We start from the raw sequence: 72,089 nt of genomic DNA, 5'->3' as shown, positions 1-72,089 counted from the left end.
GAAGAAACTCATTCAAATTGCTACTGGGATTATTATCTAGAACCTTGCAAATTATCCCATTCTTTTCAAGGTAGCGCCTTGTAGCACTATTCATAAAGTTTCCGGATTCCCCTTATATGCATGATGGATGCATAAGGCCAATAAGCGTCTGTCCAGTAAGTCGCCAAATTCAACTCCTGTCTCTATTGCATGAATTATTTGTGAACCCAACTCAATAGAATCTGGAACTCCAAATGAGTAAATTTTATGACTTCCCACAAAAGATTCAACAGGTTGGGTCCCAAGGTTAAGTGTACTATGTAATTCTAAATTCTCTTGGGGCTGCAGAGAGGGGGCTGCCTTGTCTTTAGATTTAGATTTTGCCATTTGGAACCAATCAGGAGAGGTTCCTGAGTGTGATAATTGCTGCAGGCAAGATCGATTTCAATGAAGACACCAATTTTGAAGTGAGAGAAGTTACTCTTCCTCTCATAATGATTTTTTAAAAAAATATGTGTATGGGTGTTTTGTCTGTACCTATGTACATGCACCACAAGTGTGCCTGGTACCCATGGAGGCCAGTAGAGGGTGTTGGAGTTATAGATGGTTGTGAGCTGTCCTGTGAGTTCTGGACATCGAATTAAAAGAGCAGCTAGAGTTCTTGACCACTGAGCCAACCCCCCAGGCTCCCAGACAGATTTTTAAGACCACTGATAACACCTTCCCTACAGAAATTGGGATCGGTAGCCAGCAAGCCACAACTTTGGTCTGAACTAGGGTCAAGGTAGATATTGGAGATAGTCCCATTCCAGGATATTGGTGGCCTAACTTGAACCCAGTTCTCAGTAGTAGAACACCGGAAAGACTAACTTCTCTACTCATCCATAAGCATATCAAACTGTCCTCAGCTCTGTTGCTATAACAAAACACAGACCCAGAGCACTACAATCCATCTTGTTAGGGAGTTAGGGCAGGAACTTAAGCAGAACCCAGAGGCAGAAACAATGGAAGAAAACTATTTACTTGCTTCGTTTTCATAGCTTGCTCAGATGCTTTTCTAAACAAAATTGGACTGCCCAAAGTAGGCTGGACCGTCCCATCAGTTACTGAAATGTCTCATAGACAGGTCCATGGCCCCAGTCTGATGGAGACAATTCTTCAGCTGAGATCCTTTCTTCCCAAGTGACTCTGCTTTGTGCTAGTTTATAAAAACTAACCAGCACACCCTGGTTTGTGAACTATGCTTCTTTTATTTAAATTCTCACATCTGGACGAAATCTAATCTATTCTCAGGGAAACTGGTTATGTGTTTGTATGGTCGGCTTTTGTCTTGTCTTTCCAGCTGGCTCCCTAGCCTCCTTGGCTGACCAGGCTTGCTTGCTTGTGTGGGTCTATGACTGTGTCTCTTCCCAGGAATGATCTCTGAACACATCTGTGTTATGTATCTCAAAGGAGACCCTCACTTAGGAGAGCTCAGAGCACCTAGGTCCTTATTTTAATGATGTCACCAAAGCCACTTTGTAATTGCTGTTTAAATATGTGGCACTGAAAACCTAATGTCCTTGGGGCCTTGGGGAATTTTTGCACCATTATGGTGAAATAAGTACATGTACCAACTTCACTCCAAATCTCTGTGATTGTGAGATTGATTGATTGATTGATTGATTGATTGGTTGTGTGTGTGTGTGTGTGTGTGTGTGTGTGTGTGTGTGTGTGTGTGTGTGTGTGTTAAACCCTCCAGTGATCTTTAAAACAAAAGTAGTCCTCCTTGGGTCATAAATTCTAGAAGCATAAACATAGCTGGAAATATGGGGAATGTAGATAGGAAATAGGAATTGGTACATAAAGCTCGAGATTTGTATCAGGAAGGAAAGAAAGTAGGGCAGAGAAGATGACAACATTTAAAGAAATACTCACCAAAAATCTCCCAGAATAGAAAAGGACTGTGATTTGTTACAGCAATCTCACTAGACACATCCTCCACTTGGCGCTGAGAGTTGATTTAGACAGAGTAAGTGGTCCTTTGGAACCAGTGGAGGGGTGGATGGTCCAGCTCTTGCCTTCCTGATGAGACGTAAGCTAAATAGACCTGAAAAACCCATTTTTTAATGGTTCACATAGAGTTCTGGGAATCAGCCCAGGGATGCAGTTGGGTGACAGAGCTTGATCAGCATGTCTGAGACTTCATGTGTGATCTCTGGCACCACCAAAACATGTGGAAAAGATGACCCAGCAAACAACGTGTGGGTCAACCTAGGTGAAGGCAGGCACTGTAGGCAGATGTTAAAGATTCCATATTCTGTTCAGGTTATCCCAGTGTTTGCCGAGTATCTTCATTATACCAACAAGAGGATCACGAATCACAGAGCCCCAGGGAACTTTGAGACTGCCATATTCTACTCCCAAGTGAGGAGGCACAGTCACATGGTGACCTGTCCCAAAATTCACATCTCTATAGTGGCCCCCAAGGACACAACTCCAGCCTGCCATTTGTTGCCTCTGGCCAGTCCCAGGACTGTTCATCATCACCTGTGCCCTCCTTGAATACAGAGGACAAATATTAGCCTTAATTTTTTTTAGATGTATGTGTATGAGTATTTTGCCTGCATGTGTATCTGGTGCTTGAGGAAGTCAAAAGCTGGCTTGAGATCCCTGAAATGGCAGTTATGGACAATTGTGAGCTGCTGTATTGGTGCTGCAAATGAAACTCCAGCTCTCTGCAAGAGAGACAAATGCTTTTAACCACTGAGGCCCCCTTCTGTAACTCGTGTAATGTGCCAGGCACATTTCCTCCTTGCAGTACCCTTTTCAGGAGACACTGCTATGTCCAGTTTTTTCCCCCCCGATGGAGAAACGGAGGCAAAGCACAAGCTGGAGAATGCACTTGAACACAGGAAAGCCGGTGATAAGGAAGGAGACAGGAGCAGCCGTACGTTTCCCTCACCTTTCAATTCATTTTCCATTCTCTCAACTGCATATGCCTTTTCCCCAACTTGGTCACTTGGAAAAACAATGCCCTTGGCCATCTGCTAACAAGGCCATGCCCTACCTTTGCAGGATCCTGACTTTCTCTTCTGTGTCCACACTTGCTTAGTCCACGCCACTGGACACCTATGTAGCCTGACTTTGTTGTATTTGTAGAGGTGGTATTGTCTTCACTAAATTAATTAGTTAAGGATATAACTTTTTCTATGTGCCTAGAGTATAGAATAATGGCCAGGATGTAATAGATTACTTTTTTGTTTTTGGGGGGGGGGGGGCTTTTTTTGAGTGAAGACAATTGTCTGAACCAACGTGGGCATTCCGTGAGCTGGGCTCTGTCTTGGAGAAAAGAAAATGAGAAGGACCTTGATCTTTGGCATCCTCAGAGATAAGTGTAACCCTGGACAGTGGCAGACTGTGATGGGTCACAGGTGAGGTCTTGGGGTTTCAGAAACACCCTTTGCTCTATCCTTGAGTCATTTTACTGTCTCCATGGGTCAAATAATCTGGAACTTTATCATCAAGTCTTCCTCTGCAGATTTGGGATGCAGTTAAAAATGAGCAATCTCCAGGGAAATTTCACTTACAAATTGGAAGCAATACTCAACTGGTCAGTGGAGGTGGTTTGGATCTACAAGGAGCCTTTATCTAGGACACTGAACATTTGAAGCTGAAAAGAAGAAAGAAAGAAACCTTTGCTGAGAAGTTGTTCAGTAGAAGCTAGTTGGTGGGCCTCAAGGGAGTTCAGAAACCTAACCTTGGGTTTGAAGATTGCATGTTGATTCCTGACTGTGCTTCTCCAGAGAGCCTTCATTAGAGCATCAGAATGGGCCTGGGACTTGAATGAGAATGAAAGCAGTTGAAGATGGCGGTCAAGGCTTCATCACTCCAGCTTTCATCTCTTTCAACTTAATTAAGCTCTGATTACTTAGGTCTTCGGGTAGTGCTATTTGGTATAACGTATTTCAGAAAAGAAGTCATTGAGCTGAAGAGGGCCAAGGCACTCGGAAGGACTACAGAAGCCAGAGAATGAGGACAAGGTTAAGAATGTTGGGCATCAGGACCGTGAGGAGTCATGTGGTTCAGCCCCCTTGTTAATAGATAAGGAAATGGACGTCCAGGGAGGTGAAGTAACGCCAGCGCTTTGGGGGTCATCCAGTAGTTTCCTTGCCAGAGAGTGGCCGTGCTCTAGGATATCTCCGTGGTCTCACGGTTTCTTCATTAAACAACAGATAAACTCACAAGAAAAGACCATTATGCTGCTGCTATCTGACTGTTTGGGTGGTAGCTATAGGCCACTGTGCTGTTGGAACTTGGCATTTGTAATCACAGATAGGACAAGGAAAACATTCTTCTGAGGATATGTGAGTGTTTTAGAGTTGGGTTTTCTTTTGACACCTGACCTAAAAAGCTTAAGATGCTAACCATTTATTCATTCATCTCTTTAACATTTATTGAGCACCCATGGCAAGCTCTGAGATAAGATGTGAGAGCTCACCAGAAAAGGAGGGGCTAAGCCATGATCATGATGAAAACTACCATACTGCAGAGGTATTTGACTATTTGAATGGGGTGTGGTGCCCTTAAAGTAGCTTATCCTATTCAAGTCAAAGAGTAGAAGCAAGGCCACCTGGCCTTCAGGGTGATAAATCTTGGATATCAAGGCTCAGGTATGGGTGTGGATCTTGCCATAGAAACAGATTCAATGGTATCTGGACCACCCTAAGGACTGTGAGTTCTCTTGGGGACCTTTTGCTGTTGCTATCAAAATCATGTGATTACATAGCTTCAATTGTCATAGAGACTTTAAAGACCAAGAATGACAGCCAGCACCACAGGTGTGTGGCTTGCAAGGTTTCTTTCCCATCTCAGTACCCTACAGTCGAGAATTCACTTGCCTAACCAGAGCTTAAGCCACTTGGGCAGTGAATGAGTCCATGGAGCTGGTTAGCTGCAGAGTTGAACTTCTGCCTTCTGACCCCTGTGATGGTGTCCGTTCTGCCCTTTCCCTTTCGGGTTAAGAGCCAATATTTGGAAAATTCTTATGAGGCAAACAAGAGAAAAAAATGAAGTGATAGGAAACAAACAACTGTGTTTTTTAACTGTTCTTTTACCCCTCCCAGGGACAGGATCAATGAGAGAGAAAAAAAATATGATTTTGGTATCAGACAAGCTCAATTGAATTATAGGGTCCTTGTTCAGCCTCTGGTCTCCAAATAAGGACCAGCCTTATCATGTCTCGAAATGCCTTTAACTACCAAGGTATCAAAGACTTTTAGGTCAATCACTGCTGATGTCCAGGGGAGGTAACATTAGGTACCACACTGGGAAGATAGTGGACCGTACAGTGAGAAACAAGAGGCACTGTCAGGGTTACAGATGAAGCTGGAACAAAAGGATGTCCTTGCCTTGGGCCTGCTGGAGGCGGATGGGTAAGTTGTGAAGAAAGCAGGACTCTTGTGTTGGTGCTGGTCCTCAAAGATGAGTGAGAAGCCCCCAATGATAACTAATGGGCATTGGGCGCTTACTAAAATGTGGGGTAGGCAGCACGTGTACATCAAGTGTTCCTGGTTGAGGAACCTAGTGTGCCTCTTGCTCCCCCATCCCTGTTCTGAATGTCTAATTAGTCTGAAATTGCAGTGGAAACACTGGGTGGTTTGGACTCTTGTCCTGAAGTTGGTTCAAGACAACCACATATTGATCTGGATTTCCCCTGTGGATTCTCATTTTCTCTCTCCTGCGGTAGAACAAGTAACTCCCAATTGGAAGTTTGCTGAGAAGGATGGCCAGGCCCCCCATGTCAGGTGACGGAAAGCAGGTGGCAGGATGAGACCATGGCTAAACCATCTCCACTCTTAAATGACCATGAATATGATCTTACTTGGCTGAGTCTCTTATAGCTGCTTCATTTCTGAAGCGAAAGATTACAGCAGCATTTTCCCATCGATGGAAACTCTGTGATTCCTCCTTGTAGAAGATCTTTGGCAGCTAAGCCAGTGGCTCTAGAGCATCTTGGCTGTGCCAAGATGACCTGGCCCCTGCACTTTTGGCCTGTTTGTCTTACTGCTTTCATGTCTAGAAACAGAACCGGATGTAGCAGCTTGCTCCTTTTTTAGAATAGTATTTTCACATATATAGCCAATGTATATTTAATAATATACTCACCCCCCCCTTTCCAGGAAAGGGCCCTCTTAAGTCTCCTGCTTGCAAGTGAGTGTGGTGTGTATGTATGTATGTGTATGTGTTGAACAAGGGTAATTTAACATTGGCTATACATCACTGAGGAATATGATACTTCTTCCCCTAGCAACCATTAACTATGCCTTATCCCTTAATGTTTGTTAAATGAAATCCTTTGAGACTTTTCATATAGCACCTTCCCAGTCAAGCAAGAGTGCTCTGGGGCCCATTTCAGAGATAAAGGGAGAGATTTACAGCATAGTTCTGGAAAAGGAGGAAGCAGACTTCTCTAAGGAGGGAAGACCAGAAAGAGCAGGAAGACACAAGGGTGGAGGGGGAGGGAGAGGAGGAGGAAGAGGGGGAGGAAGGGCGCCCTCAGCAGGTGGGTTGTTTGTAAATCAATGAGGAATCAGACTGTCAGTGGAGAAGATGGCCCAGGAGGCCAGATGAGGCTGCCTTTGAAACCCTTACAGTCAAGTAGAAGCAAGAAGGATTTTTACCGGGGCATAAGGAAACCTGAACCAGAAACAATCTAACCTTAAGTGTGGAGGATGGAATGAAGCAGGAACCTGAGAGGGCGGGCGGCCCTCGGGTTACCATGGGGAGAGAAGCTGGGACAGACTCAGGCCACAGGTTTGCCGTGAGCAGTCTGGTGTGGTCCAGGAAGTGGAGTATGGGTGTGAAGGAGAGAGGCAAAAAACTATCTTTGGAGAACTCATGTTCGAGGAAAAGAGGAAACAATGGTATAAATTTTAATCAAGTAATACTCCATTTCACTTTGAGCAGTTTTATAGAAAAAACATACAAATCTGAAGGCCAAGTATAAATGACTTTATTTTCAACATCTTTGTAGACAAAATAGTTTCACAGAGCTGATCTTCTGTGGGTCAGTTACCATCTGGTAGGCAACCATGACTAAATTTTCAGAAAAGACACCAACTAGACCCCATAATGTGGTTCTTTGAAGACTGCATTTAGCTCAGCATTTAACTGAGATATCAAGTATAAGCAAAGGCTCAGGCAGGCCAGAGTGGGCACTGGACCCAGACAGATGCTTTGTTTGGCATTGTAGCTGTGTTTTAAGGGAAGGCTGTGCTACCATGCTGTGTGGCTATCAGTCCATCCCCCTCAACATGCAAGTCCCTTGTGCAGTCCCTGCAGCTTGGAACTTGGAGCTACCCAGAGGTTGATGGTCTCCCAGGAATCTTCAGATTTTTCACAGGAGCTTTTTTCTAGATTTTAAAAAAAAAAATTAGAAGCAATCTTATTTTACATATCAGTCCCAGTTCCCTCTCCCTCCCATGCCTGCCTCCAGCTCCACCCCCATCCCCTCTCCCTTCTGCTCCCCAGGGTGGGGTGAGGCCTTCCATGGGGAGAATCATCAAAGTCACAGGGCTTTTTAAAAAAGAATATTAGAGAATCTAGAAGGAAGATAGGTTGCGTCCAGGCGACTGCTGAGAATACCTTGTCACCATGAATTGAGCAGAAGACACTGTGAGGAACTATTATACAGTTAAATGTGTCCTCATGGATCCTTCATTTTCTGGGCCATGGGTCTTTGTCAGGAGAGCTGGGCTACTGTACCAGAAAATGGACAAGCATGAGGATAGGAAAACAAAACTAGCCTCCATCTTTCCCTTGGGAAGGCTTGGATGGGTCCCAGCAACCCAGGACCGTTGGGGCAGTAAAAGTTCAGTCTCAAAGTAAGTGGGGGTTGGAGTATTGTAGTGAGAAGCTGGGTGGGGCCAGGGCGACACTCTAGAGAGCGCTGCAAGAGAGGGGAGGACTCAGGTCTTGGCCACCCAGAAAAGGGGCTCCACATCCCCTTGGGTAGGAGGTCTGTCTCCAAGGACACAGCCCCATGAAGGGAGCTACAGGGAATGCATGGTTCATACTGAATTGGTCTCTCTCTCTAGATGCTGGCAGTGGTCCCCGCCCAGACTCTCACCCTTGCAGGGCCTGGAGGAGGGCAGCACCTGCCAGCCTAAGGATGCTCTGTGCATTGGGGGAATTCTATGAGTATTACCTACTTATGAATAAATCTAACAAATCAGTTTTGAAACTTTCTGAAGATGTCAGCCAGTGATAATTCTTCAACCATTAAACATCTCTGTACTGATAAAAAGTAAAAGTGCGGTCCAGAAGGTCAAGGAAATTAAAGGGAACACCTTGATTTAGGCCCAGGGAAGCTTGGGGAGATATCTCACTGTTACTGGACATGGTGGGGCTGTGGCAGGAAGGGTACACAGCTTAAAAAGAAAGGGGGAGGGTGAGAGACTCCAAGATTCTGAAATCAGTACCAAGGTTTGGGTCAGGAGGTTTGGAGGGGCTTGACAAGTTTGGGTTTAACATAACTGTGGAGTCATGCTGAGGCATCTAAATGACTGTGTGTACCAAGCAGCTGGGGCTTGTGAGATCGAGGGGAGGGGTTGAAGGAGGGGAGGGAGGAAATACCCACAGAGAGGTGAAAGCTGCAGATGGGAAAAAACACAGGAGACAAATAGGCTGGGGATGCTCTTGTTTGAAGACCTGAAGAACAGGCACAGAGGAGCTGGGCAGTAGAAGACCAGGAGAGAAAATCTCATTCTCAGGAACAGACAGGTGGGGGTAACAGGCTGTACTTATCTGCTGTGAAGTGGATCCAAGCTATATGACTTTTGATCCTCTGAAGTCTATGTAAATTTTGTTATACAAAAGGACATAAAGGTCATAGACACATTAGCATTATCAGTTGGTACCGAAATCTACATTGCAGAAAAAGATATCTGGTTATCTGTATTTTGTGTCCTAGCAGAAACTACAGATTTGGGCTAGTAGTGTACATTTGTCTTCTGTCCAGGGTGCCAGGTACGAATTGGACAGAGGTGTCTTCGGCCTGATGAAAAGCCCTTTAAGTTTATACTTAGATGGCAATTAAAATAAACCTAAAAACCTGATTGAACAGTAGATTTTATATTTTTTATATCTTTTGATCCTTATTGAAGAGATATTAAGGCTTGATTTTTACATAAATAAAATGAGCTACTAAGCTGACTATACTCTTGTGGATTCAAACTGCCTGATGTTGTCAAGCTGACAACCATTAATACTTTTAATCTGAGAAGGATAAATTTTATAGTCTCCGAATCTATTAAAAAGTGACAGGTGCCAGTCCATATGCAGCCATACCCAAGTCTCCTCTACTAGCACAGGAGGCACAAGTATCAGGAACAGCATCAATCTTCACCTGGCCTGTAAGGTGAGAGTTTTCTTTCTCTCTGTGGAAGAGGGACATGGAAAAGACTGACCTTGTTTTGTCTCAGCAAAAGGGGTGCCATCAATTTTCCAGCGTCCAGCAGCTTTGTCCACATTCTGGGCCAGGTCCTGGCAGCAACCGGTGTCACCTTTGAGCATCTTGCTCACTGGTCAGCATCGACACAATCCAGGTGCAGGGACTAGAGTGCCTCTTAGTCTTCTTGGAGACTTTGGGTTACTGTTAGGATCTGGCAGTCTGATATAAACTTTTAAATTAACATTTTAAGTGCCATGTTCTGCAAGTCTCTGAAGTATTAAAGGTTTGTCTGCCTTAAGGCTAGCTGTTGAAAGTATAAACTTTATTAACTTTTATAAAACTAGAACTTTATACTGTCAGGTTTAGCTTAAAAATGATTTTAAATTTAAGCTCTTTAAGTATAAACATTAACAATGAAAACATTTTAAAAGTATAAATATCTTATAACCTTATAAATTGAAAACATTTTAAAAATTGTTATTAAATCCCTTAATGTTTTTTTAATATGAAAATTAAAATACATTCTAGGCCTTTAAAACCATTATCTGGGTGACTGTTAAATTACAAAGCTTAGCATTCCTGTGTATAAAAGCAGTAACATTTTAAATCTGAATAAAAAACTTGTTTATAGGATGGTACCTCATAACTTCCATGTAGTCACCTTTAGTCAAGATGGTGGTTTAGGTATCTCTTTTAACTTCAGTAAAATGGCTACCAGCCAGCCATGTGGCCAGCTTGCCATGTGACTGACTGCAAAATGGTGGCCACCATTTTTGTTTTAGCTCTATGCTTGTAATAAAACTTAGATTATGTCATAAAACAACTTTTTAACAAAACAAGCATACATAATTTTTGAGAGACTTTTAAAACAATTAACAATATGATCAAAAATTTTAACTCATATTACCAATTTTTAAAATTTAGCATTTGTAGACATAAAACACCATAATAAACAGTTTACATTTTCCCTTTTCTCTTGTGGTTAAAACTTTAAGGCCATTCCGTTTCTGCGGAAAGACCGGATCTGGCCAAATGGCTTACCTGCCCCAGCCCTGTGTGCTTGGGCAGGGAGCTCTGGGGAAAGCTGGCGGATGGCTCCTTTGCCAGCACGCCATGTGTGTGGGGCAGAGAGAGAGAGAGAGACCCCCATCCTCACATCCTGCACACCTCATAGACAGGCAGGTGAGGACGGAGCAGGCTCAGCTGTGAGGGCTGCAGCAGCAGTTGGAGATCAGAGCAGCTGCCTCACTGCATGCTCAGGGACAGGAGCACACTCTAACCCATGGCACATGGCAGGAGGGACTCCTGCCCTGCACACCATGTGTTCCGGGCAGCAAGAGAAGACACCCTGACCTGCACCACTTGCGTAGGCAGGCAAGAACAGAGACAGAGGGATAAGATGGGCCAGTGACTAGGTAGGCTTGGCCAAAGTCAGCAGCCACAGGACCAACTTATCAGAAAAGCACCCAGCTGGAGTCCAGAGCAGCAGCTGTTCCATTGGAACTCCTGGTGTCAGAGTCAGGACAAAGACTTAACAACCACATAGCACATTACAAAGACTAGACAGATTAGGGCCCTCTTCAGAATCTACAGAATCTTGCAAGAACTTTCAGACAGATGGCCGGCCAAATGGGGCAATTTGATCCCCTGACCAAGTCCCCATTTTACAGACTGGGCAACTCAACCCCATGATTGAGTCCCCATTTTACAGACTGGGCAACTCAATCCCATAACTAAGTCCCCTTTTTACAGACTGGGCGACCCAACCCCATGATTGAGTCCCCTACAAACTGCGGAGCCTGGCTGCCACCCAGACCTTCACCCAGAACGAGGCATTGGGGCGTCCCCCTTAATCTTCTGTTTTCACAGATCTCACTAGCAAACCCAACAGAAACACAAAATCACACAAAAACTGACACAAAACATAGGTGCTCAGGACCTGCCAAGCCTGCAGGTTGAGGATCTCAGCAAATCAGATAACAAGCCTGCTCTCGATAAGAAGCCTGCCCGTGATAACAAGCCTGCTCAGCGGGTTGCTTGGGGAACCCAATTCTAATCCAATGGTTCCTCCAAACCACCAAACCACAGAGTGCAGGCTTCACAGAAACCAGAGGTTAAACAACCAAAAACAAAGACCAAAGTTTTAACAGCCAGAGACAGAAAGCAGAACTTGAAAGACTTGCCTAGGCAAAACCAGAAAATTACCTGATGTGGGGCCATGTGACTCAGCAAAAGGGGGTGTCGTGGTGGATTTCGGGGATCCAGGACAAGCCCCCAAATCTTGTGCCCAAATTCTGAACCCCAAAATCACCAAGAGGCCCATTTCGATGCAAAAGCAAAGAGTCTTTTATTGTAGATATTTAATGAGCTAACCCCATTAGCTCAGGCCCTTCATCCTGCCACCAGGGCGAATGGCTGGAGAAAGACCCCAAGCAACCTCAAGGCAGGGATCTTAAAGGGCAGCGTAAGGGGAGTGTCTAGGGGTATGAAACAGTCTCAGGATTGGTGCACTTCCAGGTTTGGGTGACCTGCCCTGTATTGGTCAACTGGTTGCTATGGCCCATAGGCCCTCCCAGGGCGGTTGCTATGCTTTGCACGTCACTGTTGTGCACTTGTCCATAAAGCACACCCAGAGCTGTAAAGCACAGCCCCACCAGCTAACCTCTGATTGGTTCCTTGCCACGAGGAGGGCATCTGACCTTAGTGACCAGGACAGGAGCAGCAAAGTCATGCAAGCACATGTTAGCCTGTAATGGCTGCTAAAATGGGGGGCTGGTCACTTCACATTCAACTCAGGCTCCCCGGAGATGTAGTGCTGCCTTCTGGCCTCCAAGGGCACCGACACTCACATTATACCCACTATTTTTTAAATGTTTTTAAACAGGATAAAGGCGCAGATTAGGCAGTAGGAAGGTCGTGTGCCATCACCTAGAGGCAGGCATCAGTGGTGTGGTGAGAGAAACTGGGAAATGTGTCCAAAGAGAGACAATGGGCATGGGTTATTTGTGGTGAAGAAAACTAGCAAGTCAACAAGAGGAGGGGCTTGAAGGTGAAGAGAGCAAGGAGAAGTTGGTGTGAAAATCATGAAAATGAGTTGCAGGTAGTAGAAAGAGGGAAGGAGTAGAGAGTGAACTCCCCAGTCGGGAAGGTTGATTTCAGCTTCTGCCTCCATTGGTGGCTCTCACAGCCTCTTCCCAGCGCTCAGGAGACCGTGGTCAAAGGGGCAGGAACTCAAGGTCAGCATGTACTATACAGGGAAGCCTTGTCTCAGACACAGAAAACAAGATGGAAGTGTAGCATTTAGTATATTCTGTAAGGTCAGTGTGACTACTGAACCAGAGTCTTCATAGCCAATTGATGGCACATCCCAAAAGAGAGACTGTGGTCATATTACTACTTTAGTAAAACTGGGAGAAAAAGATGCTATAATCCCTTTTAAAAATTATCTTTTTTGATGATTCATTCCCTTTGGATACACACCAACTCTTGTGTATCTGCCACATCTCGTTCAGCCAGGACACTGGCACTTAGTCTGCTTCCGCTGGTCCCCAGCTTCTCCATGCACTTCTGTAAAATCAGTTTTCTCCCCATGGTTTTCCCTTTTCTATTCTGCCATTAAATTTTGGTGCCCTTTAAGACCATCCTCAGTCTGATTGACTTCCTTGTGCCGTGTTCTCCACAGACCAAGGGTTAATTTCCGCCTGCACATCAGTTCTGTGTTTGCCTCAGAGCTGTTGCCCCCAGCTACTAGACATCAGCACTTGGATGTTTCAACATTTCCCAGAACTCAAATTTCCTGAACATCAGATGAGTTTCTCACACCTTGGAAACAGAGGAGGAGTAGATCTGGGGGAGAGGGGAGCGACTGGGAGGAATGGGGGAGGGGAAACCAGTCATCATGTAAGGAAGGAAAGAATAATAAAAACAAAACAACGGAAAAACAAACCTACTTCTGTCTCAGAGAATGATACCGCCATACCTTCATGTAGAAGTTTCCAGTCTGGTAGCTTGTCAGTTTCTACCTCCTGAGACCATAGCTCCCCCACCTCTCTCCTGCCTACAAAACGGTGGAAGACAACCGGCTTATCTCTTCAGCTTCCACAACCACTGTCTCCATAACACTCTTTCTACTGCAGTCAGAGTGTGTTAAAATTTCTGAAAATGTGATCTTACTAACTTTCTAGTATTGTCCTTTGAAGTAGACGACAATCCTTCAAGCCAAACCATCACTATCTTCATGAGTTCAGCTGTGCCCACTTGGAAAAGATCCTTACAGCTGAAGTTGTCGACTGGAGGTGTGGGAGGGCTATGGGTCCCTCACTTGAGTACTCAGACATTCTTCCTAACCAGTTGTATGCAGTTCTGCCCTAATTACACATGAAGTTGGGAAGGGCTAGAGTATATAAAATGGGAAGGACTAGGGAGAGGGCTTCATCTACATATCTACATGTCTCTGTGTCTACAGGGGAGTTAAGAGCCATGCATGGTGCAGACTTTGCAGTGAGGCTGCTTTAGGTCACCTGTGCTCCTGCCCACAGTCTCCCATGTCTTGTAAGCCACCTAATAAACTCACAGGCTCTCCAGAGTGAGCTGTGGTGCCAGTGCACCTCAGTTGTCTTCAGGACTTTGAAAGGAGGGGATAGATGTGCGTATCTTACCCGGGGAAGGAATTTTGATGACACCCTTCATTTCTTCCCATTTCACCCTTTGTTAACTTCTCAAACTCCAGCAGCTCTATCCCGTTCTGTATGAATGTATCAATGTTGTGCCCTACACAGCCTCCCTCTTTTGGTGCTCTGGGTCCCTAACTTTCTCTCTGTGCTTTGTTTTGTTTTGACTAATGGTTCTTCTTATTCACATGAAGCTTTCCTGCCCACCTCTCCCCTGCTGACTACTCCATAGTCCCTTTACTTCTTTTTTTAAATTTTTTTAAATTTAAATTAGAAATAAGCTTGCTTCACATGTCAATCCCACCTCCTTTACCCTCCCCTCCTCCCCTGCCCCCCACCAGCCCCCTCATCCCCCCCACCTAACCTCCACTCTACTCCCCAGGGAGAGTGAGGCCCTCCATGGGGGATCTCCAAAGTCAGTAATATCACCCTGGGCAGGGCCTGGGCCCTCCCCCATGCGCCCAGGCTGAGAGAACATCCCTCCATGTGGAATGGGCTCCCCAACTCCAGTTGCAAGCCAGGAATAAATACAGATCTACTACTCCGGGTCCCATAGATTGCCAAGGCCAACTCACTGACACCCAAATTTAGGGGGTCTGGGTCAGTCCCATGCTGTCCTCTCAGCCATCCATCAGTTTGGAGTCCATGAGCTCCCCCTTGTTCAGGTCAGCAGTTTCTGTGGGTTACACAAGCCTGGTCTTGATCCCTTTGCTCATCACTCCTCCCTCTCTGTAACCGGGTTCCAGGAGTTCAGTTCAGTGTTTAGCTGTGGGTGTCTGCCTCTGCTTCTATCAGCCACTGGATGAAGGTTCTAGTATAGCATACAGGGTACCAGATTTTCTCCATACACTCTTCAGTTGAGGGGCATCTAGGTTGCTTCCAGGTTCTGGATATTACAAATAAAATTAAAACAACTCTGAGATACCATCTTACTATCGTCAGAATGTCTCTACTTCTTAGAGTGAATGTCCTCCAGCAGAAAGACCACCCCCCAGTAGAAGTCGTCACTGGAAAAACCAACCAATAAGTGTTCATATGTTCCTCAGACCCTGTCAACCCCAGGGAGCCAAGGTTACATCTGTCTTGCTTCTAGTGGTACATTCCCCTGGGGAGAGTCCAAATAAAGGGGTGCAGTAGGGGGATCAACATGGCTAGGTGATGTTTCTTCAGGAATGAGGGATATAAAAGAGGGAGCAAGAGGATACTGGAGAGAATGAGAAAGAGGGAGACTTGCACTCATCTCTCAGATTCAGAATGACCAGATAGTCTCCCTGGTAGACAGACCACTGTCAGATGAAAGGTAGGCTGCAGTAAAGTCTGGCCAGATCTACATCCCCACCCTGCAGAGGCTTTAACCAGGGTATCTGGGGATCCCTTTTAGTCTATGGGACTTAGGGCTGGGTCCTACTCCCAAGATTGCCAGAACACCAAAGCTGTGCTATGTCCCTTCGGGTCTTTGCATAGAGGCTTGGCATTTCCTTACCCTAAGGTTGGCAGGGCATTAAAGGAAAGCATCAGTTAGGGCACCTGAAGCTATAAATAGCACAGAGGTAGGCCTGGAGAGATCAAGTATATGGAGCCCTGTGTTGGGTGGGCCCAAGCATGGGATGCCATAACAGGTAGAGACTACCTGAAGATAACAGTAGAATGACCTGAGGCTGTGACCCTCAGAGAACCAGTGGAGACTTATGTTGTAATATTGCTCTTGAAGGCACTGAGCCCTCGAAAGTCATACGTGTCTGTTATTGTGTGTGTGTGTGTGTGTGTGTGTGTGTGCGTGTGTCTGTCTGTCTGTCTGTCTGTCTGTATTGTATGACTTTTCCTGGGGAAATGTGAACAAATTTATATCTGTCCCTGATAGGCTATTGATAACAGATTAAATATATGATTTCTCCCAAATCTATCCTAGTGAGACAATGAGTTTATCGGTGTCATAGGTGACTCAGTGGCAGGTGCTTCACCAAAAGGTCCACCCCAGCATGGGTGGTGACTCATAGAGGTGACACACTAGGAACTCTCTGATCAACTTGCAGGCAGCTCCAGTGAAGAGTCTCTCCTCTCCCCAGCGGTTGTTTCCCACTTCTACAATGCTGGGGAGGAATCTTACAAATCGCGCCACATTCTGAACACGCTGAAGTTGCGCCTTCTGTCTGCCTCCAGGAAGAAACATTTCAGCTCACAGGAAACAGCTCTGCATGTGTGCCTTGGGGTAAGAGCATGGTGTTACTGCCAGGGGACTTGAAGCTACCTCTCTGAAGCTGCAGGGTTTTTTTCCATTCCTGTACTGCTGTTCCAAAGATTCTGTCCAACCAACCTACATAGCTCATCAGAGTGCTCTACCAAACACAAAACCCAAGATTAGTGAGACAGGAATCTCAGGGGAACTTTCTACCTGTGCCATCCAGACGTCAGAAAAACTTAATCCTTAAAGCGGCTCATTCTAAATAACCTATCCTGTAAAAGATGGCGAAGTATCCAAATGTAGAGACCCTAAGACTGCCATATCGAACAACAGCATGGCACAAATAAAAACATGTGCATGGAGAAGACCATGTGGGTGCCAATCCAGGCTCTGCCATACAGAGGCTGGGCACCCTGGGACAGGCCACTTGACCCTCCCACGGCTCTCTCTCTCCTTGTGTGAAATGGGCATAATCACACATTGTTCACAGGGTTGGTGTTGGGATAGTATCTGACATACAGTCAATGTTTTGGAAGTGTTACAAAAATCATTTTTCTGTTTTTGTTAATGTGATACTCCCATGGAAGTTTGACATTCCTTTGAGAAGTCAGACTTTTTAGTCCCGTTTGAATATAGACCTATGCAGCCTCCACTTTGAGTAGCAGCTGACTACTGTAAACATGGCTGTGCAATAGAAACTGTGCAAAACAATCTGGAAACACTAGAGAATATTTGTTATTGTTCTATGACCTTTAAATCTTCTGGTCAAAACATTGCTCTTATCACAACTTATGCTTCTTAGAAGAAAAATAATAAAATAAATATTTTCATACACAATAATTTAAAACAGTTCATATCTTAAAGTGATTTTTCTCTTTCTCTCTGTTTTTTTCCATACAAGGTTCTTTGTGTAGCTCCAGCTGTTCTGGTGCTCGCTCTGTAGACCAGGCTGGTCTTGAACTCAGAGATGCCTGCCTCTGCCTCTTGAATGCTGGGATTAAAGGTTTGTGTGAACATTGCTTGAATCAAGCAAGGTTCTTAATCTGGGCATGGGGTACATTCCCATAACCCCAGTCCTGGCAGGTGAATGCAAGGTTCAAGTCTACCTGAGCAATATAACATGAACCTTTCTTTTTTAAAACAAAGCTATCAAAAATACTTGAACATTGTTTTCTTCTTTCTCTCCCACTGTTTAATTTGTTCAATTTTAGTGTGTGTGTGTGTGTGTGTGTGTGTGTGTGTGTGTGTGTGCGTGCGTGTGCTCAAATGCCATTGTGGAGGCCAGAGGACAGTGTGAGAGTTGGTTCTCTCCTGCTAGTGTATGGGTTGTCAGACTTGGTTGTAAGTACCTTTACCCTCTGAGCCATCTCAGTGGCCTAGTCTTTTTTTTCTACTGAACATATTTTTCTCTGAAAAATAAAAAAAATCATTAACTCATTAAAAGTAGCTATGCATTAACAAAGGAAGCAACTAATAACAACTTCTGGCTGGTCTTTCTCCACTTAGATCAATCAGAAAACTCCAACAATTAAGCTGCTCGACACATACGCAGGCAATTTTCAGTGTTGTACATAATTACTATTTAAATGGTAGGGAAATAAAACGAGTTAACAAAGTGATGAACGAGCTGAATGAGTTCAATTTTGTGAAACCTCTATAGTTGCTAGAAATCAAAGGTCACACAAAGATCAGGGGAGAAATATTACCACATAGTAGGTTAGAACTCGGTGACAGTTGTGGCCTTTCTCCTCTGAGGAGTACATGTGAGGACTGGAGAGGCCACTTAGGGACTGGAAATGCTGGATGCTTACAGAATTCCTGAATTCAGTTCCCAGCACCTGTGTCAGGGAACTCACAAATGCTTGTACCTCTAGCTCCAGGGCTCCTGACGCCCAGCACCCTCTTCTGGCCTCCTTAAGCACCTGCACACACTTGTGCATACACACATGCGAACACACACATAAATTAAAAAAGTGTATGTGAAACAGTATGGTGGTGGCTCACGCCTTTAATCCCAGCACTCAGGAGGCAGAGGCAGGCAGATCTCTGAGTTTGAGGCCAGGCTGGTCTATATAGTGAGTTCCAGGACAGTCAGGACTACATAGAGAAACCATGTCTTGAAAAACCACCACCAACAAAAAAGTGTATGTGAACACACACAAAATTTTCTGTAGTGTATCGGGGATCCACAGAACTCCTAACATTCAATTTGAGGTCACTTTTGTAAATATAGAGTTCTAGTGCAATGTAAAAACCCAGTCAGTCTTGGCAAGTCTCCTTGACCTCTAGCACTTACTACATAAGGGCAAAGCTGGGAGGGTGTCTTCTGCCACCGGAAAATACATTTGATGATAACGATACAAGTTTCTTCAACTCAGCTGTTGGAACTACTGCCATGCCTAAGCTTCTCCCTACGAATAGAGCTGATAAAACATGACTGAAAGACCCATAGCATACTCTTGCTGAAAACCAGCTGAGGCCAAAAAGGAAGTATCCTGCACAGGACACAAGTTATCACTGGGACAAGATGACTGAGTGGCATCAGAGCCTGTCACTGGGGCATGCTGCCCTGTCCATCGTCTTTCTCCTTCCTGTTCCTTTTCTTTCCCCTCTCTTTATTCTCCCTCTCCTGTTCCCCACCCCTACCCCAGCCTCTCATGCTGACCCTCATGAACATTGTTTAACTAGTCTGGAGTCCTGTTCCAGGTCCCCATTAAAGTCACCAAAGAAAGACGGTCATGTTTAACACATCGTGAGTTTCACAGACACCCTAATGAAGACCTCCAGAACACTTTGATGGTATCCAGGAAATGCATTCTTTCTGTAGAAACGTACAATCTGGGAAAGTAATTTTGACCAAGGGAAGGAATTGGGACATTGCTTGTGTTGCTTTAATTTTACCTATTTTTTATATTTATATATTTACGTGCGTGCGTGCATGCGTGTATGTGTGTGTGCGTGTGTGTGTGTGTGTGTGTGTGTGTGTACATACATATGTGTGCAGTGAGTCCTGGGGGATGAACTCCTGTTGCTAGATTTAGTGATGGGAGCCTTTACCTGTCCTTGATTTGTTTTATTAACTGAGTTTGTTTTAAGTAGAAGCCGAGAAAGAGGATTACCATAGCAAAAGCTCCTGATTAAATAACACAGTGTTCCTTTGGAATGAACTTCAGAGAGTTGACTCTCAATTGAGCACACGCATCACTCTAGTCATTCAAGGGCAAGATGATAAAGTTCTGTCAGACCAACAGTTGAACAGAACCTGAGTCTACCAAGGTCATCCTTGTTTTGACTTGTAACCACAAATTTGTCTTGTTTAAGTACCCAATCACTATAAAACAAAGTGCCCAACTCTCCATTCCAGCACCTTCAGAAGTGGCAGGAGTCGTACCCAAGCCTGTTGGTTTATTTTCTAACTTCATTATTGCTTTATTCCTATAGAACTTTGAATTTTTCCTTCTAAGGCCAAACATCACAAGATGTTTCTGGAAATGCTGAATCCTATGCACTACAATGTCACCAACATGGTCCCAGGAGCAATGCCCGCCAGTGCCATGCCACTCCTGTTGATCATGGGCCTCCTTGTCTTGATTTGGAATTGTGAGAGCACATCTTCAATACCAGGTGAGCCGCTCTTTTTAGTTCTGTACCTAAGAAGAATGTTTCACTGGGTTCTCTGGTTCATAGCAGCAAAACATATTTTGGTAAAAAGACAAAGAGCAACGCTTGGAAGATTTCTGAAGACACAGCTGTACTAGCATGCGAGCACTAAGTTGAGAAATGTAAAGCTGGTAATCTGCATGAAGCAGATGAACAGATCACACATCACAAAAGCTGTGTAGACGCTTTCTCCATTCTGCATAGGCTTTTGGCACAGAAGGTACCTTAAAGGCAAGCTTGAGATGGAGTGGAGCAAGGTAAAATTCTAGAGATTTCGTTAATTAAAAAAGCAAAACAGATTCAAATTCATTCCAGTTCTGCTCTACAGGTGGAAGTGTCTCTGGGTGCCCTCCCTTCTGTCTTCCCTCTTCTACTTTGCCTCATCCATACAGTCTCCTTTCCTTGCATTTCTTCGTTCTCTTAATCTTATTCTTCACTTTCCTTTATTGGTATCGTGGTGACAGTGGCAGCAATGTCACCATAACGGTTGAATGGGAGCTGGGCAGTGGGAGAAGACTGGGGACTAGAGCCTTTTTCTAGGAGCGTTGCATTCTGACAGAATTGTTAACAAGGACTGTGTGTCAACCAAAAGCAGAGACTGATAGAATTATTTTGATAATCCCAGGGAAAACATTTGTCCCTGCTGCTGAAATGATCAGAATAAACAGAAATCCCAGATAATGTCTTTAAGTTGGGTGTGAATCCCTCACGGTCATCACTGGTTTCTAACTCCATAAGATATCCAACAAGGCTTGTTTTAACACCATAGTAGCCACCCATTCACAAATGTGCCAAGACTCTACACAGGGCAACTGAAAGTGGCAGCTGGGCTGGGGAGAGCAGAGACAAAATGTATGTCTGGTTTCTTTTTGAAGATAATTGCCCGTCTCTCTGTTTCACTCTACGTTACATTAGTTTCTAGTTTAGCTGAGCATTGAACCGAGTTTTCTCTCTTCTCCCCGGTGGGGTCACGTCTGGAGGAGAAGGTCTAAGAGCTGACAGCAACCCCCCCCCATGGCTTTGCCTTGGATGCCCCCTTCCATGGCTTTCGTTTCCCTTGGTGAGCTCCTTGGTTGGGGAAAAGGAGCAGTTGAGGTTGAAACTGAGGGTGGGGTACAGTAGGATGCTTTTTCCTTCTTTTCCTTGTCATAGGCTCAGGCACTGAAGTCCAAGCCACTCGTGTTGTAGGAGCAGCTTGCAAACAGAAGAGAGGTTGGCACTGGCCATCTATCAAGGAAGCCACGCACTCTCAAATTTTAGTGTAAGAACAACCTGGAAGGTGGAAGTTTGCTAGTTGATCCTCAAGCCCTTTCTCAGAGTGTTTAAATTACAATGCCCTTAAGCATGTTCTCGATATGTAGCTCTCTCTGGCTATCTGTCTAGCCTGGAACTCACTATGTAGTGCAGACCAGATATGTGTTGAACTCACAGAGATCCACCTGCCTCTGCTTCCCGAGTGCTCAGATTGAAGTCATGGGCTACCACACCCAGCTAAAACATGTTCTTAAAAACAAAACCAGTGAGAACTGACAGCCCTCAGGCCTGAATCAGGAAACTAGGTGGCACTTATTTGTGCCTACCACTTATGGGCCAGTGGCAGTCACCTAGACAGTAATCACCACTGGATCTCACAGCTGCAATCACCGCTGGGTCCTTAGCCCTGTCTGAGGTAGGGCCTCCAGGTCGATATTCTGAATCCTTCATTGGTGGTGTTTCATGAGCAGCCAAGGTTGAAAGCCACAGGATAAGTCCAACTCCTCCGTGAGACAGAAGGGTAAAGTCCCACCCCCCAGATGATCTGTGTTTCTGGGTAACATGTTATGAAAGGTAAGAGAAGCCAGAAAGTCCAAACAAAAGAAAGGCTTAAATCCCAGAGGAGGAAAATGGCTTGCTGATGCCCAACTAGAAGGAAGACAGGAACCCTGGCAGAGGACCAGGAGTCCCTAGTCTCGGGCTGTGAGTTCCGACCTACATTCACACTTTGCCTTGGAAATACGGGAAATCTGGTCAGTTCTCTCCAGGGGCAAAGTCCAGGAGTCTCTGGCTTCTGTTGGGCATAAGAAATAAGAAAGCTGGCTGTTCTCCCAGCTCTTTCTGTTACTGCTCTTGAATCATGGCTCTCTGGGCTCTTTGACTCACAAGTTTTAGGGTACTCTGGGTCCTCAAAACCAAGGGGAATTCAAAAGGTGTCGTGGTTAAAAACCCTTACTTAGTAAGTTCCAGTTAAGGCAGCTTCCTGCTCTGTCCCGTAATGTTAGTGACTGTTTTTGTACTTACAGCCCAGGGACTCAGGTCTAAGCAACTTCATTTATGCTTGCGGGGAAGTCCAGCTAGACCTGGTGCTTGGTGACAAGGGATGTGCAAAGAACCTGGAAAGTGGCAAGGACAGGCTGAGAGGGAGGGGGAGGAGGCTGCAAGAGTTGGGGAGTAAGGACTGATTCCTACGGGAAGTGGTGTCGCTTCAATTCCTGTAAATATCCCAAGTCCTCTGATCTCTGGTCAGGACTTGCTGTTGTTAGCTACCTGGCAACTCTCCCTGCCTCAAGAACACACAGGCACTCCAATCTTGACATCAGTCTTTTCCCTCCAGATCACACATTCTCCCTGGGCATCACATACCCAGAGCAAGACACGAGGAAGCAGACATGACAACATGTCCCTCTTTCTCTCTTAAGGAAATGATTCACAAAAAACGTACAAGGCATAGGATGTTAACAGTGTTCCAGATTCCTCCCTCTCCCTCCCTTCCTCCTTCCTCCTCTCCCCTTCACTCCCCCTCACTCCCTCTCCCCTTCTCCCCTCCTTTTCTTTTTCCTTCTGTCTCCCTCAGAGGTAAACATTTTGCTAATTGTTACAAAATAACTGTCTTGTTGTGTTACAGTTTGGGAACCAATTTCTCATCCCCAGACAATACAGTTTTTGTCTTGCTTTAAATATTTTATCAATAAATTGCATGCCACTTGGCTTTCTTCCTCCTTTTGATTACTGTACGCCAGTAAGATCCACTCATGATGGTGATGTCAATGTGCTTCCTTTCCACTGTCACACAGTTTTGAATGGTGTGCGTATCTCATGGTTTACTCATCAGGCGATGTCTCCAGTTGGGTTACTGTGCACAGCATTTGTGTAAAAGTGTGTGCCTGGGTCTCTCCAGGGTGTATTCATAGGTGTGGATGCCAGTTCCCTGACTAGGAGAGCTGGGACATTTTCCTAGCTGTTGGTTTTAAGGGGGCTATCTGGGCACATCAGTGTACAGGGAAGTGTTTACTGCTCCTGGGAGTGGATGAGGGAGTCTCTCGCCATCATCCTATGCCCAGAGAAGCAGTCAAATCTGAGAAGCTGAGAGCTGCCTAATGTGGAGGGGATGAGAATACTTCATTCATATTATACCTCTTAGAGTAGGTTTTTTCATCTGGGTGTGGTGCAAGATTTACATGTAAATTCAAGGAGTATGTGCACACAGTTATAGATGTATGGTGTGTCATAATTATTTGCTTTTATGTTTTTCACGTCATCTCCTCAACTACCTTGAAGAATATAGAATTATTATACTTATCATGGTATCTAGACCCTGATTGAAATAAATATCTATAATAGGACCTCTTTAAGTGTTTATTGTATGAAATAAGGTGACATACAGGTGGTCATTAATAACCCCAAACTCTGCTCCTCGTCTTGGTAGAACACTCAGGTTTTTAACCCATATACTGTCTAGAAATCTTCATTTTCCAGCAGATACAAATCTCCATTGTAATTTCTTTTTAAACAAATGTTTTCACTTCAGTCAGGCATGGTTGGTGACACACACCTTTAATCCCAGCACTCAGGAGGCAAAGGCAGGAAAATCTCTGTGAGTTTGAGGCCAGCCTGGTCTACAAAGCAAGTACAAGGCTAACCAGGGACTTCATAGTAAGACCTATCTCAAAATGTTTTCACATTTCTATGTTTTACAGTAGGGAAATACTGTACTAGTAGGGGATAGTAGGGGAATACTGCTTCCCAAATACAATCCATTTATTGTATTGTCCTTGTGTCTCACGTGGCTTGACTATTACGTAAATAAATTTGGGGACAAATCTTTTCTTAGTCAATACTTGGCCTTGTGTAGACTAAATGTATGTTGTGTGGTAGTCTTCCATTTTTGATCAAAACATAAATACAGCCTAAAGTACCCTAAGGAGGAACAGCAATTGCTTTTATTTGTATGTGCATGTGTATGTGTGTATATGTGTCAAAAATAAAAGGTTCACTATTTATGTTATATGCACATATCTTGTTTATTTGAAAACATTTACTGAGCATCTGTGATGTACTAAGTTATAATATAAATGACATTTTGTTTACAACACATTTTAATAGATCAGAAGCTGATATATTTGATATTTTTGAAGAAATATACATTCAATACAATCTGCTTGTTTACATCTTTGAAGGAACATAAGGGAATTATTTTAATATAATGTCAATCATCTATGATACAATGTGGTGCTGCTGGAGTTAGAAGACTGAAAATCTTTGCTTCCATTGACCTTTTGATTCAAAGATCTTTTCTTCAAACATGGGCAGGAGGTATGATAGTTGTATTAGTGGGGACTTAGTTATTAAAAAATGAATGGTTAAATACTGTTTGCCAAATTTGGGAGTAAGCATTTAGGTCAGATGATTCAACTGAAAGCTTACACCATCTAGATGATCACATAGCTCTTGTTGTCTCATACAATTAGACATACTTGGCTATATAACAATTTCACTGACACAAGGAATTTTTAAAGATATTTAGAAAAATTATTTTACCTGACAATTGTACAGTATTGAATTATTATCTAACTTTTTACCAACCACTAGTACAATGAAGTCTACCAGGTTTGATTGAATTCCCAACACTTGGGAAACTGAGGTGGGAGAATCTTGACGTTCAAGGACACCCTCAGCTAAGTAGTTTAACCCTCTCTCAAAAATATGCAAAGTATAACAGCATATATGTGTAAAAGTGCTGGGCACATAATGCAACCCACTACTTTGCATGCCGACCTAAAAGTCTAACAGACCAAATTTAAGCTCTAAGTTCATTTTGTGTCATAAACCACAGGAAGTTCCCTTCCTTTTCTCTGAGTTCATGCTTTGAATAATACTACCATTGTCCACATAAGCAAGGCTATAAGCTGGCTATTGCTCTGGGCTGAGAGCAGATCCTGGTACATGAGCTCTAGCGTAGATAGAGTTCTTCACTGCAGTAATGAGTTCTCAGGCTTGTACATCATGAGATATTTTGCTTAAGACTCCTTTTTATAAACTGAGGCTTTTTACAGTAGTGGATATTCTGAGATGGGATATTGTCCTTGCAGACTGTCTCTCACAAGAAAGGAAGCCATGCTCAGTTCCAATTCATTCGTTCTGTCAACTGGGTTGTTCACAACCAAGAACTTCCAGATCAGAGCAGCAGGAAGTCATACAGTCCACCAGCTTGTTATCTACCACAGTCTCTATGTTTATTACCAGACAGATCAACCGAGTTTTATTTGGGACTCTCAGAAATTCGCATAGAGCCAGCCTCCTGTTTAGTGGGGCTGAAGTGACAGATCAAGGGGAACTAGTGTGAAGCCATGTACTTTTCATTCATGAAGAGGTAGAGAGTCTCGTATCACACTTGGTTTTGTTTTAAATCACGTTGAGTGACTCACATATAGACCAGAAGAGGTAAAAAAATTTAAATATGAAAGAACTATTTTTGGCATTAGTTAAGAAGTTCACTATTGTCTCATGATTTGTTGTAGGTCCTGGCTACTGTCTGGGAATTGGGCCCCTCATTTCCCATGGCAGGTTCTTGTGGATGGGGATTGGAAATGCCTGCAACTACTATAATAAGATGTACGGGGAGTTCATGAGAGTCTGGATCAGCGGAGAGGAGACACTCATTATCAGCAAGTGAGTCTGTGAATAAACGGGGCTAGAATGGCCAAGGAGGGTGTAGCTCAGCAAGAATTTGCGCTTAGTGTGTGTCGGGCCTGGGTTCAGTTCTCAGTACCACTTCAACTACTTCTATTGCTCCTTTTAAAGCAAGGCTGTAGCTTCCCCTGTTTTTAAAAACTAATAATGAGTTTTTCCGATTACAAAAACATATTTTGGTAAAGCTACATTTTTTCCCCTGTGAAAATAAAGATGGAAAAATGACCATGTAGCAGTCTGGTACTGTAGACAAGCAAAATAATTGAAAGTTTCTTGAGTTGAAGCCAGAGACACATAGATAAAGAACCATGGAAAACTGGGAGTCATTCAAAATTTCTCTGAGTGGCAAATGTGGAACCTGGGGGTCCAGATGGTAGGGAAAAGATACCACTTCTGCTTTCCTGAGAGCTTGGTTTTATTTCTACATGTCAGTGTATAAAAAATAAAAACCAAATCAGAAGCACTCCCCCAAGTCCTTAACCAGCAACAGAGGAGAGGCTGACTCTGACTGATGGCTTCCTTGTGGTGACCCTGCAGGCTCCAGAACCTACAAGGCAGCCAACAGCGTAGTAGAAGCCACCAACTGCTGTCCCCGGATCAGTAGTGCCCATTAAAAACCAAAGTCCCCCTCCCCACACCGTTACACTTTGCTGGACTGCATCCTTCCTAGGACTATTAAACACTTGTCTACTATTAAGAACGAATTGTTTTCTTGTTTACTAGTTTTCTTGTCTATTGATCTGAGAAAATGGAGAAAGTAAAAGACGGCATATCCCACCAGACTTCCAGCTATCTTTTTAGCAAAGTTATCTACAACCACCATATCATAAATACTTTTTAATATTTATAACCCCTGATAGAGCTTTTCCCACAAGCTTAAACCTACCAAGGTATTTTACTGATTCGTCTGAATATATATATTCAAATCTAATAGTATCCTGAAGCCCCGTTCTTTGAAGTAAATACTGAAAGGGGCACAGGGGAGAAAAACATCCTGTAATTCCAAATACTTCAGGCTCCCCAGTAATGTGGTTCTGGATCTATCCAATCCCTTAGTTTTGGCCTGAGGCTTCCTTGTTTCATTCAGTCTGATGTTATAGCATTTGAAGAATGACGAAGGCAGACCACATCTCTACAGCCATGAACAGCCGTGGGCGGAAGTGTCAGGCTCCTTATTGGCCAGCGCTGAGATTTCCTGGAAGGATTCCTTCAGTAGCAACAGCCACAGATCTCAGAACTTGTTAGAAATGTACATGCTTGTACTCCACCAGGACCTACTGAATAAAAACCAGGGCTAGGACCCCACAGTCTGCTTTGACAAGCTTTCAGATGGTTCAGGTGCATTGCTCCAATGACTGGATCACAATTATGCCTTGATTTGCTGTGTTGTGGTCTATTGAGCTCTGGCCAGCCTAATTCAAGCCAATTTGATACTTTTTCGCAATGTCTTAAGTGTTTTAGTCACCTTTTCAAAGGGATATTGTCTTAAAAATGTCTTGTAACTGATACCATTTAGGTTCTGGAACTGGGACAGTCACTTCTGATTTTTCACCCTTAGCAAAGAGACCAGCCTTCTAGCTCTACTCTTCCAAGCATGGTTTCCTTTCCCATTTCCCTTGGTAAACAGGTGAAGTAAGTCTCAGGATATTTATTTGAAAGCACATCTGCCTGGGCAGCGGTTCTCTTACGGGTTTGCCCAGGGAGGTATGTGTAGGACACCTAGTGCTTAGGCTCTGAGATCAAGCCTGGGTGTGGACAGACACCCTCGCTGTTAAGATCCCTGGGTGATTCCAGACAGCTGTGGAGCTTGGGAAACTCCTACCGGGAAAGAAGATTGTTCCTGAGGCCATAGTGTCTTTCTTTCTGGGACTAGGGCAAAGAGCTGAGCAGCTCTGGAATGCTTCTCCTTACTGCGTTACCCAGGAGGCTAGCCAAGGTGATGGGGGTATAACTAGATTTGAAATGAAGAATGATGGAATTGAGAACAGAGCACTAGGCAAAGTCGCTCCCCGAGAGGGGACGTCTAGAAACTTAGGCCACCAGACAAACCCATTGGACAAACACAATTCCTGAAGTGGGGTCCTTGTCACAGTCAGGACCACCCTCCTGAGTCACAGTAGGAGGGCAGCTGCAGTGACTCTTGCCAGCAGTCTCAGAGCCACAGACACAACCTGCCTGCCCTTCCCCCAGCTCCTCCAGTTCATGTCTCCTTCTGTTCCCTCAGGCCTTTCGATTCTCGGAGTCTTTGTGTTCTCCTTAATTGCCTCCAAGCCCTCCATCTTGTTGTTAAAGGCTGAGGTCCCCGCTGGAATAGGACGCGTTTGTCCCCATCTCCCTCCCTTGCCTGCTCTTCAAGTCCTTGCCAGAACTACCTGTACCTCTTGAGCCAACCCTGTTGGACCTCAGTGAGATTGTTGTTTTGATTTGAATGGTTCTCCAGATTCCTTTTCCTTTTGGAAAGTTTGAGGTGTAGAGTCATTACAACTGTGTGGTGACTGCAGCCCAGCTTTTCCAACCAGCCCTGTCCCAGGGGATCAGAGGCTGCTGAACTTCAGGGGAGGCAGTCAGGAGGCGTGCCGCGTGCATGCTGCCTGCGAGACTGAGGTAAGGCTCTGAGACGTGTGTGAGAATGGAACCCGCAGCAAAGCCAGGCAGCGCCCCTGGGCCATTCTGTTCCACACCTACAGATGCTACGCTCTGTGTCCAGGAGGTGTGTGCACATTCATGTTTGTCACAAATACAAAAGTAAAATCATTTACGTGACATATATAAAGGATAATTAACATTCAGTATGCCAATAGAAGTTTTGTCTGCACACCTGTCTTAATTATGTGTAAATTTACAAGGAATTCATTCAGTTTATATTAAGAGCTCATATACTAACTGTTAGGTCTCAATCCCTGAACAAAAGGCTAACTGAGGTACCTGTTTACCATGTCAGAGTGGCCCTGGCTGCCAGGTTCTCCCAGTATTCCTCAGTCCCTACCTGTTACAGGGTATGGATGGCACACCCTGCCCCCTACCCTGAACTTTCCAGCCTAGGGGTTGGGCTGCCCTTCCCCCAGCTCTCCCTTCCCTATATAATCCAGCCACCTGGTTACCTGGCTCGTTTGGTCTACCCATTACCCTATTGGCTGGCCTGTCCCCTCTTGGTTCACAGCTCCTGTCCCCTCCCTCCTTCACTCCTTTCCTCACGTGGCCCAGCTCAGTCTGGCCATGTTCACTCTGGACTCTCGCAGATGTCTCTGTCTCCATCTCTGTCTACGCTCTCCCTCGTAGCTACAATAGACTTCCTTCTCCAACGTACCTAGGAGCAGTATGCTAAACAGGCATCCCAGTTAGCCATGTGTCCCAGGCTTGAGACTTAGCACTAACAGTAAGAATTTACTTTTAATTGCTTTGATAAATGAGAAGATACTAAACACCAGGTTCTGCTCTCGGAACACAGCACTATTTGGGGAATAAAAATAGCTCAAAGTTCCTACTCTCGTGGGACAACATACTGTAAGTATACTGTGAATAAACAAGCGAAATGCACAGTATAGTCAGTCATGCATCCCTTAACGACGGATGCATTCTGGGAAATGCATTCTGAGAAGTGCAGTCTGGAAAATGCATTCTGAGGCTATTTCATCACTGTATGAGCATCATAGAGTATATAGGATGACCACTATGGTAATTAGGTGACATAACCTCACGAGGCCACGTTGTTAACCGTGCAGTCCATCTGTGACGGAAGTGTCATTATGCAGTGTATACATGATGGTCCACTGTTCAGTTTGCATGAAGTTATGGGATTTCTTAAGCTGGGGATTTTTAATGCTAAAGTTGAGACAGTCCCAAGAAAACCAAGTAGATCTGTACTATCCAGGGAGGGGGAGTTGGGAAAAGGTTAGGGAGGACTAGCTGTGGGAAGGCTAGTATAATTGTGAGTGAGTTGGTAAGTTAAGGCAGGTCTCATTGACAGACTTAAAAGGAGGGCTGGAGAGATGCATCAAAGAATAAGACCGATCAAAGATGGTTCCTGCACGAACCAAAGGCTTCCGCAGGACACCCACACATGTATAGACATAGACATGGGTGCGCATGCATGAAAATGGAAAATAAAACACATTGTTCAAAAGACTTGAAGTGAGGATGAGATCTAGGCAGAACTCTGGAGAAAAGTGCATCCTGCAGAAGGGACAGCAGAAGCAGGGGCCACGAGGCAGGAGCAGGTCTGGCCAGCTCAAGAACAGCAAAGATGGCAGAGGTGCTGAACGGAAGGAAGCCAGGTAGAGGCGAGATTAGAGGCTCACTTACTCTGTTTTATAAAGTCTGCCCCACTTTGATAAATGACCTCCCTTTCAACTTCTCTTCTGTGACTGGACTTATTTCCTTGGCAGAACTTCAGACTGGAAATAACTAGGGCAATAGCGCCCTCTAAGGGGCACACAGATTTTAAGCGGTAGCTAACATTCAGTAGAGTCCATAAGACAAAGGTATTGTCCAGAATCCCTGGAACCAGGACAGAAAAAACAATGCTCTGCCCATCCCTCAAGTACTGAAAATCTTCAGATACAAGGTTGTGAACAAAGAATGTAAAAATATATTCTTTTTTACTTTTAGAGTAAGTTAGGAAAGGGTAAGAGAAGCTATGGGTCTTATTTTAATTATTAATAATTTCTGTCTGTTTTATAGAATGATAATTCTACCTAAGTAAAATTTGAAATGCCAGATTAATTTGTTGGCATTCAATTTGAACCATCTGAATTTTTGTTTTGTTTTTAGAAAGAAAAACTTGTCAAAAACTTGAGTCGTTTATGAATATTATTGGTAATTAAATTGGAACTTTGATAGTTTTTAAGTTTTTTTCTGAAATAGATGTCAACTATGTAAGTTATTTATTAGCATTATTATTATTTTATAGGTGGTTTTCTCATTTTTTATTAATTCCAGTGGGGTAAGCTGCAGACATTGCCCTCATCCCCTAAATTCGGCATGTTTATTGTGTAGGGTTGCGTGGGGAAACAGGGTCATTGCATACAGCTGAGCAGGGACTGGGGCTGTTGCATACTGATAGCAATGAGGCAGGAATTATTATTATAGGTGAACAAGGAGGCGGGTTTAGCTAACCTCAGCAGGAGCTGTGTCTGGAGGGAAGCAGTCTTCAGGTTGTAAAAATCCAGGGGGAGAACGTGATGATGTATGTTTTCTGCATTCACTGTCAGCATCCACTCTTGGACCAGAAGGGAAGGTTCCGCCATCTCCTGATTGTCAACACGGCGGTGTCTTTGTCAACAGCACGAATTCACTCAGGACTTCACTCTCACTCACCCTACAGCGATCCTTAAGGAATCAGAAAGCAGAGATGGTTTAGTTGAACAAGGATGTTCTCAAGCTCCCTGGCATGCTTATTCAACCTGAATACTAGAAATCATGCTTTGCATTTGGGCCAATGTGCTTCCATTATGAAAGAGGCAGTCAGAGTGGACTACCATAACTCCCCTGCCATGTTGTATTAACACTGAGATCTGCCTTCTTTACAGGTCCTCAAGTATGTTCCATGTAATGAAACACAGTAACTACATCTCCAGATTTGGCAGCAAACGTGGACTGCAGTGCATCGGAATGCATGAGAATGGCATCATATTTAACAATAATCCAGACCTTTGGAAAACAATTCGCCCTTTCTTTATGAAAGGTAAATGGGAATATACTTCTTTTTAAAAAATATGATTAAATTTGGCTGCCACGTATTTTGAAATAATACTGATAAGCCCTTTATACCTTGCTTATGCATCAAACATCATCCTAAACACTTGACATTTTAATTTCACAGCAACCTCATCTGGTGAAACTTCCTATCACTTGCATTTTGTGGGTGAGAAAACTTAAGTTTCAAACAGGTTAAGATACTTGCCCAAGATTTCATTCAACATTAGTAAATGTTAGCCCCTAGAATACAACCCCAGAGTCCATTATTGTAGCCGCAACAAACTGAAGAGATGGACCTGCCTACTTAAGGTCATTTCAACTAGGGATTTAGTGTTTGATATAAGCATGACCAAACGATACATTGGCAGACCCACTCTCTGACAGGCCAGAGACTTTAAGAGAGAACAGAGAGAGAATCTTAACATAGGAAAGACTCTGTCTGCTGCTTCATCCAGCCTCTGAGTTTTATGGTTGAAGACATGATGACGTCCTAGAAGGGTTGAGATTCCCACCAGTCAAGCAAGTCAGAGGTGAGCAGAGACTCAATGCCAAGTCTCCTTCCCTGGCACGGGTCCCTTATTGTATCATTCTGAAAATGAAGCTGTTGAGGACTACACAAGACCAATTTTTGACACTAAATCAAGCATTAGGAGAGATAGCCATGCCGTGGCGATCTTGCCAAGATGGTATCTGGAGCTACATGGAGTTTAGGTATGACCGTGCCCATCAAAATTCTTCTCTCCATGCAGGCTCCGTAGGTCTCTAACCACGCTGCTACAGACACAGTATGCTTGCTTCCTCTGTAACACACTAGACAGCGTGGGATGAATGGTATGCTTGCTATCTTAAAATTCTGCAGGTCAGAAGTCAGGCATGTTCAGCAGGCGATGACAAGCCTGTGGATGGGAGGCGCCATTGATCTTACCCCGTCTAGCTTCTGAGCTCACCTTCATTCTCTAATGACCGCAGATGGGAAAGTTTCCTCACTAATGACTCTTGGGGCCCGTTTGGGCTTGCCACGATGACACACTATAATATCCTTTTCTTGAGGACACACACTTGAATCATTTGGGATTAGGAGCCTAGACAACTTTGACAGTATTTTTGTGTGTGCCACTGTGTTGAAGTAGATCAATCGCCCTATGCCTTACAAGACTGACACTGGATTAGCGGAAAAGTACACATCTCAGGATTAGAGTGGGCTCATGTCCCAACATTTACTCTTCCTAGGAGGACTTGAGCCAAGTCACTCAGTATCTGTGTGGTTTATTTCTTTATACTCAGAAATCGATGAATAGTATAGAATTGGGACTCGAGCTGTTGTAAAGAACAAATAAAACATGCCTGACTTCATAGAAACATAAATTGTGTTCCACTTTGCCATTTGACCCAGGCTTACTAGGAATATGTCAATTAGCATTTAGTAGTAGTTAACTTTCACATCCAAGAATTAATTCAAGAATAATAGAATCTCCAAATTCATCTGTTCATTTAAGAAACCACTGTTCTCATCATTGTATTAGATACCAATAATACAATAATAAGCAAGACTTGATACTGCCCTTGAGGACCATGTAATGGGAAGGCTGGGTAAGGTGGGCCTTACCGTATCATCAAATACTGTCTAGGAGAGGTTGCATCAGATTTCAGAAAACAGACATGCAGGCTACCCAAAGCTGCTAAGGGCTCAGGAAAGACAGTCCAGGACAGTGGAAGCTTATGTTGAAGTTTGAATGAAGTAAAATCTAACTAAGGAAGACACTGTAGGAGAAAAGAATGTGATATTTGACAACAGAGAAAGATATATAGATCATCATGACATATCCAGGAACCCTCCAAGGACAAACATAAGCTCAAGGGAAAGGCAGGTCCAAGTCACTCAAGACACTTATTAAGTCAATGACTTGAGCATATCTCAAGAGTTACAAGGATTCACTTAAGGAAAATGATATGGGCATTTGTGTGTATTTTAGAAAAATTCCTCTGGTAGCAGACAAAAGTTTAATGAGAATAAAATACAACTATGAACAAGGAAAACAGGTGGGAGTTATTGCAGTGACAAGGGACAGATGGAGGAGAGGTCACAGGACAAGAACTGTGAAAAGAGGAACATTTTAAGAGAACCTGGAGATTTGTCAGCACATCTTTGTAAATATTTTCGACAAGCCCTGTATATGTAAGATCGGATTTTCTAATAAAGTGTTATAAAATTAGACCCCAATTAAATTCCACAAATAGTAAGCTAATTACTTACTAAAAAGTACACTGAAGTGCCTGACATTTTTATAATTAATGAGAGTCCTAAGCAGCTCGATTACTCTCCTTTTGGAGTTAGAGTCCTTTGGTTTTCCTGGGAAGAACTGGGACATATTTTCGAGTCTAAGTCAGTAACATTATGAAATATTAATCTATTGGGGTGTAGAGAAGCAGGTAAACACAGCTTTGGAATGGTTCATCCTGGGAGATGGGGGAGAGGTAGGTAGGAGTATAGAGAAGTTATGTACCGAAACTGCCAAAAGAGCTATTTATTGATGAGGTTTGATTACTTACCAAGTCTTCTTTTGACCAAGATAAGAATACTTCTAAGTATATTTAAACATTAAATCATATCTGCATACACCAGTGCCCATAACCAATCATATGGCATTCTGCTGATTTGTGAAATATGGCTTCAAGTTCTTGGCCATAGAGGCAAATCCCACACTCAACTAAAAGGAAACTATGGGTGACATGTGGAGCCACCCCTTCACTACTATGGGCGGAGTCACTAAGGAATGATTTGTCCCTCTCTTGAACGTGATCATTACCCAGAGAACAGAGAACACCCAGGTAGGTCCTTCCACTTGGAGAAGGCTCCTACTTCAGCCTTCTTTAACACATTTGGGAATTTTTAGTGTGCCCTTAGGCTGGTCTCCCCAGCTCTCTGACACTCCTTTTCCCTTCCATTCCTCCCCTTCCCTTCCCCCTCCTCTCCCCCTTCTGTTCTCTCCTCTCCCTTCTCCAGTTCCACCCCCAACACACACCATCTACCACATTCTTTATTGACCTCAAACTCACTATGGGGTCCAAACTGGCCTTGAACTTCTAAGAATCCTTCTGCCACAGCCCCCAGAATGCTGGGATTGTAGGTGCAAGCTTCCTTTCTTATTTGCTAAGTTTCCTGATATATGTTTCCCCTTTATGAGAGAAAAATCTCCTGATTCAAAGAATGATTGCCTTCAAGGTATCCCAACATTTCCCATGCCATTTGAAGACCTTTTTCAACAAGTCTGAATAACAAAAGACATAAAATAGAGCATAGTCCTGAAGGAAACTTAAAGAAATGTACCATTGTTGGCTACAAAAGCCAGCACCCAGATGGTCAGGAGCAGGGCAAGGGGAGGGCAGAGCCATCCATCCATCCATCCATCCATCATCCATCCACTCATCCACTCATTTGTTCATCCATTCACTCATTCAGTTATCTGACAAATGTGTGTCAAGGGCCCTCATGCAGGCTTGGCTGAAGTACAATCCTAGTAAATAGTTGTTACCCTTTTAGGAGTTCCCCAGTCACTGAAGCCTACTAGGCAAATGACAATTGCTCTGCCTGCCATTGCTGGGTAAGACAGATCTGGAGGTAATCTGAAGAGAGGCTAAGAGTAAGAGCAGGGCACACAGTCAGCATTTCTAAGACCGGCCTTGCCCATCTGTGCTACCTAGGAAGCACCTGAGGTGACATGACTGAGGACCGATTTCAGTGGTCCTGTATTAATATCCTTCCACATGCTCAAAGGTAAAAGAAATGTGACCCTGACCAAATCCAAAGCATCATCTCAAGAGAAACATGTACAGTAAGTGTAAAAAAAAATTGTTGGTTATTGTACCCAGAAAAATTACTGGTTCATCTTCAGTCTCACAAATGATTAACTAGGGCTTAAAGAAAAGCTTGAATTTGAATCATCTTTTAAAAGTAATATTCACTCATTTTTAGTCAAAAAGGTGAGTACGTCTTATAGACAATCAGGGTAACACAAGAAGGTATGGAGAAGATTATGAAAACTCCCATCCTGTTATTGAATGTAAAGTTGCAAACAATTATTCCTGATATAAAAAGGCAAAAGTAGCCTGTTTGTATGTGTCCTGGTGTTATGATGGCCAGCTCTCTGTGCTTCAGCTCTGACAGGCCCTGGTCTGGTTCGGATGGTAACAGTTTGTAAGGAGTCCATCAAGCAGCATTTGGACAGGCTGGATGAAGTCACCGACAACTCAGGCTCCGTGGACGTGCTGACCCTCATGCGGCACATCATGCTGAACGCCTCCAACATACTCTTCTTGGGGATTCCCCTGGATGGTACTGGGTTTTGAATTCTCATGCATTCTGCTCCTTTTTAAACAGGGCGTGTGGGGACAACACACTGAAGCAAAGCACTACTTTGTACATTGCTCTTGTCTAAGAAAGCCCCTCTCGTGTTTCAGCCTGTTCATTTGTAGGTTATACACTTTCAATGTGGAGGTCAACCTCCATTTCTTCTGTGTCTCCTGTGCTGTTATATAGAACATTCTACTATGGGCAAAGATTATCAGTTAGTGTGGTCATTAACATAGCATTGAAAATTGGATGTATTTAACCATTTCTAACCATTCTTTTGGGCATCACACACACACACACACACACACACACACAGACATTCACACACACAAAACTATTTATATGTGTACATATCCCTTCTCTCAAAGCTACTCTATATGAGAACTTGGCTTTACATGATAATATGAGGTAACAATGGCGCTGCTAGTGACAGCAATGATGATAACAGCTGCCAGTCATTTGGTATCTATATACCAAACAGCGTGAAAAGACACTTTACATACATGTCTGCCATTTAATATTTATCCCAACCTGACATCTCACCTCCTCCACTAAACTAGAAAAGATGAACATTTTAAAATGTACGCATAACTACCACTACCCCAAAGCAAACGGTTATTAGGATAGATTCCATTCTGCTGTTGACGTTAGTATGGAACTTTTCTAAATTAATTTATAGCAATGTTCATGGGTTTGTCCATTCACTCAACAATATATATTGATTGGTATTCTTTATTCTAGGTTCTGGGAAGAAAGCCAGGATGATGGGTACATTTTCACCCTTGAGGAGCTTATATCGCAGTGGGGGTATATGGACAGGAAAACAAGTAAATGCCAGATTACATACTAGGCAGTAATACGTGCCTTGAGACAAAAACCAAATCAGGGTAAAAGAGCAGGGACTGAGGTGGGGTAGCAGTGTGGTCGTGGTCATTATGGAGTTGAGTGGTCAGGAAAGATCTCCTCACAGAGGACATTTGAAAATTGCCTGAACAAGGTGAAGTCACAGTCCTGTGCAGAGCTAAAAGAAAAACAATCTAAGGGAATGATGCCTATGCCCTAGCTTTTGTGGAAACCCTTCTGAGCCATCCACATGTTACCTGACTTACTACATCTGAACAACATCAGCTATGAGCCCTGTCTTTCTTCTCCCAGATTATCTTGTCTAGTCCACTGTTCTTCAAGAGGGCTATAGAGACTTTATCTAACTATGCATTTACTCTGGGAAGTTTTTGTGTAACTTTTCACCTGATCTGCTCCAGTCTTCCTGCATACATTTCTGCTAAAGTTATATAGAGACTTGCTGATCCCACCCTGCTTCTTGGGTTCCCCCAGGCCTGCATTGTTAGGAAGGGTTGTGTCGAGGGAACTGTAGATCTCTCCATTAACCAATGACTGGTCCAGACTGTGCCACAACAGCTGTATAATTCAAGTAGATTACCTTTGTTTCCCTTTATACTGGGCATTTGTTAAATTCCCAAGCTGACCTGCTGGCCATATGGGATGCATCCTTAATTTCCATGAATTGTACTTCTTTATTTGTAAAACAAAGGTTAATCTTTCATTCCCCTGGCAAGACTATAAGGATTAAATTTAAAAGCTCTGTAAAGCAACTTAGAAGTGATTGACATTTTGCCAGTTGAAAATAAATGTTGATTCCTTTCCCATTTGTATATAGGTCTGGTGTAATATGAAAAAAATAAGCAAGAACTTTCTTTATCTTTATTATTCAATTTAACTTGTTATCATATTATCTGTAATTGATAATGCACAAGACTCAGGACAATGCATTGGAGAAACTGAAATGATACTTTGGGCCAAATATAGATAAGTATGAAGGCCATGTGAAGAGTGCTACAAAATGAGCTTAGCATTGAGAAGTGAGACACTGAGGAACTGTTAATTAGGTGGGTAATCCAAGTACGTGCGTGGTCCAGCGACTGTCTCAGCTAACTCTAAAATCAGCTGGACTGTGTTAGCGGCACAACGGGCTTAGGCTTTTAAAATTAATGTCATTATTGTTACTGATGAGAAAGGGGAAGGCGCCCATGCTACTGTGTACCTGTGGGGGTCAGGGACAACCTCTCACCTTTATGTGGGTTCCAGGAATTGAATTATAAACATCGAGAGGCAAGGACCCTCACCCCAAGCCATCTCATTTGTCCAAACAACCCCTTCCGGGTGCCAGGAGCAGGGATGCAATAACTATAATGACTACTCCCTTGTCCAGAAAAGTCAGAGCTAGAGGGAAAGCTCAACCAAAAGGGGACATGAGAGTCTAGGCTGTAGTCTCAAGCACAAACTTGGAAGCTGGCAATTCTATGGTTAACACAGTCAATTTAGATGCCAAGTAGATAACTTAATAACAAATGTATTGCTCACATTGTTTTTGTTTCACAGAAAGTTCCATTGTGAAAAAAATCCAGGGTTATTTTAATGCGTGGCAAGCTCTCATCATCAAACCAAACATCTTCTTCAAGATTTCTTGGCTCTACAGAAAGTATGAAAGATCCGCGTAAGTAACGTGAGTTTGGAGGGTTTACAGGCGCAGTCCTGCTGCACTGCTCGTGGCTGCTCTTAGCCACTTTGGTATGTGTGATGCTCCCCAGAGTGCAGAGGGACATGTTGGTTGAGTGACTTGTGAAGCATCCATAGCAGTTTGGCTGCCCTGGGACAGACCAACCAGTACAGGAAGGCTTTGGCTAAGAAGCTTCTCAGCAAGGGGCCAAATGTGTGGCCTGGGGCTCTCTGGAACAAGGAGGCTGTGATATATTTTGAGTTGACAGAAAAACCTGGGGAGCCCTAACACAGACCCTTGTCAGAGCTTTCTGCACATCTAGAAAAACGGAAACACAGAATTAAAGTCACAATTTTGAGACGACTACCAGTGTTTAGAAATCTCAGTTAACTCTGGTACCATAAGATGAACGCTTCCTGTAACTTATGTATATTTGTGAAGAAATAAAACACAAACTCATTTACTCACGAGTGCCAATAGCTATAAAGTGAGCAGAATCTGTTTTGCAGGATGTCTAAACTGAGAAATTTTTGACCCCCCCCCCCCAGCAAGGACTTGAAAGACGCGATAGCTGTTTTGGTGGAAGAAAAAAGACACAAGATTTCCACAGCCGAGAAACTGGAAGACTGTATGGATTTTGCAACTGATTTGATTTTTGCTGAGGTATTCGACCCGAATGAACCACAATTCCCCATCTGATATATATTATGATGGCACACCATAATTTAAAGAATCCTTTTCAGAACTGTGGCATGATTTTTTAAAATCTCTCTAGCAAGCAGTCTTATGATACTCCACCAAACTATCCCAAACACCTGCCATTTTATGACATTCATCATTCAAATTCTTCTGTATTGTAATACAATATATGAAACCAGGAAGAGAGGAGACCTAAGACACTAAATAAAAGTATCCCTCAATATCTGGAATTTTTACTGCAGAACTCTCCCCAGATACCAGAATACAGGGATATTTAAACCTTATCTCTACAATGCCAGAGTGCTCACATGTACTCATGTCCTCCCGCAGGGGTTCACTCACCTCTGGATTGTTTATAATACCTAATACAGTATAACCTTCACTAAGAGTTATGATGTTTCATTATTTAGAGAATAACTACAAAAAGTCTGTATCCATTTAATAAAACCACAACAAAACATATGCGATGCCCAGTTAGTTAATCCGTAAACGTGGAACTCAAGTATATGGAGGGTCAATGGCATGTAGGTCATCAGCTATTTGTGTATCTTTAAGCAGAATGCTAGTGTGTAAGATGCTGGCGCTAACTAAAGAGACCTGTAATTTCTTCTCCTTAAGATTGCTGATGTTTGAGTGTCACCTCTTCTCATTTTCTGAAACTTGATTGCATCTGCCAACATTTTCTCGTCTCTTCACCTCCTCAGAGGCGTGGAGACCTGACGAAAGAGAATGTGAACCAGTGTGTACTGGAAATGCTGATCGCCGCACCCGACACCATGTCTGTCACTCTGTACTTCATGCTACTGCTCATTGCAGAGTACCCCGAGGCTGAAAAGGCAATACTGAAGGAAATCCACACTGTTGTTGGTAAGCAGCGATCAAATAAATAATAGTGTTTTAAAACTTCCCTTCTGAATGTCAATGTCGGTGGCTTCTTACGTTTTAAGAATCTGATAGCAAACGTAAAATAAAAGTAAAACAAAGTAATCCTGCCATATCTTGGCTATGCTGAGTAGGTTAAAATGACAGTCTCTCCTATTTATATATTGTATAAATCATAAAAAAATATGTGCTTATTGAAAAATTCAAGCACCAGCGTAATACATAAAGCAGAAAGTGATGTCCTAATTCTTTTCACTTAGAGCCTCACCCTCACTTCTACTTGCTTTCTGTATGTTCAAGAGCTTTTTATTGTGTGTGTATGTGTGTGATGTGTGTGTGTCGTGTGTGCGTGTGTGTGATGTGCGTGTGATGTGCGTGTGATGTGTGTGTATGTGTGTCCTGTGTGTGTGTCCTCTGTGTGTGTGTCCTGTGTGTGTGTCCTGTGTGTGTGTCCCCTGTGTGTGTGTCTGTGTGTGTGTCCTGTGTGTGTGTCCCCTGTGTGTGTCTGTGTGTGTGTATGTGTGTGTGTGTGTGTGTCCCCTGCATGTGTGTCTGTGTCTCTGTGTCTGTGGGGGCGGGGAGTGAGAGGGCATGTGTGTACACACATGAATGCGGAAGTCAGAGGACAACTTGTGGGAGTCATTTCTCTCCTTCTCCCATCTGAGGTCTGGGGATCAAAGGCTTGGTGACTAACATTTACCTGTTGAGCCATCTTTCCAGCTTGAGACCTTATTCCGTGTGCACACAGACATATGGTCAAGTTTGTCTGTCTTAGGAAAATCATACTACATAGTACTTATAACCTAGTTGTAACCTCCCACAGACTGTCACCTCTCCATTGTTTATAATACCTAATGCAATATAATGCTATATAGTTATGATATTGTATTATCTGGAGAATAACTACAAAATAAACGATGTGCGTGTTCAGTACAAACACAATAAAATATATTTAATGCTGTTATTTGAATCCGTAGCTGGAGAACTTGAGTATATGATCTACCCACCTCGTGAGTTACATATCTTTTTTAGTGACTTCAGCTAGGAAAAATTATCTATTGCTTACAGAAGTGGTGTTTGTGGATTTCAATTGGTGGCAGGAGGAGGACAGGGGGTTAGCAGAGGCTAAGCGATGGGCTTCCTTCTCCACTTTAATCCAGCGATGTGGCCCCTTTCTCCCCACTCAACCCCTCTGCAGAGAAGCCCCCAGGGCTGCATTCAGTTCTTCCGTACCTATTTTCATGGCTCTGCCTCAGCATCATCCTGTCCCCACTCTGCTTTAGAAACACAAAATCAGGACTGTTTTCTGGGAGAAAGCCAAAACTTAATGGGAGTTGTCTTCACCTGGGTGATCTGTTTACGAACAGATAGGAGAAGACATAGCTCGAGGAGGACTTCCCTGGCTTTACACAGTGCTGCTGAAAGAAGTTATTGGTTGTGGAATCACACCACCTTTAAGAAGCGCTTTTATGGCTGTATGAAATAGTTGACGCTAAGACAAAGCTGTATTAGTTTAAATGTATGAGAGAAGGGTTCTGTAGATGCATCGGAAAGGGAGAGAACAAGGAGACAGGATAACGCTGTCCCAGATTCCAGAATGCTTTCTCAATGTTTCCTGTGAGGCTTTCAAGGTACACAGCATTACTGGGCTGGCGTGGCTTGTAGACTGGTGGGAGAAAGAGAACTCAGTTGGAATGAAGAGAGAGAGGGCACTGTAGGATGATGTAGGAGGGGAAACTGGTTTTGAGAGTGCGCTTTTATCAGACCTCTAACACAAGCTCCTTGAGAGTGAGATGTGTTTGTGCCTCGTAGAGTCTCCCTGTGTCTCCATCAGACTCTGCAAAGATAGGGAAGCAACAGAGCATGTTGCAGCATCCATGCTCCCTCTCGTGGTCCACACACAGACTTCCCAGCAGCTGTTTTCAGAAACCTCTGTCACCTTCCCTCTGCCTCTGCGACCTAGTTGGATTATTGGTTACGAGCACAGTACCTAAGACACAGGCTTTCTTCCTAGACTCTTCTGACTGAACTGAAACTTCCTACATGGCTTGCTTTTACAGGAGACAGGGACACCTTGAGACCCCAGCATGCTTTGATTCTGTAAAAGTGGTGGCTCATTTGAGGGGACTTGGAAATCTTGCCAAGCCCCATTGACCAATGTCAGGCCAGGCTGAGACAGTGGCAGAGTCTGTTATCCTCAGCCACACCCAGAGCTAGGTGGGATGATGGTTTTTCATGATGGGGAGCAGTAAGCCACTTTCAAGGAACAATTTGTTTGTGGTCAGATGTGGAGGGCCTGTCAGTGACACATGGGACTAAGCACAAACGACTTAGTACAAATGACCAAGCAGTGAGTTTTATAGGACAGACTCAGTCCATGGTCTCTCTGACTCTGCAGCAGCCTGTCAACCCTTGTTTGGGCTATTGTTTGGTTACTGCACTAGTTGACTCACAAATTAGGAGACAAAGTAAGCAGTCCCTAGGATGTGGAGTAGATGGAAAACTCAAAGACTTGAGGCCCGCAAATAAGAGGCAGACAAGATGCTGAGTAGGTGTGGCTGTCGTGGTACTGCAGAGTGCCTGTCTCTTCTGAAGAGGTGACTGCCCATCCCCCATTCTTCTGCATATTGTCTGCAAGTGGGAATGAAGGTCCACATTTTCAGATACTTTTAAGAAATCTTTTTGGTTGTTGCTATGAAATCATTTCACATCTGAACTTTTATAAAGCTCTTTGCAGACCAGATACAGCACATTTGTTTCCAGCACATTTGTATGCACTAGAATTGCAAACATTTGTTTTCCTGTGGAAAAAAAAGAAGAGCTTTAGTGCTTGTCCCTAACATTGCTCTCCTTGTCCCTGTATGTATCCCACAGGTGACAGAGACATACGGATTGATGATATCCAAAATCTGAAAGTGGTAGAAAGCTTCATTAATGAAAGCATGAGGTACCAGCCTGTTGTGGACTTGGTCATGCGTCGAGCCCTGGATGACGATGTGATTGATGGCTACCCAGTCAAAAAGGGAACGAATATCATTCTGAATATCGGAAGAATGCACAGACTCGAGTACTTCCCCAAGCCCAATGAATTCACCCTGGAAAACTTTGAGAAGAATGTAAGAGCTCCTCCTTACACCCGAGCACGTTGCTTCTGGCGGTGCGGTCAGACCCTCTCCAGCCTTTGCTTGCAGCAGACGTACTTAGCTTCTATTACTTCATGGGAGCACCTGTGTCCTAGAGCCTAGAACATGGCTAGCAGGTTCATCCCCAACCAAAGCTAATGGCTCTCTCTGTGTGTAAAGCAAAATATAGAAAATTCTTAATTTGGCAAAGATTTACTTAAGGCAACTAATCTCTTCCATTCAAATTTATCATTTTTTAAAATTCCTTATGTGTACGAATGTTTTGTCTGCATGTGCATAAGTATGCCATGCGTGTGCCTGGTACACACAGAGTTCAGAAGAGGGCATCACATCTCTTGGAACTGGAGTTATGGATGTTTGTGAACCGCCTTTTGGGTACTGGGAACTGAACCTAGGTCCTCTGGAAAAGCAACCAGTGCTCTTACCACTGAGCCATCTCTCTGGCCCTGAATTTATCACTTCTTCTATGATGTAGTAAAAGGAAAAAAAAACAAACCATAATTGCGCTACTTTAGCATCATCTAGATTCCAATGTCCCAGCAGCTAAGCAAAGGAAATCCATTTTGGCTTTAGACAGAAATCAAGTAAGATTTGGTTTTTATCACTGCCTTTATTCTACCAAATGACCCCAAGCAGTAGATCTTCCTCCAAATAAAACTCAATGATTAAAAGAATCAGCCTTCTTCTTTATATAACTGATATGTAGGAAGGATTTTTGCTTCCATTACATCAAAACAGTGTTATTAAGACAAGATTTCCCAAACAGTCCCCTTTGTCTCCTCTTTCCCTACTTATACACAGCACAAATGTCGATCCAGCACTCTAATTAGTGTTTCTAGACAGGCAATCTGGACAATGTCTTCTCAATACGTTTTATTTATTTTATAATTATCTTATATTGAAGTCATGTAAGTCCATATTGGACAAGACAGACAGACATGATTCACATTAGTTTTCACAGTAACTAAAAGTAGTTAGAAGACCTGGTGTAATAACATGTTCCTGGAATCCTAGCCCTCTCAGGTAGTGGCAAGAGCACCAGAACTCTGGAGCCAGCCCAGGCCATGGAGATCCCTCCTCTCTCACACACACAAGAAGCTTGACACTAACAGTCTGGAAATCTACAGCTTTCATCTTCATTTTATCCATTACACGAAGTCACACAAAGACAAACTTTGTCTTAGTAACTCTCAAAGCACTAGGAAAGCTGAAATTGTTGTGCAGAATTTCTGAATAGCTAGCACTACCCAGATGGTGATTTGCCCTGCCATGCCCCAGCTCATTGACATGTGAAGCAAAAGCAGGGACTTCTTTAGCCACTGTTGTTTATCTCAGGGAGGAAGCAGTGTGGCTGAAGCCAAGCCAAGGCATTCTGACTGACAAGTGTTTTGAGAGCAAATCAAAGAAAGATGGTTGTATGACCTGCCTAATCATATGATCATTTCCATAGGTTCCCTACAGGTATTTTCAGCCATTTGGCTTTGGGCCCCGCAGCTGTGCTGGGAAGTACATCGCCATGGTGATGATGAAAGTCATCCTGGTTACACTTTTGAAGCGATTCCATGTGAAGACACTGCAAAAAAGATGTATTGAAAACATACCGAAAAAAAGTGACTTGTCCTTGCACCCAAACGAGGACAAACACCTTGTGAAAATAATTTTCACCCCGAGGAATTCAGACAAGTACCTCAAGCAGTAAAGAAGTATAGTCAGTATCTACTCTGGAGTGTTACTGTGTCAGTAGTGACACGGAAACCATCCATTTCAGCGGGTAGGTGGCATCAACCTCACAATGAACATGTGATGGCCTGAAGCATTTTACTATCACAGCTCCTAGGGTTTGTCAGCAAGATGGGCTTCCACCACAGAGCCAGGATGCAAAGAAATGGAGAGAGACTGAAACCTTAAAGGACAGAGCCTACAAAATATACTTTGGGAAAGACAGGCCATCAGTTAAATCTGACAAGTCTCCTGCCAGAGTTCCATTGCTGCTGATGTCTGATGTTGTCAGCATATCTCACACCTCTGGCAGAAGTCCTCAAGTTAGTAGAAAAGCCAAGCCTACCTGCTACTGAGCATAAAGGAATAAAGGAGTTTTCACACACTCACACACACACACACACACACGAATGCATGCACACATCTCTCTGTGTGGTGACTGTGGGTAGGAAGCAACAATCTAGACTGTTTCCACAAGTTAAGCCCAGTTACTTCCGATGAACCCATATGTAAGCTGTTTGGGACAAAAGTTAAACATGAGGGTATCCCTTCCTACTCTCAATTCATGCTCCCAGACATGTAGTTTGATTGTAGTAGATATAGATTCAGGTAAAACAGACCTAACTAGTACTGGCCTGAGTAAAATAGAGCTAGGACTCTATATGTGGTGTAGGGGGAAAAATCACATGGTGCAATTCAAATAAATCTTTTTGTAATGTTTGCATTGTTGCTTAGTTCCTTTAGTTTAGTTTGGGGAAATGAAAGCCTACTGTGTCTACAGCTAATGCAGCATCCCAGTGGGCCCTGACTTCTAAAGCTCTCTTGATTTTACACATCTTCTTACCTCCCCTCTATTACCCCATTCTTTCAAAGAACAAAGACCAAACCCTCATCAATCATTTTTTCATCCTACCTCAGATATAGTAGTTACCTTAGAGATTTAACAAATAACTGTCTCATTGAATCACTGTAGCCATGGATCAAATGTACACTGTGGAATTAACTCTCTAGGAGTCAAATAAATGATTAATTTTCTATCCATCACTCTGTGTTCTAAAGTCACTATAAACGTATGTAATAGTCAGTATTCAGTAACTTAAACACTGAAAGTTAAAACTCACAAACATAAAGTGTTTCCATTGAGTTGACAGCCACTGTGGCCTGCATGAATGTTCTTTTTGTCTTACTGTTTAGCAACATGGCTGCATATGAGTGTAAAATATGTATAGGTGCCTTGAAAGCATGAGCTGTCCTTTTCCCATTCCTAATCTGACTTTCCTAACTCACTGTCAAGATCATCTCGACAGAGACACACTTGTTCATAGATATCCTAAAAAATTCAAGGACAAACATTGTTAGGAAGTACATTTTTGAACCTGAAGTTATATGGTGAAAGAAAGACAGTGTGTAACTGTCCACCCAAATCTGTCTGTTTACAGGTCTAGATAATCATCCAAGTAATTTTGACTCATATGATCAAGGTGAGGGTCAGCACATCAAACTAATTCTCTTGCTAATTATATCAGAATATTCTAATTATAACAGTTATAAGAGTCCACTGATAATTATTGCTGTCTCTGGAGCTTTGTGATTAAAGATACTTTTTAAACCAGTATTCTTCACTCACCTAATTCTCCTGGAATATCTTCTTTTATTTCACATGTAGACAAGCACTCGAGTCTATTTTTATAGTGAAGTACAAAGTTGAAAGTGTTATATCCAGATAATGTAGACAAAATACGTTGGGGGGAAAAACAGGAGTTGAGGGTAGGAACATGGAGAAGACAGAAAGGAGGAGTGCTGGGTGGATGGAGAAAAACTCTCTCAGAATCAATGATCTGGTTAACTGTTGAACTTGGCCTCTTTAGACAAACACCATGTGGTCCCACAGCGTTGGTTTTCCAGTAGACTAATGAACATACATTTGAAAATCCTATTATTTCTTCAAAATCTTGTATATTGTTAAGTGCTTGTTACTCTTGAATGTGCTACAGATTCTACTGCTGACAGTTTTGAAAGAACCTGAATGTGTGTTCCCAGTAAAGTACGTGTGTATGAGTTTTATCACTGTCAAGTTGTGAGAAAAACAACCGTAACTTTTCTCCTTTCAAGTGTATTGGTCACCCCCTTACACCAGGCTCTCATTGAGATGGCATGCTTCTCTTTCCAAGTGGAAAATAATCAGGTTCAGAATGTCTTCTCATATTGGGAAATGGCCATGTGAGTATATGGCACTGACATCCTGAAACAATGCTATGGACTCGCTTGTGTCTCTTGTATGAGTTCTGGGGCTGACCTTTTGCTAAACTTAGTGAATTGGAATATGAGATACGTTTATTAGATGATCAGTGTAGTTCAGGAAGTTATGATCTCCATTTTCTGCGGCACCCCTTTTGCATTCCTGTTTTCAGGGTTAGTTTCCCACTGACCAGAGTTTCCCTCTTCTACTCACATATAACCCATCACACAAAGGCAATCTCCAGATTCTTCTAGTAAAAACTCTTAGATTTAAACCATATTTCTCACTTGAATAAGTGGCCCTGTTGGGACTGGAACCCATGTCTTCAAAACCTTATTCCAGTTCCTTAAATGACCTTGAGTTCTCCTATCTTCTGCCTTGATCCTGCACTGAGTGTAACGTCACCAGGACAGCAGCCAGTCTCACAGAGCTTATACTAAGACATTATTACTTCTCAGAGCATAGGTTCCGATTTGGAATTTAGGAAATACACCACTCCCTTAAAACGACAAAGGACCGTAGCTCTCCCTGTGTCACTCAGCCTTACTTCCATCCAAGGATATGCTTCCGCACTGGGAGAGAGAGCAGCAGACCAAACGCAGTGAAGGCTTGTTAGCTGTGTCCAGCAGAGGGGAATGCAGCCTGCTTAAGCTTCTGGCGGTCTCTCCCCACAAGTTGGTATTATTCTCTGGCAAATGGAAATGTCCCTTAATACCCCTTTATTTTGTCATCTCAGATTCCTTAGAGGTTGGCTCTATTAGTTCACCTGAGTTTAAATCAGGAACTGTCCACGAAGAGCTATGACTTCCTGAAAGTAACCATCTGAGATTTGCCTTCTACATTTGGGGAACCATAGTGTCCACCTGCTGCAGTTGTAACACACTGGAAACTACCTGCTATCTAGCGAATATTCAATACATATGGTTCAGGGATAATAGTAACATTAATTAAGCCTTAAAATATTTATAGACCACACTATGCTGGGTGTTTAGGAGAAATAACAATAATGAATAAGACACTCTCTCAAATCTATTATAAAATTATTTTAAAGTTTTCGTTTATTGTCCCGATAACAGCACCACTATAATCTATACTTTCTTTTGTTGGGAAGCTCAGTCCAAATCTGAAGGCCAGTGCTTCCTGCTGTTTTCATCCCTGTAGCCATTCCTCTTTGTAGTTGGCTCTCACAACTAGAAGCAGCTAGTTTTTATTTCTGCCTCATGCTCTACCAAGTCAGTGTATAAACCTTTGACCTGCCCTGCTTCACCCAGAACTGTGCTTTACCCTTCCTGATGGAAAGTCAGGCACTCTGGGAGCGGGAGGGCTGCCAATCTGGAAAAAGAGATTTCAGGTGAGGCAATGACTAAGGGGGCCTGAGGGGAAGGGAAAGGAAACAGAAACACCGATGGTCAAAACATCTCAGAGAGATATAGGTGAAATCCACAGCCCCTGGCAAACAACTAAAGTAAGGCCCCTGTGTGGCCAGAGGAGAAAAGGGAAGAGGCTGTGAGGTGAGGAGAGGAGCCGAACAGAAATGCTTTTCAGTTGGGAGACAAGAGGAATACAGAAAGTTTCATCTCCACAGTGGGAAAACCAGCAACTGAGTGTGAAGGGAAGCCAGTTACAGGGTCAGCTGCTGAGTCCCCAGATCCCCTGAGAATGTGTGAGCCTGCCCCGGGAAGCTGAGTCTGCTCTCTGCAGTGGCCTGGATGTCGATATAAAGAGCTGGTCTTTGTAAACATTAGAGCCCTAACAGGTCAGCTTTGGCCCTTGCTCAGCACATATTAGGGGCCTGCAAAAGGTATGGCATATTTGACCCTAACAAAGGAAGGGTACAAAAGAAAAGTTGCTGATTGTGGCAAAAGAGAAATGAGGCAGACCCATCCGTTAAGACTGAATTAAGAAATGTCTTGCTAAATAACTCAATAACTTAAAAAATAAAAAAGCAGATTCTACAAAAATATGGGACCCTATGGGCCAATAGGTATGTACCGTGACCACAAAGTAGAACCTTCTTAAATGTCTGCCCACTATATAAAAGATAGTTAATTGTGTCTATATATCAATGGTAGCAAACCAACTACATTCAACAATGTGGATAAATCTCACCAACAGAACATTGGTGGATAAACACACACACACACACACACACACACACACACACTGTAGACTATGATTGCCTTTGTATCAATATACACTATGCTATTAGAGGCATGGGGAATGGTTACCCTAGGTGTAAGGGCTAGGTTACATGTGAGGTGGTCTTGGGGTGCTACCAATATTCTGTTTCTTGATATGAGTGCTCTTGTGTGTATTTGTTTTCACTTTGTGGAAATTCACTGAACTGTACATTTTTGTTGTTGTTGTTTTTTGGTTTTTCGAGACAGGGTTTCTCTGTATTCCTGTATTTCAATAAAATTACAAATATACAACAATAACATGAAAAACAAAGAAATAGACCCTGAAGTCTTGACCCAGCAAGGCTTAGGAAAACAATAAACCATGCATTTATGTCACAATCCAGTGCCAACTGGATACAGCAGTCAGGTGGATGAGATGACCTCTAGTCTCATAACTGGAGCCTTAGAATGGACAGTCAGGCCAATTCATGCTGCAAAGGCTGGTAGCACTGGGCACAGCAACAGTAACTGTCCCACATCACATCCCAGCTCCAAAGAGCACACCACTTCCAGGGACCTCAGTTTCCACACATGTAGAACAGAGATAGCAATGTGTTGGACAGATACATTAGAAATTGTGACTCACACAGAGTAGAACATCAAAGTGTTTGATTCTGTTGCTACCATGTTCCAGATACTTCAGTCCCAACTGTTCTATTAAAGGGGGATTTAGCTGTGTGATCTACATGAAGCCACTAGTTAGCAATGCTAAATGGAGATTTTGAACTCAAGGTTTGTCTACCTTGAAAGCCTACAATCTAAGACTTCCTAAGGATAAATGAAAACTCATTTCTGAGAAGGAGAAGCCAGCAGAGATATCCTGTGGGAAGTCACTCGTTTGCAAGGAAGAGCTTAAGAGTTTGGGAGAAGTAAAGGTGATTACAAAATAGCTTTTTAAAGGGGATGTTGGAGCCCTCCAAGATTATCTGAATCTATAGGAGCTCTGACTTTTTACTATCTTTGAGCAGTTTTATAGCACTGTAAACTATCACAGAAATATAAGTAATTCATATCTATAGATCTGTAAATAATCCTGCTCTTCCCCAAATAATAAAGCAAGCTCTAAGCCCATATAAAAATCATGTCAACATTCTTTTGTCAAACATTAGCTGGTCATTTTGAATGAACTATGACATCTAACACCACCCCCTCAATTCAGTTAACGAGTTAGATCTTTACTATGTGTTCATTTTACAATTCATGATTTTTGCTTTGAAGAAATATTATCCTCTAACACATGGGGAGAGAGGTCAGACTTAATCCTGTGGCCCCTGGGTTTCCTGAGGAAGGTCCACTCTGCTGTTAGATTTCAGGGGATTTCACAGAGCAGGCACTAGCCCAAGGCCCAGCTTTGGCCCTGTGTTCGCTTCCTGGCCAGGCTTGATGAGGACATTGGCAGGGCAGTTGGTCTTTGGGAGGAACTCTGTGTATCCTGCAGGCATTTAACAGTAGATAGTGAAAGAGTTGGTAGTGAAAAAATTAAAGGGGTGGGGGATACTGGGAAGCTATAAATACTAGATTTTGGAGTTAGATTTAGGTACTTTCTCTGCTCATTTCCTAGTTCTATGTTTTGGCAAAGTATTCAAATTCCCTACCAGAGTTCGGAGCTGAGGTACCCAGTGTCCACCACAACTCTGTGATTTTAAAGGCTCAGCTGTTAGCACAACACTAATGGAAATGGCAGATCCTTTAATAGGTGGGGTTCTTAGAGGTCTGTAGGTGGCCAAAGGTCATGCCATGGAAGGAAACCATTTCTTTTATTCTCATTTGCTCCTTGGGTATGAGGTAAGAAGTCTTGCTTCACTGTATTACCTCTACCATGATGTACTGCCCCGCCAAAATCCAAAGCAGCAACAGTCCAATCACTCATGGACTGGTTACCTCAGGCATCGCTAAGCAAGTTCTCTCAATTTCATTTCTTCCTCTTTAAATTTCAGAGCTACCGTCATCTAATGGGGGAGAGGGAAGTGTGAAAATGAGAATGCAGTGAATAAATGCTGCAGTGGAAACTCTTGAGATTTTTTTGAGGGGTGGGGATCAGCCAAGAACTCTTTATTTCTAGTATTTTCCAATCATAAAAGAAGAATCATAACCCTCCCCAAGTGAAACTCAACCCAAGCAAAAGATAAGTCATAGTCTCATTAATCACTCCAAGCAAAAATTACATATTTTTTCATTTCTAACTGCCCCAAGAAAATTCAATCAAAGAACATTTTCAAAAGAAAACCACAAGTGACTAAGGACAGCAATAGTGATAACTGTCACTTGTTGAGTATTTGCTCTCTGTTCCTGGGACTTCATGCCTTGTCATTTTTATTCCCCACTCATCACAAGCCAATAGCAGTTCCATGAGTTGGGGTGTGCCACAACTCTTTGCTAGTGGAGAGGGGAAGGGGAGTTAGGATTTAAACCCAGGCTAAGTTAGTCAACCCCACTCTACTGCGTGAGTGGATTCCTGGAGATTGGTTAGTAGATCCTAAGAAGTGAGGTTAGCTCTGAGGTACTAGCAGAACCTTCAGGCAATGCTACTTATCACAAGTTTTTAACACGATAAATACAAAACCCAGAGAGACAGATACTGGGGTTCGAGCTGAAGACCAGGGAAGCAAAGCAGCCAAGCTACCAGAAAGCTCTTACCTCTAACAGGGTTGGGGTATTCCTTTCTCAACATGGCTAGAGAATGAATGACTCATACTGAAACCTTGCTCCTGTCTTATATATCTTCCTGATGCTGGGATTAAAGGCTTATGATCCCAGGTGCTAAGATTATCTTTGTGTGAGCTGTTTCTCTTTAGGACTGGATCAATCTCATGTAGATCTGGGTGGCCTTGAACTCACAGAGGACTCTTAATCCTGAGTCCTAGGATTAAAGGTGTGTATCACCACCTCTGAGATTCTGATTACTAGGATTAAAGGTGTGTGCCTAGCTTCTATGGCTTGTGACTGACTTTGCTTTCTGAATCATCAGACAAGCCTTCATCTATCACTACAAACAATAATATGAAGATAGCAGGAAGATAAATATTTTATGTGTTCCACAAAAATTTATGAAAGGCTGTATGTCAGGGAAAAAATAAAATCTTGTTTTCATAGGACTAAAATTCTAGTAGGACAGGTAGATGCTAAAAGTAACAAGTGAAATATATAAGTGTTAGCTAGGAACACTTTTCATAGAGAAAAGGCATGTAGAGGGCCAGGGATAGGCAGAGGACTGAAGTGTACCTATGTGCTTAGGAAAGCCTCACTTCACTCAGGGCTAGCTGTGGAAAACCTGAAGGAGATAGGATAATAAGTCACACAGCATAGAGTCCCTAAGAGGAAAGGGTCCTTGGCATGTTAGCTGAAAAAAAAACCAATCCCCCCAAAACAGCTATAGTGGTACATGTTATACACAAGAAAGTCTGTCAAAGCTGAGTGGAATGGAGAGGTTCTGAGCAGAACATAATCAGATATATGCAAAAGAAACACCCTTGCCACCTTATACATGGTTAAATGGAGTGGAGAACATGGGAGAACACTTAGTGGTCAAATGTAGTAATTGGACAAGTGATGATGGCAGGGTGAGTAACTGGATGCCTCAAAATGGGGCTAGGTTCTGTACACATTTTGAGGGGAAAGACAACAAATGTGGTATTCCTTAAAAGCTACTCAGACTACCTTTAGAGAGTGGTCCAACATTGTCTCCAATCCTAGTGACTTAGTCAGTGTTCAATTCCTGTGATGAGACACCATTACCATGGCAACTCTTACCAAGGAAAGCATTTAATTGGGGCTTGCTTATAGTTTCAGAGGTTCAGCATGGCAGGAAGCATGAAAGAGCTGAGAGTTCTACATCTGGAGAGAGAGAGAGAGAGAGAGAGAGAGAGAGAGAGAGAGAGAGAGAGAGAGAGAGAGAGAGAGAGAGAGGAGAGTCACTGGGCCTGGCTTCAGCTTCTGAAACCCCAAAGCTCACCCTCAGTGACACGCTTTCTCCAACAAGGTCACAATCCTAATCCCTCTCAAGTAGTGCCACTCCCTAATGACAAAATATTCAAATATGTGAGCCTAGAAGATAGTATGACCTATTTTCCTTTCCATGAGAGGAGTCTGGGCCCACCTCATAGTTGTGGAGAGCAAGGAGAACTCTATTGAGCATCATGCACTCCACTGCTTTTCTTTACATTATTCTCTGGATAGAAAAAAATGCTATTAGAATCAACATTTCCATTTCTATTGTTGTATGAAAAACTATCCCCAAGCATACTATTGTTGTTTTGTTAAATGACTGTGTTGTCAAGGTGCCTTTTTAAGATTTACACTTCTACTCATACATCTGTGCTGCCCTCAACTGGACAGAGACACTTCTTTTCGAAGTGGGCAGAGGTTAAAGCAGAGATGTGTAACTGTCAGAGAATGAGCACATGGGCAGCACAAGCTGAGCTCAATGGTCTATAAAAAATGAAGAGCCCACATCCACCCATGGGAGGAGACAGGTGTGGGTCTGTTCCCCACCTGCCTTCTGGTGCTATGCTTAGAACCTCCTGATACCTGGGGACTGTGCACTGGGGAACCCATCCCAGTGGTCCAGCCCACCCAGAGACTGCCAGTGTCCTCATCCCGAATCCACCCATGGAAGAAAGAGAGCCATTGGAATATTGAACCTTCTTGCATTCACTGGAAGAGAACCTTGGACCCATACCCACCAGGAGAGGAAGAGACTCCTCCTGCACCCACTGGAAGAAGAGATGGGAAGAAGACAATATAAAAACACATTCAGTAACAGAAAAACCAATATGACACCACCAGAGTCTAGGGACTCTACACCAGCAAGACCTGAACATCCCACTGCAGATGAAGCAGGGGAGAATGACCTTAAAAACAACTTCATGAAAATGATAGAGGCCCTCAAAGAAGATGAGACAATCCATTAAAGAAATGGAAGAAAAAACAAACCAAAAAACACAAGAAATAAACAATCTCTTAAAGAAAGCCAAGAAAAAAAAAAACAGATGAAGGAAACAATTCAAACAGTTCAAGACCTGAAAACTGAAATAATGACAATAAAGAAAACAAACTGAACATGTGTCTGAACTCACATTGCTAGTATCATAAACACTTGACTAAGAACACTTTCTAAATTAATCATCAATTTCTCCTGTAAAATAATTACTTCCTCTAGCACACTTAATATCCCAAGCAAAAGAGGAAACCTTTATTTTAGACACATCTATAATCGCAGAAGTCCTGTGCCATAGTTAGGTAGACACTGTCCTAACGACCAGGAATTTTTATTAATCATGTCATTCAATTATTTATTTCACTTGCAGGCTATATTGTCTGATAAAAATAAAAGATATATACAGGTAAAATCTTTGAATTAGGCTTAAGGTGTTCCTATTGCAAGCTGGGGATCACACTTAAGGTATTTCAAAATTTTGCCATCTAATAATGTAGCTTATGTATTTTAAAGAATTTAAATATTCCTTCTATTATTATGAATGTAGATTTTAATAAATTTCTGTAAGCTTGAATGATTTACTCATTTGTTGAATTGTAAAATCAAGTGCATTTTTATTAAATGAGATTTTTCTAGAGAAAAAAAAGAAAACACAAACTGAGAGAATGCTGGAAATAGAAAATCTGGGTAAATGATCAGGAACTACTGCTAGCATAACCAACAGAACACAAAAGATGGAAGAGAGAATCTTAGGCATTGAAGATCCACTAGGAGAAATAGATTCATTGACCAAAGAAAACCTCAAGTCCAACAAATCCCTAACAAAATATCCAGGAAATATGAGACACCGCGAAAAAAATCAAACCTAAGAATAAGAGGTTAAGAAGAAGGTAAAGAAACCCAACTCAAAGGGGCAGAAAACATATTCAACAAAATCATAGAAGAAAAATTTCCCAGCTTTGTAAAGTGTAGGTTTTTCCTTACCAGTTGCCTGGGCCCTGCCGCATTGCAGTCCCCCAAATAACTCACAGGACACTATATTAATTATGAAGCTGTTGGCCATTTGCTTGGTTTCTTACTGGCTATCTCTGACTTAAGTATTTAACCCACAATTGTTAATCTAAGTATTTCTCTTACTGGAGAAAAGAGTCCGGACCTCTTACTCATATGGCGGCTACATCGTGTCTGACTCTGCCTCTCTTTCCCAGAATCATCCTTGATTCTTAGTCCCACCTATCTTGCTTCCCTATTGGCCAAAAGTGCTTTATTCAACAACCAATAAGAGACAGAGTTACAGAATTACATCTCCCATCACAGCCTAAAGAAAGACATGCCAATGAAAGTACAAGAAGCTTACAGAACACCAAATAGAGTGAACCACAAAAAAGCCCTCTCGCCACATAATAATCAAAACACTAAACATACAGAATAAAGAAAATGTTAAGAGCAGCAAAGGAAAAAGGCCAAGTAATACATAAATGCAAACATATCAGAATTACACTTGACTTCTCCATGGGAACTCTAAAAGCCAGAAGGTCCTGGATATATATTCTGCCAACACTAAGAGACCACAGATGGCAACCCAGACTACTATACTCAGCAAAGCTTTCAACCACTGTAGATGGAGAAAAGATATTCCATGACAAAACCAGATTTAAACAATCCACTAATCCAGCCCTATAGAAAGTTCTGGAAGGAAAACTCCAACCTAAGGAAGTTAACTACACCCACAAAAACATAGGCAATAGATAATCACACTTTACCAACAGCCAAAAGAAAAAAGGGGTGGAAATATACACACAATGCCACCACTAAATCCAAAACAAACAAGAATGAACAATTAATGGTCATTAATATCCCTCAATATTAATGATCTTAACTTACCTATAAGAAGACACAGATTAACAGAAAGAATACAAAGACAGAATCCATCCTTCTATTGCATACAAAAAACACCTCAATTTCAAAGGCACACAGTACCTTAGAGTTAAGGGTTGGGAAACTATTATCCAATCAAATGGATCCAAGAAACAAGCAGGGGTAGCAATCCTAATATCTAACAAATTAGATTTTAAACTAAAACCAACCAAAAGAGATGAAGGAGGTCATCTCATATTCATCACAGGAGAAATCCATCAAGATGAAGTCTCAATTCTGAACATATATGCCCTAAATACAAAGGCATCCACATTTGCAAAAGAATACTAAAATTCAAATTACACATAAAACCTCACACAATAATAGTGGGAGACTTCAACACTCCACTCTCACCACTAGACAGAACTACTTAACAAACCAACAAAGGAACTAATAGAAGTTATGATCTAATTTGGATTAACAGAAATACGTAGAACATCCCATCCAAACACAAAAGAATACACCTTCTTCTCAGTGCTACATGGAACCTTCTCTAAAACGGACCACATATTTGGCAACATAGCAAACCTCAACAGGTACAAAAAAATTGGAATAAACCCCTGCATCTTATCAGACCACTATGCTTTAAAGTTAGAATTCAACAACACCACAAATTGCAGAAAACCTACAAACTCATGGAAATTGAACAATGCACAATTGTACCATTCCTGGTTCAAAGAAGAAATAAAAAAGAAATTAAAAACTTCCTAGAAATCAAGGAGAATGAAGACACAACATACCCAAACTTGTGGGACACTTTGAAAGCAGTGCTAAAAGGAAAGTTCATAGCACTAAGTGCCCACATGAAGAAACTGGAGAATAGTTACACTAGAGAATTAACAGCACAACTGAAAGCTCTAGAACAAAAAGAAGCAAACTCACCCCAGAGGAGTAGACTCCAGTAAATAATCAAATTGAGGGCTGAAATCAATAAAGTAGAAACTAGGAAAACAATACAAAGAATTAATGTAACAAAGAGTTGGTTCTGCGAGAAAATCAACAAGATAAACAAACTTTTATCCAAACTTACCAAAAGGCAGAGAGTGAACATGCAAATTAACAAAATCAGAAATGAAAAGGGGGACATAGCAATAGACACTGAGGAAATCCACAGAATCATCAGGTCATACTTTGAAAACCTATACTCCACACAATTCAAAAATCTAAAGGAAATGGACAATTTTCTGGATAGATATCACTTACCAAAATTAAATCAAGAACAGATAAGTAATTTAGACCCATAACCCCTAATGAAATACAAGCAGCCACGAAAAGTCTCCTAACCAAAAAAAAAAAAAAAAAAAAAAAGCCCATGGCTACATGGATTCAGTGCAGAATTCTACCAGAAATTCAAAGAACAACTAATACCAATTCTTCTCAAAGTATTCTACACAATAGAAGCAGAAGGGTCATTGCCAAACTCTCCTTACTAGGCTTCAATTCAATAACCTTAGTACCCAAGCCACACAAAGACACAACTAAGAAAGAGAACTACAGACCAATATCCCTCCCTCATGAACATTGGTGCAAAAATACTAAATAAAATACTGGCAAATTGAACCCAAGAACACATTAGAAAAATCATACACCATGATTAAGTAGGCTTTATACCAGGGATGCAGAGATGGTTCAACATACAAAAATCCATCAATTTAATCCACCATAGAAACAAGCCGAGAAACAAAAATCACATGATCATCTCACTAGATGGTGAAAAATCCTTTGGCAAAATCCAACATCCCTTCATGATAAAGGTCTGAGATATCAGGGATAACAGGAACATACTTAAACATAATAAAAGCAATATACAGCAAACCAAAAGCCACCATCAAACTAAATGGAGACAAATGCAACACAATTCTTCTAAAATCAGGAACAAGACAAGGCTGTCCACTCTCTCCATACCTCTTCAATATTGTACTTGAAGTTCTAGCTAGACCATTAAGACAACAAAAGGAGATCAAGGGGATACAAATTAGAAAAGAAGAAGTCAAACTTTCCCTATTTGCAGATGATATAATAGTTTACACAAGTGATCCAAAGAACTCTACCAGAGAACTCCTACAACTAGTAAATACCTTCAGCAAGGTGGCAGGATACAAAATTAACTAAAAAGAATCAGTAGTACTATTATATACAGATAATAAATGGGCTGAGAAAGAACTCAGATAAACATTACTCTAACAGCCACAAAGAACATAAAATATCTTTTGGGGGTAATGCTAGCCTAACAAGTGAAAGACCTGTATTGCAAGAACTTTGAGTCTTTAAAGAAAGAGATCAAAGAAGATACAAGAAAATGGAAAGATCTCCCATGCTCTTGGATAGGTAGGAATAACATAGTAAATATGGTAATCTTGCCAATAGCAACCTACAGATTCAAAGCAGTCCCCACCAAAATTTCAGCACAATTCTTCACAGACTTTGTGTGGGGTTCACTTCCGGAGGCATCACCATCCCTGACTTCAAGCTCTATTATAGAGCTATAGTCCTGAAAACAGCTTGGTATTGGCACAAAAATAGACAGGTAGACCAATGGAATCTAATTGAACACCCTGATAAGGACCTACAAACACCTGATTTTGACAAAGAAGCTAAAATTATACAATGGAAAAAAGAAAGTATCTTCAACAATGGTGCTGGCATAACTGGATGCTGGCATGTAGAAGACTATAGATAGATCCATATCTATTGCCATGCACAAAACTTAAGTCCAAATGGATCAAAGACCTCAACATAAATCCAGTAACACTGAACCTCTTAGAAGAGAAAGAAGGAGGTACCCTTGAATGAAGTGGTACAGGAGACTGCTTCCTGAACATAAAACCAGTAGCACAGGCACTGAGATCAACAATTAATAGATGGGATGTCCTGAAACTGAGAAGCTTCTGTAAGGCAAAGGACATAGTCAACAAAACAAAATGGCAGTCCACAGAATGGGAAAATATATTTACCAACCCCACATCTGACAAAGGGCTGATTTCAAAATATACAAAGAACTCAAGAATCTTGTCACCAAAACACCAAATAATACAATTAAAATTGGAGCACAGACCTAAACAGAGAATTCTCAAGAGCTGAATCTAAAATGGCTGAAAGAAATTTAAGAGAGTGTTCAACATCCTTAACCATCAGGGAAATGCAAATCAAAACAACTCTGATATACCATCTTGCTCCTGTCAGAATGGCTAAAATAAAAAACACCAATGACAGTTTATGTTGGAGAGGATGAGGAGAAAGAGGAACACTCCTCCACTGCTGATGCGGGTGCAAACTCCTACAGCCACTTTGGAAATCAGTATGGCAGTTCCTCAGGAAATGGGAACCAGTCTACCACAAGATCCAGCAATTTCACTCTTAGGCATATACATAAAAGATGCACATTCATACAACAAGGACATCTGTTCAACTCTTCTTATAGCAGCATTATTTGTAATAGCCAGAACCTGGAAGCAACCTAGATGCCCCTCAACTGAAGAATGGATAAACAAAATGTGGTATATTTACACAATGGAGTACGACTCAGACAAAACAAACAAACAAACAAAACAAACGTTGGAATCTTGAAATTTGCAGGCAAATGGATGTCACTAGAAGAAACCATTCTGAGTGAGGTAACCCAGTCACAGAAAGACAAACATGGTATGTACTCACTCATATATAGATTTAAGACATAGAGCAAAGGATTATCAGCCTACAATTCATACCACCAGAGAAGCTAGGAAACAAGGAGGACCCTAAGAGAGACATACATAGTCCTTCTGAGAAGGGGAAAACGACAAGATCTCCTGAGATAATTGGGAGCATGGGGGAGGTGAGAGGGAGCTGGGAGAAAGAGAAGGGGAGAAGAGGAGGGGAGAGGAGGACATGAGGGAGCTTGAAGTTTGAGTCAGGGGAAGAATAGAAGAGAGAAAGAAAGGAGATACCATAATAGAGGGAGCCATTATAGGTTTGAAGAGAAATATGACACTAGGGTGACCTACAAGGTTGACCCCAACTAACAATCTAAGCAATAGTGGAGAGGCTACCTTAAATGCCCTTCTCCAATAATGAAATTGATGACTACCTTATATGCCATCCTAGAGCCTTCATCCACTGGCTGATGGAAGCAGAAGCAGACACCCTCTTCTGCTAGGTTCTAGAATGCATGAAGCCAGGGCCAAGTACGAGATGTGTCTCCTAAGTTTTCAGGGGCTCTGGTTGTTGAGAAGTGTGCACCGTTTGAGGCTTGTCTGTTCGTGCCATTCTGGTCAGACTGAATAGCAACCATCCACTTGGGGGCATTTCACATGGATGGCTTCCTCATCTGCTTCCTCCCATCTCTCTGCAGCTGAGAAAAATCTTCTAGCAGTGACCAACATTGAGACCGGATCCTCTTTTGTTCTTATCCATTCATTGTGTTTATTTTCAAGATTCCATTTGTGGAAAGCATTTAAACAGCATCATTTAGAAGAAAACAAAAGTCACCAGATGGAAAAATGGAATGAGAAACACACACACACACACAAACTCCCCAAGCAATCGAGGCAGGGTAGCAGAATTATTATCCTGCCGCTGTGGATTGTGCAGCTGTGTTAGAGAGAAATGCTGTCTGCTTTGACAGCCTAGAATTTTCCAGAAGAGAATGAACACAGGCCAGTGGAATTCTATGCTACACTGTACTTTGAGAGACTTTGACAAACCTGTCCCTGGTAACAGCAGTTCCTAGTACTGCCAGAGGTATTGAATTGCGAAGCATGGGCATCTTTGTCTTAGAAAAATGCCTTCAAGTTGGCTCCCATCTTATCTGGGCAGGCCTAGTTCTCGAGTCCAGTCAGCACCCTTAGCCACTAGCAGCAGCAAAGTCAGGATAATGGGGAGAAAAAGTTGACTGCCCTGCTCTGAAGGGCATCAAGGAAAGCAAACTGCTCCCCGCAACCCTTACATCAAACATATCACTATTTTGTCCATGAGGGGAAGAAACACTTTATGAATAAGCCACAGGTTTCAACAGAGCAACTTTCCTTTGCAAGTAAGTTCAGACTTTCTTTTTCTTTCTTTCTTTTTGATATCTGTTCTCCAAAGTTCTAACATACACACACAGAGAGGAGAGAAGCACAAAAAGATGCTCAAGTGAGGACTTCTTAATGTTACTTTTCCCTTGACTCATCTGCATCAGACCCCAACTTCTATACACAATGTGTCTGGATACAATACACTCAGAAAAATGCAGGGTGCTGATGACACCCACGGGAGAATATCGAACCCTATATTCAGACAATACACCCCGACTCTTGGCCATTCTGTGATACTCAGTGATTCATCCAACTCCTGTGAACCGGATCTCTCCAGTTCTAAATAGCAGTTCCTGCCTCACAGGATTACTCTGAGAATACACAACAGAATATAGATTGACAGTTCCTGGCACACCATCAGCTCTATAAATGGCAGCATTATAACCACTGTGGGGGATGTGACAGCAGCTTTTTAATACCATGGCAAGGACCCGGTGGTAACAGCTGCTTCCAGAGGCTGTTAACAGTATCGTAACTATAGTCTCTAAACAGTAATGGCTGATAGATACCCCGCTGGGACTTCACGTTAAGGGACCAATCACATCAAGTCAAAGAGAGACATGGAGAGGTCAGTTCATCAGATGAGTGTCAGGGTTCTTCAAAAAAAACCTGACCATCAGGAGACAGAAAATTGGCAGAAAGATGTTTTAAGAATTTTAAGGACCTGACTCACATGATTCTGGAGACTGAGAAATCCTTTTTATTTGCTATAGAAGAGCTGGAGACTCGGGAAAGCCAGTGTTTCTATTTCAGTATGATCTAGAGCCTTGTGAACAAGCAGCTCTGATGGAGTAAGTTCCAGTCACAGGGCAGGACAAGACCAATGTCTCAACTGTCAACTAACCGATAGATTCAGCTTCTATACTCCACCTGCTCTATCCAACGGGTTGAATAATACACTCTTACATTGGGGAAGTTGATCTTCTTCATTCAGGACACCAACTCTAATACTAATCTCATATGGAAATAGTCTCACACAAAACCACTCCCCTAGTGGTGTTTAATCAGTTATGTGGTCACTCATGGCCCATATCAAGCCAAGACATAAAATTAACCACCACATAGATTAAGACCTTGTTCACAGAGTACATGTCACTTCTTGCCTCATACACACGCCATGCTATCTTCCCTCCCTTGCTTCTTTTCATTATTTTCTCCTCAGAATGGTCTTTTCTTATTTCAGATCTGATTAAGTCCTACTCAGACATTAAGACTCAGTTTTAACAACTGCTCAGGATGTGTCAGCAGCAAATTTGAATGTTCCTGTAATGTTACACTCACCCCCACTCTCTGCTGCTCTTATACCACACTGTGTAATACCTATCACTAGTATATCAGTGGCCCCGTATGTGTCCATCCACAACACCCTGAGAACTTCTACAAATCTAAATCACTTTTATATTCCTAACCCTCTTCTAGATTCTACAAGAGTACCTTGCACATAGAAGATGCTCAATAAACATGTTCTATGTAAGAAAATGGCTACTTAAATAAATGAATACATAATAAACATTGCACAGTGGAACATTGTTCTAATCAATGAATTTCATACTCTTAATCTATAAGTACTGACCTCAGGGAAGAGTTGAGGTTTCTTCTAATTTATTACACTGTATGCTTGTTCTTAAACCACCAGACTCAAGAGCAAGGATTTCATGTTACTTCATTTTATCTCGCTCAACCAGATTGAGCTTTGACAGCTCTCCAGAGTGGTGAGAAATACAAGTTCAGTTACATTTGGAGGGTGTCAAAGCCTAATCTTCAAAATTCTAAAAATATACTTTTATACAAATATATAAAGAGCATGTGTCAAAATATTTACATAATTCATTAATGAGGGAAGGCAGAAAAAAGCTGGCTTAAGGGATGACACAAGAAAAATTATAGTTGGTCAGTGATATAAAGGGAACAAAGGAATAGTTGCTAACTTAAGTATAAAACCAATTATAGTTAGTGTCATAGTGACTCACTAGTCAAACCATTACTTTAGAAGCTACTGAAGAAATATTCATATAATAACGAGGTGAAAGTTATTTACTTTCTTTTAGGTTTGCATATGTATAGTGATTTGAGCAAGAATGGCCCCCAGTTTAAATGAAGAATGTTTGAATACTTGGTCCCCAGGTGATAGACCTGTTTGGGAAGGATTGGGAGGTGTGGCTTTGTTGGTGGAGGTGTGTCACTAGAGGAAGGCTTTAGGGTTTTAAAAACACAAGCCCTTTCTACCTCCTGATGAGGGTCAAGACGAAAGTTGCCAGCTACTGTTGCAGGACCACAGCTGCCTGTCTGCTGCCATGTTCCTCATTATGATAGTCGTGGCCTCTAACTCATTTTCTGAAGCTGTAAGCTCCAAACAAACGCTTCCTTTTAAAAGCTGCCTTGGTTTTGGTGTTTTGTCACAGTGATATAGAGGTAACTAAGACAATAACTAACATGTAATTCTATGCATGGTCCAGTGAGCACACGAGTATGCTCTTCTTCCAGGGAAAGCAAGCAGTCTGCCCTGGAAACAGTCCTGCTAAAGAAGAGGGTAAAGTGAGAGTTAAGTAAGCCATGGAGGCCGGGCATTGGTGGCGCACTCGGGAGGCAGAGGCAGGTGGATCTCTGTGAGTTTGAGGCCAGGCTGGACCGACAGCCTCCAAAACAGAGAAACCCTGTCTCGTAAAACCAAAAAAAAAAAAAAAAAGTAAGCCATGGGGATTGAGGTAAAACACAGATCAAATTAGATTCTGACACAATGTGTGCCTGCGGTGGGGGAGCAGCCAAGAGCAAAGTGTGACCTGGTAAATAAAAACAATGGATTGTTACAGGGACATTGGAGCCCATGCAGATGTGAAAGAGAAATAAAAGAGCTGTATTTTCTTCAAGCCTGAGAGGCTTACTGAAAAGACTGACAAATTACATTGGTCAATTCCCTAAGATGTATCCTGATAAAGCGTCAGCTGCAGCGTAAGTTTGCAATGAGCATCTGGTTACTTCCCTATTGGATTCTCTGTGAAGAGAACCGTTCACATATAAGAAAACTACAGACTTCATTTTTACAAACAGTTTAGTAAGATCCCATTGTGTCTACTCATCACATTTTCATCGTCCACTCTTATGGATAGACAAAATGACAGGACTAGAAAGTATTCTATTAAATGAGGTGACCCGGTTTCGGAAGAAAATCTTGTGCCCCGTCTCATAACCAGATCTTAACTTTTAACGTCTGTCTGTGTATAAGTGTTTGTAAGAACATAATGAGAACATGAAACTAGATAGGAGACCACACTAGAGGGGGCGAGAGGTGTTGAGAAGTTGAGAAAAGTGTCACAGGCGACAAGAAAGTGGGGAGGTTGAAATTTGGAGTGTGAGAGCATGAGAAATGGCTCTGGTTTTATTAACATTTTTTAGAGTTCAGTTTACGGCTACTGATTAGTTTTGCTTTGTTTTAACATAATTCTTTATTGATTTTTTGGAGGGAATTTCACATCATGCACCCCAATCCCGTTCACCTCACAGTCCTTCCAAGTCCTCCCCTCACCCCTGCAACATGCCCTCCAAAAGGACCCCCCCAGGGAATTAATTAAAAACAAAAATAATCAATCAAACAGAAACACCTCACTCATTCGTCTTTCCAACACCTCTTCATACTAGTGGCACTGTGGGCCACCGTGTGCCATGAAGTCAGTATACCCCTTTGTCCAATCATCCCCACCCACAAAATGCTCATTGCAATGAGTTGTTCATCTGGCTCAAGGTCTCTGGTACACCATCATCACTGGACCCTCACTGACTCCTCTTGATATTCTGCTGTTGCCCCAGTCATGAAGATCCTGTGGTTATTGTTCCACAGGACCAGACCCTTCATGCACTCCTGCAGATCATAGGTGCGATGGATGGTAGGGTGGGCCAACCCAAGGCGAAGGATGTGAGTCTGGGTGGTAGCTGAGCTAGTCAGTCTGGGCCACTGGGACCAAACCCCTCAAGTGAGAGACAGAGCGAGCTCATCAAGGCCCATGCCATCGGGGGACCAGCTCTCCCATGCTGGGTCAGCTTTACTGCTATAGTATTCAATGAGGGTCAGAGCCAGCTATCTTAGGGTGAGTGTGGGACAGGGCTGACTCAGCATTGCCCTTGGATTCCTACATGCATCGTTCTTATTGAACATCATCACAGACCCTAACTGCAGCAGGAACACTGTCCCAAACACAGCCCTTGGCAACAGCTAGGGTCCAGATGTCACCATGGCTTGATGGCAGTACAGGCTACCCAGATCAGTATGGCTTCAGGGGCAGCAAGGCCCTCAGACAACTACATGGTCTCAGGTAGTTGTCAAGACTCCAGCACTGAGCAGTCCCCAGTGGCAACAGGAGCCATGGATATCTACCCAGACCCTTACTGCTGCTGGGCCACAGACCCAGACATGACCCACAGCAGCAGCCTGAGCCTGGGGGACACCATGGCCCCATGTGGCAGCGCAGGCCACCAAGATCAGCAAGGCCCTGGTGGTGGCACAGCCCTTAGACACCTACATGGCCATAGGTTGTGGCCCAGACCCTGGGCATCTGTGTGGCCTTTGGTGGTACCATGGCCATGGACATAGAACCTGGCAGTGGTAGGACCATAAACCCAAACACGGTCCTCATTAGCCTGTGGCTATAGTGTTTTGCTTTGTTTTGTTTTTCGAGACAGGGTTTCTCTGTAACTTTGGAAGCTGTCCTGAAACTAGCTCTTGTAGACCAGGCTGGTCTTGAACTCACAGAGATTCACCTGCCTCTGCCTCCTGAGTGCTGAGCAGATGGCTATAGTTTTTTGTTTGTTTGTTTTTGCAGCACTATGTAGATTTTTCTTTACAAATTATTTTGCATGCTTGTGCTGTAATTCCAAAGTCATCCCATAGTCCAGAAGATCTATAATGAACCAGTATTTACTAGTTAGACAGTGCTAAAGTGAGTCTTTGAGGAAAGGCCACATAGATTGCAGCTGGGTATTTCCCTCATGGCCATGTTGTTTCAAACCAGGAACAAGGCCCGAGGAAGCTGGGTAGGCAAGCTACCTCCACCTTGTGGATCCAGAGTAAGGGCTTCAAAATGTAGTTGAAGTTACCTAAAAATGAGTTGAACTTATTTATCAGTCAGCAAAGGAGAAAGTCAAGACACTGTAATGCTACACCCGATAGGAAAGGATGGGCTGAGCCTACATCCTGATAGAGATTCATTCCTGCCGCAGGTCAATGTTTCCTCAAAGAGGCCAGAGAGGCTCCATTCACATTACTGTCCCCAACTGATTCTCCATGGAAGAAACATCCATCCTTCTCTACAGAAAACCAAAAGAAACATCTGTCTCTAGTCCATCGAATTAACTAAATGTGTACTTTCCCCAACCTTGGCTAGATCTGGACCCTCGGGCTAGAGTATGGTGCTACTTAAATGAAGCAAACAAATTAACTGTTTCTGTAGGGCTGGATAACACATCAGGCTCTGGGGGGGTCCAGAAGACTCCTGTTAAAATCAGTGTGGACCATGGGCTCTGGGGGGGGTCCAGAAGACTCCTGTTAATATCAGTGTGGACCATGGGCTCTGGGGGAGGCCAGAAGACTCCTGTTAAAATCAATGTGGACCATGGGCTCTGGGGGAGGACAGATGACTCCTGTTAAAATTAGTGTGCACCATGGCACAAGCCTGTTTGTTTTAATTCACGATCGAGCACAGGCTTCAACACCTTGGGCAAATGGCTTTCCTTCTCTGAGGCTGCTTTGGCGCTACCTGTGAAACACAGATGCTAGTGCTCAGGGATGTGGTAGGCACACCAAAGGAACACATAAAACCAGAGCAGTGTGGAGCACTAGTACACTTGCCAGTCTGGCAACATGTTGATGCTAGCCTTGAACAGTTTGTATTACTTTCTAAAAATAAAAAAAGACTGCTAAGGAAAATTTGTGAAAATTCATCTTATAACGCATATAATTTTCATAAAAACTCTGGAAGTGTTAGCTTGTAAACAATGCCAGATACTCATTTTCTTTATAAATATCTATAATTGAAATCAGCTTTACAAAACAGAACAAATGCAAGTAAATTATATGCATGTGATTAATTACAATTTTTTGTCTTATTAACAAAAGCTTATGTTAATCTGAATTAGGAATGTATAGAGCATCCTTGAACTTTGTGATCTATTTCTTTGAGTTTAATTCCAAAAAAAAAAAAAAAACCCAGGAACCACACTATTCCCGCTTCAGAGAAACAGTGGAAAATGGACCAAAACCAAGACTGGGAAATGCTTGTGCCTTAAAAAGTGAGGGAAGAACACTCAGGGCCATTAGTTATCAAAGAAATAGAAATTGAAACTACTAGAATGGCTAAAATTAAAAAGACTGAAAAGAACAAATATTTGTAAGATGGGAAGCAGCTAAGCTCCTATCCACTGCTGGTGGGAATATGAAATTGTACAACAATTTGTAAATGCTAGTTTAAAAACAAAAACAACGACAACAAAAATCTTGAGTACACACCTGCCCAAAGACCCAGCCCTTATACCCAAGAGGATTAAGAATGCACACCCATAACAATGCTAGCACAGGGTTTGTCCCAGTTGGGTTTTTGTTACTATGATAAAATACTAACCCAAAACGATGGTGGTGTATATTATTTCATCTTGTAGCTCCCAGGTCAAATCTATCATCAAGGGAAGCCAAGGCAGGAAACTGGAGGCAAGAACTGAAACAGAGTTCACAGAGAACCACTGCTCTCAGGGCTGGCTTTCTCCCAGGCCCACATTCTGTTTCCTTTCCTATGCAGGAAAGATACCACACACAGTGTGCTGCAGCCTCTCCCATCATCAGTTAATCAAGAAAACACCCCACAAATGTGCCAAGTCTGATGGAGGCAAATCCTCAGTTGAGAGTCCCTCTTCCCCTGGTTTGTGTCAAAAGCTATGACAGGAATACTAATGATAAATTTTGTGCTGGATAAGTTTTATGTTAATTTGATACAAGCTAAAGTCATCTTAGAGGTTTGGCCCATGAGTCTTGGTCATTGAAACTCCCTTTCTAGCTTGACAATCTTGGCTATTAAGATAGGCTTTAAAACAATGTACTATACCTTATCATCATCATCATCATTATTATCATCACCTTTAGCAGCAGCAGCAGCAACAGAGATCAAGCTCAGGGCCTCATGTATACTAGACAAGCACTATACGTACCATTGAGCTATATCCTCAAACCCTTGTGTGTTCAGTTGCAGACTTGTCAGTGAGTCTCAGCGTCTTTTCATGTTTCAGACGTATTTCCTTTTTTGGTGCCTTTTTAAATCCATCTAGTAATTTTAAATCCTGACTGTAGCTTCCACCCCCATCCTCCCCTCCCAGTCCCTTTCCCTATTCCCCCACCCCACCCCCAATCCCCTTTTCTTCAGTCTCCATCCTGGAATGGGAAGGTCTCCTTTGAATATGAACAAAACACATATCAAATTGCAGGAAAACAGAGCATCCCTGCATGTATTAAGGCTGGACAAGGCAACCCAGGATGAGAAGTAGGGTCCCAAAATCAGCAAAAGAGTCAGAGACAACCCATGTTCCAGTTGTCAGGAGTCCCACAAGAGGACCAAGCTACACAACTGTAGCATATATGCAGAGTGCCCAAGTCAGTCTCATGCAGGCTCCCTGGTTGTTGGTCCAGTCCACGAGCTCCCATGAGCCCAGGATAGTTGACTGTGTGAGCCTTCCCATAGTGTCTTTAACCTTCAGCTCCCACACTCCGTTCTTCTCCTTGGCAGGGTTCCCGAACTCCTCCCAATGTTTGACTGTGGGTCTGCATCTGGTTCCATCAGTTTCTGGATGAAGCCTCTCTGATGACTATTGGGCTAGGCACCAATCAGGTCATAGGAGATGGCCAGTTCAAGCTATATATCCTCTATTGCTAGAAGCCTAAGCAGAGGTCCTCCCCCATAGACTCCTGGGAGATTCTCCTGCACCAGGCTCCCCCTACACTGAAATGGGCCCCAGCAGTCCTCCTCAGCACTCTCCCCCTCAGTGTCCCCGCAACCTGATCACTCATGTTCCCATCCCCACCTGTCCTCAGTCTACTCATGAAATCTCTTCTGTTTCCTCTTCCCAGGGAGATCTTCCATCTCCCCCATGAACTCTCCTTGTCGAATAGTCTCTCTGGGTCTGTATTTTGTAGCATAGTTAGCCTTTATTTTACAGCTAATATATTTGGTGACATTTTAAAAAACACTTTTCCATTTCATATTTTCTTGTAGCACAATTAATGCAGTAAGGAAAAAGATTGCACAGCAAAAAGAGATATTCTTTCTAGTTTTTATGTCAACTTGACACAAGATAGACTCCTCTGAGAGGAGGGAACCTCACTTGAGAAATTACCTCCAAGATAGGGTTAGAAGCAAGCCTAGAGGGCACTTTTTCTTCTTTTTTTGTTTCTTGATTTTTTCTTTTTTATTGAAATTAGAAACATACATGCTTCAAATGTCAATCCCAGCTCCCCCTTCTCCCTCCCATCCCCACCCCATCCCCCACCCCTAGCCCAATCCCCACATCTTTCCCCAGGGAGGGTGAGGCCCTCCTTGGGGGGATCTCCAGAGTCTGTCATTTCATCCAGGGCAGGACCTAGGCCCTTCCCCATGTGTCCAGACTAAGAGAGCATCGCTCCATGTGGAATGGGCTCCTAAAGTTCATTCGTATGCTATGGTGAACACTAGTCTACTACCCAAAGCCCCAGAGATTTCTGAGGCCTCCTCACTGACACTATATCCATGGAGTCTGGATCAGTCCCCTGTTGGCCTCTTAGCCATCAGTGTGGGGTTCAAGAGCTCCCTCTTGTCCAGTCAGCTGTTTTTGTGGGTTTCACCAGCATGGTCTTGACCCCTTTGCTCATCACTCCTCCATCTCTGTCACTGGGTTCCAGCGGGTCAGTTCAGTGTTTAGCTGTGAGTATCTGTTTCTGCTTCCATCAGTCACTGGATGAAGGTTCTAGGATGTCATATAAGGTAGTCATCAACTTTATCCTTAGGTAGGGGCTATTAATGTAGTCTCTCTGCTATTACTTAGTTTTCCAGTTGGTGTTATCCTTGTAGATCTCTGGAAATCTCACTAGTGTCAGCTCTCTCCTCAAAGCTATAATGACTACCACACAACCCAGCAATTCCACTCTTACGCATATACCCAAAAGATGCCCATTCACACAACAAGGATGTGTGTTCCAGTATGTTCATAGCAGCATTATTTGTAATAGCTAGATCCTGGAAGCAACCTAAATGCCCCACAACTGAAGAGTAGATAGAGAAAATGTGTTACATTTACACAATGGAGTACTACTCAGGGGAAAAAATGGAATCTTGAAATTTGCAGGCAAATGGACAACACTAGAAGAAACCATCCTGAGTGAGGTAACAAAGTCACAAAAAGACAAACATGGTATGTACTCTCTCATATATGGAGTTTAGACATGGATCAGGGGAGTGTCAGCCTACAATCCCAGGACCAGTGAGTCTGGGAAATAGGGAGGTTCCCAAGAGATATGCATTATACCCCAGAGAAGCGGAAAGAGGCAAGATCTCTTGAGCAGATTGGGAACATGGGGGAAGAGGAGAGGGAACCACGAAAAAGAGGGGATAAGGGAAGGATAGAAGAAGACACAGGGGAGCAGGAAGGTTGAGTTGGGTTAAGAATAGAGGAGACCAGGATGAGAGATAGAGGTCATTTTCTTAATTGACGATTGATGTCAAGGGGCCCAGCCCTTTGTGGGTGGTGCTATCTCTGGGCTGATAGTACTGGGTTCTGTAAGAAAACAGACTGAGCAAGCCGTGAGGAGCAAGCCAGTAGCAGCATCCTCCATGGCCTCTGCATCAACTCCTGCCTCCAGGCTCTCATCCTGATTCTACGCTGAGGTCCCTTAGTAATGCCTGTATCATGAAAGCAAATAAACCCTGTCTTCCCAGAGCCACTCTGGGTCACAGTGTTTATTCACAGCAATCAAAACTCAACTAAGACACATTTTAGGGAGGATAGTTCTTTATGAATCATACAAGCTTCAATATCTTTCCCAGATTTGTGTTTGCCCCCTGCCCTTTTGTAAAAATTTTGAGTATTAATTTATGTATATGTGTACTAGCTACTGTTCTATTGCTGTGAAGAGACATCATGACCAAAGCAAAGAAAAGCATTTATTTGTGTACTTGCTTGCAGTTTCAAAAGATTAGTTCATTTCAGCAGCAGGCAAACAGGCATGGTGCTGGAGCAGTAGCCCAGAGTAGACATATAACCTGCAGGTTGCAGGCAGAAGGGGTTAGGGAGGCCTAAAAAGCCTACCCCCAGTGGCAAACTTTCTCCAACAAGGCCACACCTCCTAACCCTTCTCAAAGAGTTCTGTTAGCTAGGAACCAAACATTTAAATACATGAGCCTTTGAGAGCCATTCTCACTCAAACCATCACAATATGCAACTACTCTCTTGTAGCAAAGCTTATCTGTTGTAGTTTCTTAGAAAGGTTTCCCCACTCTGATGCTAATAAGTCTTTATTTTACAGGCTATTTTATTTTTTCAAAATTTATATTTACGCATATAATTGATATGAAACTTGATCCAGCTGTTTCAATCTCAGTGATCTAGTATCAATATTATTATTGATTTAGTATCTAAATCTAGTTGGAGTTTGTACCGCCATGTTTTAATTACTAATGTCTCAATATCTGATATAAATATCTCCTCCCCATTACTCTTTTTTGTTGTTGTTGTTTTACTTAAAATTTTTCTTTCCTAGAATAGACTTGCTTGTTTTTCCATGTGAACTCTGGATCCAGTTTACATGTTTACTACTGGGTCAGTGGGCATGTTAGTACACACCTGTAACCTCAGCATTTGGATGGCATAGGCCACCAGCAA

General features: G+C 42.8%; 1 protein-coding gene across 1 annotated transcript; it reads left to right on the top strand.

The window, feature by feature from the left end:
• Window positions 1-19,732: 19,732 nt before the first annotated feature.
• LOC101836523 (aromatase) lies at window positions 19,733-45,877 on the top strand. The gene is made up of 9 exons (XM_005069549.3): window positions 19,733-19,888; window positions 25,699-25,849; window positions 31,399-31,553; window positions 35,724-35,900; window positions 38,319-38,433; window positions 38,985-39,099; window positions 39,840-40,002; window positions 42,892-43,133; window positions 44,611-45,877. Exons 1-9 carry the CDS (start codon window positions 19,744-19,746, stop codon window positions 44,857-44,859), a joined length of 1,512 nt encoding a protein of 503 aa, XP_005069606.1. The 5' UTR covers window positions 19,733-19,743; the 3' UTR covers window positions 44,860-45,877.
• Window positions 45,878-72,089: the final 26,212 nt, after the last annotated feature.

Source organism: Mesocricetus auratus, unplaced genomic scaffold, assembly GCF_017639785.1.
Source record: "Mesocricetus auratus isolate SY011 unplaced genomic scaffold, BCM_Maur_2.0 Super-Scaffold_100022, whole genome shotgun sequence".
In the NCBI taxonomy this organism is placed as follows: domain Eukaryota; kingdom Metazoa; phylum Chordata; class Mammalia; order Rodentia; family Cricetidae; genus Mesocricetus; species Mesocricetus auratus.
Note: the sequence above shows the minus strand (reverse complement) of the source record. Positions and strands in the feature narration are given on the sequence as shown.

Excerpts from the sequence above, each read along its gene's own strand:
- LOC101836523 (XM_005069549.3), top strand. The coding sequence starts at position 19,744 with ATGTTTCTGGAAATGCTGAATCCTATGCACTACAATGTCACCAACATG. Across the intron at positions 31,554-35,723 it reads TCGCCCTTTCTTTATGAAAG|CTCTGACAGGCCCTGGTCTG; the intron begins GTAAATGGGAAT and ends TCTGTGCTTCAG. Across the intron at positions 38,434-38,984 it reads AGAAAGTATGAAAGATCCGC|CAAGGACTTGAAAGACGCGA; the intron begins GTAAGTAACGTG and ends CCCCCCCCCCAG.